Source organism: Calonectris borealis, chromosome 3, assembly GCF_964195595.1.
Source record: "Calonectris borealis chromosome 3, bCalBor7.hap1.2, whole genome shotgun sequence".
Classification (NCBI taxonomy): Eukaryota; Metazoa; Chordata; class Aves; order Procellariiformes; family Procellariidae; genus Calonectris; species Calonectris borealis.
Window position 1 is genome coordinate 88845654 of NC_134314.1, and position 62548 is coordinate 88908201.

The 62548-nt window shown below is 40.4% G+C and overlaps 3 protein-coding genes across 5 annotated transcripts; all 3 read left to right on the plus strand.

Annotated features, from left to right (window-relative positions):
- The first annotated feature begins 8192 nt into the window (after window positions 1-8192).
- Window positions 8193-33503, plus strand: CATSPERE (catsper channel auxiliary subunit epsilon). Its single transcript, XM_075147917.1, has 8 exons — window positions 8193-8198; window positions 8469-8554; window positions 10643-10708; window positions 14044-14536; window positions 14925-15146; window positions 28004-28129; window positions 31712-31872; window positions 33377-33503. The coding sequence occupies exons 1-8, from the start codon at window positions 8193-8195 to the stop codon at window positions 33501-33503; spliced, it is 1287 nt and encodes a 428-aa protein (XP_075004018.1).
- LOC142080704 (cation channel sperm-associated auxiliary subunit epsilon-like) lies at window positions 17288-34285 on the plus strand. 2 transcript variants are annotated; one of them, XM_075146570.1, is made up of 6 exons: window positions 17288-17961; window positions 25899-25951; window positions 27457-27490; window positions 27581-28661; window positions 31016-31072; window positions 33377-34285. In XM_075146570.1, the coding sequence occupies exons 1-4, from the start codon at window positions 17632-17634 to the stop codon at window positions 27662-27664; spliced, it is 501 nt and encodes a 166-aa protein (XP_075002671.1). In that variant the 5' UTR covers window positions 17288-17631; the 3' UTR covers window positions 27665-28661; window positions 31016-31072; window positions 33377-34285. The 2 variants fall into 2 exon arrangements, with proteins under 2 accessions (XP_075002671.1, XP_075002672.1); XM_075146571.1 differs by lacking the exons at window positions 31016-31072; window positions 33377-34285 and adding an exon at window positions 26736-26789 and having other exon boundaries at window positions 27581-27620.
- Window positions 34286-37242: 2957 nt separating this feature from the next.
- On the plus strand, window positions 37243-51938 carry DESI2 (desumoylating isopeptidase 2). 2 transcript variants are annotated; one of them, XR_012673090.1, is made up of 6 exons: window positions 37243-37577; window positions 44659-44731; window positions 46541-46634; window positions 47339-47480; window positions 49376-50778; window positions 51691-51938. XR_012673090.1 is itself a non-coding variant. In XM_075146572.1 (5 exons), exons 1-5 carry the CDS (start codon window positions 37539-37541, stop codon window positions 49607-49609), a joined length of 582 nt encoding a protein of 193 aa, XP_075002673.1. In that variant the 5' UTR covers window positions 37243-37538; the 3' UTR covers window positions 49610-51938. The 2 variants fall into 2 exon arrangements, 1 of the variants encoding a protein (XP_075002673.1); XM_075146572.1 differs by having other exon boundaries at window positions 49376-51938.
- Window positions 51939-62548: the final 10610 nt, after the last annotated feature.

The following is a 62548-nucleotide window of genomic DNA, read 5'->3' on the forward strand; positions in this document are numbered from 1 at the left end:
AGGGCTACCCCACCGCCTCTCCTTCCTCGCCTGTCCCTTCTGAAGAGCAATGTTACAGTACTGGTTTTTCCCTCTAACATGTATGTATATTAACTTTTTTTGCTATTTGAGCAAGCTGAATCTGCTCCGTGAGAGGTCAGGTGGGCATTTAGAGGTGGCACAAAGTGCGCAGAGTTTATGTTCAAGGAATGAAGGAATGTGACTGCCTTTTCTGGCATTAGCAAGCTGGTATATGGGATTAACTTTGTAAAACTGAACCCATGGTAGAAGTGTACACTGATAAAGTCTAGGTTGTATTGTCTTCTGAATTGTTCAGTGTTATTGACTGGATATGAGGAACTGAGGCAGGTACATTTATCACAGTTTTCACTCTAGTTTGGATACATTCAGGCTTTTCATATGACTGCATTTCCTGCCTCCCAATAAATTGCAAGAGACTCAGACAGGAATTTTTAATAGATAAATACTGAACAGAAGCAGTGTGATCTGCATTTCATTCAGATGTGTTGAAGAGATACGTGGAGTTGTTACATCTGTATGTTTTCTGTTGAAGTATCCCACATATTCTGATTATGTGTTTTAAAAAAAATAGACACACAAAGTAGTTTAGAGGAGAATTTAGGTAAGAACTTCAGTAGTTCAGAAAATCAAGGGTGAGCATGAATGAAGGGAAAATGCTGTAACAAGCAAAAAGGCCAACTGGGCTATTAACTAATGCTCAGCATGGCTGATGGGTCATAGAGTGCTATTTCTTTCTCCTTATTAATACTTCTTAATTGTGTTGAAGGACTCCTGAGTGATGTTAATACTTTTCTGATACTGTTTTTCCTACTGTAAGCAATTTCTGAGTTTCAGGAAAAGTATAGATTGAAGAAATAGCCCATGGCAATGAAAATGTCAGGGCATATGGTCCATGATACGAGTTTTCTGTTAAAATTGGTTCTGCCTGTGACGGTGATGTAATACTCAGATATTTTACACTGAGGTTTTATCTACACTAGAACAGTGGATGCAGAAAAGCAGTCTGTGGGCCATGGTTAGCTAATCTGCAGGTGTCCTACAGAACTGTGTTAAACAATAAAATGTTGAAAATTGTCACATAAATATCAGTAAAATATTGAATAAAAGGTAAGTTAATTTTACTTTCTGATTATTTACAGCATCTTTAGAGCATTTTCCTGTTTTAATTTAATGTTAAGATGTACAGTGGCTCACAAAAAATACTGGGTGTTGGTAGTGCCATAGTCAGAAAAAGTCTAAGAATCACTATGCCAGGCATGATTGGCATCTGTAGCACTTCAAGCTCTCCAGAATGCTGTCAGCTTAGCTTAGGAGGAAGAGAAATCATTATACAGTTAGGACATACATAATTTTATTTGAACAGTGTGCTAATGTAATTGATCCCTGCTTGTTGCTTGTTGTTATTGTTTTAAAATTAGTTTTTCCAGGTAAAATTTCCCTCAATTATTTTTGTTACATTCATTAATCTTTTCATCATTATAAAAATGAGATTAAGAACATTATAATGTAATATTTGTATATTTTGTCACAGTTGATACATTTGCACAAACCAGCAAGTGTTTTCAACTCTTTGGTTAGATATATCTAGAATATGAAGGAACTTCATTTATTGAGTGTGAATTTCCTGATGTATGTACTGCAGAAGACAAAAGGTAAGAACTTAAAAAATCATAAACATCACCACCATAGCAAGATGTTGAATTCAGTGGGAGAATACTTAAGATAATATGTGACACTTTTGAAATTTAACTGGCAGTTTACAGAAGTGCGTTTTTTTACATCCAACTGTAAATAAGGCAGCAGCTGACAAGACTAGAGATATACAGGAAAATAAAATATTGTCTTTGAAAATTTGTAAAGCTAAATCCTTTGCTTGGATATAAGATTTGTAAGTTATGATTTGCAAAGACAACTATTTTATATAATAATACTAAAAAAAAAAAGAGTAACAAAATTTTAAGTGAGTTCTTCAGATCTGCATATTCCGTTCTTCTCTAAAAGAACAGCAAACAAATTGCCATCTTTACAGAGCAGAAATGAAATGGAGTTTTCTGTATGTATTATACTGTAATTTAAATATTTACCTACAATATGTTAAATATGAAAATGGACATATATGATACAAGTTAGCTTTTATTACAGTGTTCCCTCCAGAATTTCATTGCTTCTTGTGATTTGAGCAGCAGCTTACCCTCAAAGGCAAGTATAAATAAGTTCCCTGTTCCGGAGTGTTACAACATGCTATCTGATGTTTTGGCACAAGATAGGATGAGATTAAACTGGTGAATGGGGTGAAGTGTGACCTTAAAGGCAGGCGACCAGATTGTGCAGGCCTCTAGAATGACCCATACTGCATTCTTGGAGAGCTCAGGGGCTGGGAAATGTGCCCTGCCAGTTCTCTGTCATTAAGGGTCTTGTTTATTTAGCTGTTGAGAGACAGTCATCTTGTAGTTCCCCGAAGTGTCACTGATACTGTACAGTAGCTAGGCTGTCTCACATACATGTAGGAAAAACTTGAGCCAAAAGCTTAATGAATATTTTACATGCTTTTAGGCTCAACTTTATCTCACATTCTTCTTTCTTTTATAACCATTCAGTCTTAGAGATGTAGATTGTCACTGGAGTGCTGAACTGCTAGATTGTATTCTCTGTTTAATAGAAATGTGGGGGTTTTCTCTTGCATTATGAAGACGACTTATGAAATCCTAAATTTTCAAGATATAATCTAAATAGATTCTCAGATGCACATATCTCATGTTAACTAGTGTTAAACATTTGTGCTATGTGTGGTGTTTATTTTTTAAATAAAAAAAAAACAAAAAACCCACTGAACTGTCCGTTTGCTGGGACTTACAGAGTAAAACCAAAAGTAAAGACTGAGTAAGCTGTGAAAATAAATTGTGAGAAAATTAATTGTGATGGTCTGATCATTGTGTACTCGGTGATGGTTTGGATGCAGGTGTCTCTCATAGCATCCATAGTCTGTCGTGAAATGGAGCTCCAGAATTGAATATGCTATTTACAAAATAACCCACCTTTATTTCTAAAGGTTGTGAAGGAAAACTTCCAAGTAAGAACAGAGTTTAACTAGCGTAGAGACGGTTCGTTTGCTTGTAAGATGAATCACTGAATTCTGAGATTTCTGACAGCCTCTTTTGTTTTATTGAAATATTAAATATTTTACACTTACCCCTTTAACATCCAGTTACTCTGCTTGCTTTGCAGACCTATCTGCATCCCCTATCTTCTCTGGGCACAAAGGCAGATGCTTATCATATATAGCTGCAAAACCCCTCACCTTTCTCATAGTAGTTTTTGTAATGACCATTGAGTGTTTTTATACCAAATTCTGTAGTATGATTAAAGTATGGGACAATGTTAACAGATTTTAATCTTACATTAAGTGAGAGATAAGCAACCGTTGTGCAGACATTATTCATTTTCTTATTAAGTTAATCAGAACTCTTGATTCTTAAATGGGTTTGTAATAATAGTGGTTCTTGCCTGTTACACTGGAACAGCACAGATTATGTGGGTATTGTAACAGATTTCCACCGTGTTTACCACAAAAACCTTGGGATTTGACTAATTAGGATTTTTTCAGTATTTTGTAAAGAATGTAAGTGGTGTTTTGGGATCTGAATTGTAGTTGGGTTTGGACCTGAAGAAGCTCATGCTGAATCCTTATTGTGATCACTGACCAGAAGGAACGATAATATCTTTTAAAGGGATTAAGGAAGTTTGCAATATCATGTTGAATCCCAGTTCATTATATAAGACTGTTATAAAGAAGTGAATAGTATTGGGTCTATGTCCCTATTTATAGCTCCATTTAAGGTGGCACAGAATGCAGTGCATTCTATTCAGAAAGGACCTATTTTACAGACATTTAAAAAAAAAAAAAACACATTTCATCTAAGAAACCGCTCTTAATTTCATATTTTCTCTTACCAGATGGGATTGCTGCAATTTATTTCATTAACATCAAAACTAATTGTTGCCTGTTTGTTCATGTTCTCTGTCTCCTTCTCCTGTGACCCTTTCCCAGTGCAAAACCTTAGTTCTCTCCCATTTATGTTTCACCTCACCTTTTCTATCTAAATAGTCCTAAATCCTATTCATGTGTTCAAGCTCTCTTGTAGCCTTTAATATTTCCTACCAGTATCTGTTGAGCCATTCCAGAATAGCTTTAGCTGTTCGAGTTTTCAACTACTGGTTGAACAAGAGGTAGCAAGTGCTGTGGTAAGTCCTAATCTACATATGTGATTATTGACCAAGGCTTTAGGACCTTGAGTTTCCAAGCATGCTTGTGTGTTCATAAATAGCCTCACTGAATTCAATTGGACTATTCATAAGTCAAAGCTTTTTCTGTAAGTAATAAAGCATTATATAGATGTATATATTGAGTCAAGGAAGACATAAACCAATAGCACTAGGAAGACAGTATATCAAAGCAAAACATGTTTCTGTCTTCTAGACATCTGAGAATAAAGAGCGGTATTTGCCTGCTTCTGATAATTCTAATTGTTTCATGTGGTATGTGATGACAGCTTCACAAACAGACAGGTAGGGTTTTTTCCTATGTAAATGTTTTATGAAATAAATAACAGTAACGTTTTTTTAACAGGGATAATAATGACCTGTTAGAATAAATGAAAAACCTGACAGCTTGAAATTTATGAATTTTGGATAATGTTGGGTATTTTGTGGCTATATACGTATGGGTCAGATTGAGAACTCTCTTGTCTCTGTATTGAATTAAAATCCATAGAAGGTGAAAAGAGCTTTTGTACTTAGTACAGGTCTAAAAATGAAGGATATTGACGTGGATTCAGATTAGCACTGAACAAAAACACAGCCAGCCATTGCCCAAGGTAAATCAGTGTTTCAAGACAGAATTGCAGAAGGCAACTCATGAGCAATAGATTACAAGGAAAAGGGTGTTTTATTCCTCTAAAGAGACAGACTTGGGAGGACATATGTCTAACAGGTCTAAAGATTATTGAAGAACCTCCTATCTAGTGTAGAAAGCAGGGGGATTTTGATTGCAGAGGCCAGAAAGAAGTACATGTTTCTTTAAAGGAGTCAATTGTAGAAATAAAAATATTTTGGATGCTACTGCAGAATTCCAAAGAATGCTCAAAAGAAGGGAGGAGAATGAGGCAGAGACTTTATTCTTTTGTCTATGTATGTATATTTATCCTGCTCATTAAAGTAATGATTTTTAAACCTTAGAACATAAGCATGTCTCCCTGCACACTCTAACGTCTCTGAAGAAGGCTATGTCAGAGTGAAGTTGCAGCTAAAATGCATGTGCTCAAACAAATAGGAATTAAAAATAATTGAAGAGAAGGTGCCACTTGTGTGGAGGGAGAGTGCATGCTCTTGAAGTGTGCTAGACAGATCAAGAAAAAAATGAATAGTGAAGCATAAGAGCACGTATTTTAACACAGTAAGACCAGATAGGAACCCTGGTGGTTATCAGTCTAGGAAGCCCTACTGGAGTTATGATTGCCTTATACTCGGTAGCACTAGAAAAAAAGAGAGAAAAAGTCTGATGGTCGTGACACTACTGAAAAAGTTTTGTAGATTTCCTGAATAAAACCAGTAGTTTTTAGGTAAAAACAGTAACTTGTATTCTGCTCCTATTATGCATGGAGTTTGCCAGTATTTGGCTTGCTTTACTTAGGAGGAAAACATCTATAATGCTAGTCAGGAATATTTTTAGTGACAAACTCTTGCTTATGAAATATGTATACGAAGTCCTGTTTCTCTAAACATAGTAGAAATGAATAGCAGTAGCTTTCTTTTTCACAGTTTTTTAACCCCTCTGGTAACTCTTGTTATGCAAATAACAATGGAAAGCATCATGTGCTTGCCCTCAAAGCCATGTAACTGTTTTATCTGTTTATTTGTATAGTAGGCTAGTAAGCCCCTTACTCGGATTTTTTTTCGGTCAACCCCAGGGTAAACTTTCTTGCATGTTTTCTGTTTTGATTAGTGTAATGTTGCCTGAGAATGTCTTCCTACATTTCCCAGCTATTACTGCAGAAAGGAGCACTTAATTGCTTTTTTTGTTTTGTTTTGCTGGAAGGAATGCACTGAATTCAGTTACCAAACTTAAACAAAACGTGATTGACAAGAAGCCAAAGACAGCCTTAATAGCAGCAATCTCTATGATCCTAGAATGACCACAGGTCAGACTTTTTTTCTTCTGCTTCAGTCACACTAGTTAGAATTACTTGTGGTTTTGCCTGAAAACTGCAAATTTAGTTTTGTAGTCTTATGGATTTTTTTCAGCAAATTTGAAGATAATCAGTAGATTTTTAACATTTTACTTGAGTGGTGATTAAAACATGTTAAAACATGCTTCCGTATTATAAACTCTCATCCTTGTCTACAGCTTCTTTCTTCTGTTTAAACTGATGGATGAATTCTTGACCTCTTTTGAAGGCAGTGGATGTTTTAGCATTGACTTCATCACAATTAACATTTATCCAGGATGTTTAATGGGGTTTGATTTTGTGCAATCCTCATTTTATTGTATTTCTTGACATCCAAGATACAGCAGTTTCCCTGCCTTTCCCTCAACCTTGGACCTTACCCATTCCAGCTGCAGCAAGAGTGCAGAAGACTTGGAGGCCCTAATTCTAACACAAGCAGCACTTCGCTCCCTGTCATGTCACTACAGAGAGGGACATGTCTCCCTTATTGGAGAGGGGAGTCTTCTCCTCAGACAGGGCATAACGCAGGGTCTCCATTGTCCACTCTGATACAGCAGGTATACTTGCAAACTGATGGTTTTAACCTGATAACTTTAAATAAGGTAAACTTTTCAGAAGAGGTGCTTTATTTAAATAGTACATATTTTTGGTAAGAAAGAAGCTACGTTATAAAAAAGCCTATAAAAGATGCTTAGAGTATGTTTTTAAATGAGAAACATCAGCAAATAGGGATCTTTCTTTACATATTAAAATATTTATACAGTGGAACGACCAAAACCAGTATGTTAAAAACATTATTTTAGACACTGTATACACATGTCATACAAGCAGTTGGATTTAAATAATGTGAAATCGTTTTATTCAATAGCAAGCTTTTTAATGATAATTTAAAGTAATATGTAATTTATTGTTTTTGTAGAACAGATCCACTCTCCATAAGTGAAAGCCAGGTAAATTTAAGTTTGAATGTGTTCTTTGGCCTTATATCTTAATCTATCTGTTCTCCAATTTTTTTTCTCATTTTTATGGAATACAATTTTGACACAAATTCAGGCTGATTAATGGCAGATTTTGGCAGACCAGCCTGTTATTCATTTCTTTGAATTTGTGTACGTGTTTGAGATTTTTAAAATGTGTCTGGCATACAATGAATCTGATTAAACATTCCATGGGTACAGTAAGCTAGTATCATCTTGTTTGTAAAACTCCTTATTTCATAACATCTGCCAAATTTAATATAAAGAGATGATAACATAAATTATTTCCTACCTCACCCCCTCTTTGACTGTGAGAGAGATTGTGATCATGTGGGGAAATATGAAAACTTTAAATAATAGAAGAAGTGTCCTTGCTAACAAACTGAATTCATAAGTAGTTTGCAATCTGCTAAAAATGACTGAACTTCACAGCTGTGGAAGCAAGCTTATATTCTCCCTGTGCAAGTTCTTGTACTCAGCCACCTCTGAGCAAGCAGCTGTGTGATTACTCAGCTTGCCCTATTCTAAGGACGGATTGCAAGACTTGGCATTTTGATTTGAGTAGATGAATAGGAAACTGCAGGATGCGAACTGTAGGATGTAAAGTTCCAGCATGTCAGCTGTTTTATGATAACTGCCTCTGTGCACATCCTTACACTGCTATACTTTGTGGTAAAGTTGGTGAGTCTGCCTCACTGAGTGATTATTCCCCTTGCATGTACCATGAGATGGAAATACCAGGTATTTGCCTTCTTCCTGACTGAAAGAGCAGAATGTCAGCCATGTGCCAGTCATGGAAGCATACATGATGCACATTTAAATAAGAGCTTTGTAACATTTCCTTGGCAAGAAGCAAGTTCTGTTTTAACAGTGAGTAACCCCTCTTCCTTTGCTGCAGCAGAACAGGTTGTATACAGCTGCATAGCCCACAAGAATGGAGAGAGACTGAGGAAAGGCTTCTGAGGGAAGTATGACGGCAGCAGAGGACAAAAAATTCTTCTGCATAAATTCTTACTCTTTCCCCCTTTATTTCTGAGAAAAGGAGGTGCTACTTCCCTCAGTTGTTGTTGCCTGTTCACATCAAAAAGAAACAAAGAGTACAAGACTAGCTTGCAGCATACACATTACGTAAGTTAATATTATTACATTGTCTTACGTGTTGTCACAAGAAGAAATGCTATTGCATTGATAAAATATTAGTGTTTGTTAAAAAACTATCAACCTGTGTCTCTTTTTTACTTGTTAGAAGTTAATTTTGTGGGTATATGATCCTGAAAGTGCAGATGCTTCTGAACTGAACCACACTGCAATTATTCCATCACAAGCACGTTGAAATGATGCCACTTAAGAAAACGGCCAAAATGCATGTCTTATGAAAATTTACCAGTTGAAAGTGGAAATGTCTTATTGAAATATACTGCCTGCATACATCTTTACTTATTTCCTTTTACTGTGTTAGGAAAAATAAATTTGCAAGATTTTCTCTCCTGTTAATACTGCAGCAGTAATACAGGTATAATGAGTGAGGTGAAACCTATTGTCTGTTTCATAGAGATAGAATAATTAGCAAGTTTTAGTGATTCAGTCAAATTTTAGTCTTTGTGAAGACTGTATTCAGAAATTGTCACTGGCAGTAACATGTGACCATTAAACAGAAGCCTCTTTTCAGATTTCCTCATGCACCTGCCTAGCAAACTGTTGGAGAAAAGTTTAAGCAAAAGCATTGTGGAAGTCATGATATGTGATAAACAGGGATGTCAATTTACTGGTTTAATTTAGATCTAAAATGTGACAACCTGTTGTACAAGCTGAACAGAGATTCATTCAAGAGATTATCCCACATGGATTAGTTGTAGAGATTAATATGTACAATAAATTTTGTTAGGAGTGGGTTTCTGATCTAAACGAATGGCAGAAAGTAATGAGTCATTGGTATAGTACCTGACATGAGGTATGCATGCATGGCACCACAATTTATTTTAGGTTTTTTTATTATTAAGTTGCCATCATTGTATCTTTAAAATTTTTAACATTTATTGAATAATTGACATTACTATCTTCAAGATTAAAATGAAACAGAAGAAAAAGGTAACAATATTAATGGCATTGTGAAGGCATTTTTGTCATTAGATAACTAGATGTTAGGAAAGTAGTTTTATTTTCTGTCTGATCCTATAGAAAGAATGCAGAGAAAACTGAACTTGGCTTTGAGTGTTGTGTATTCTGAAATGAATAGTTTGAGTAAACATGATTTTAATGGTATGTCATTGTTTGAAAATGTATTTTATAACATCAAAGCTTATTCCATCTTCATGATTTCCAAAGAGAAATGTTGTCATAAACAGCCTTATACTAGTTGGACAAAAATATAATTAATAATAACCTTTATTTTACTTAAACCGAGTTCTCAGATACTCGGAAGGCTGTTTCGGAATTTGGGACAGGAACCTTTTGTTCACACCTATTTGAAAAAAGAAAAGTACTATTCTCAGGAGCATCCAAAATTAGGGTATGGTATTTTATTTATATTTTTAAAATGGAATGCTATTTAAAATTGTTACACTTGTGACTCTACAAACAGCTGTTGATGAGTAGAGCCATGATGAGAGCTGTTGATGAGAGGCCCATATCTGGGCCTCTTTTTTCCACTTTGAGATAAATTTGTACTTCAGTAATAATTTTGCCATTTTTCCTTTTCTTTGAAGACAGCTTGTCATCTACTAGGCAGGTTTCGCTGCCCTTTGTTTCATTCACCCTAGTACTTAAACTTATGTAGGCCTTTCAGTCCTAAAAAACTCACTGCATGTAATTGTTCTCCTTCGTGTGTATAGAAGCTCATGGAGTAGAAAGCAAGACTAGACTCAAAAACCACTTAACATTTTTACTGTAATGAATGGTCTTTGAGTCTTAATTGTCAAGTTGTAGGTATCAGCTTGAAGTTAAACGTATCCCCCCTTTCAGGCGTGCCATTCCTGGAAGTTCAGAAGGTGTGTGAGGTATTATACCAAACACCTCATCCTCATTTAGAAAAAAATCTTGGACAGATACTCATCTTCACCCTTCTCTGGACTTCTAAGTGGGGGTTGCACATTTTTATTTTATGTGTTGATATTTCAGGCACAATTTCAAAAAAGAAGTAAGGTAGCTCAGGCAGAGTATCATTCAGGTTCAGTTAAACTGCTTCCAATGTCTCTGCTAGCTTGTTTAGGATAAAGTTCAGGTACTTGTGCAAAGTACCATATCTTAGACATTTTCTTTCACCTGTTGCTGAAGAATTCAGCATTTTCTGTGAATCAACAGTTAGCTATACCCTTGATGAGCAGTAGTAGGGCAATGGCCGTAGTAATATGGTTCTAAACACATGTGATAAAGCAAGACCCAAAGTATTAATCCTTCTTTTAATGCGTGCTTATATTACAGTCATGCTTTGACTGGGAGTTTGCATGTTCTGGATAGGAAACAGAATAGCAAGGAAGTGGTTGGAAGGTGAGGGAAAAGCGAAAGGGATCTGGAACCTCCTCGTACTACAGCATCTACCATCAGGTGACGTTCATAGGAGTTTTTTTCTTAGGAACATCGTATAGGATTCCAAAGGATGAGTGAGTTTCTTTCTTTTCACAAGCAACTATTGTCAATTTTCTTAGAAATAAGTAAAGGGATTGTGGTAAGATTTTGGTGAGTCTGGACAGTCGCAAAAAGGTAATTCATGAATCCAGAGAAACCTGACATTTGAAGAGCTTCCTGAGGCAGTGCCATCCCCTTCAATTCCTATTTTTTCTGTGCTGGAGCCCCTGATGAAACTCTTCTGCACTGTTATTTCTAGTATTTTGGACCAATAAATATTAGAACTAATACAAGGACTCTCATACTGTCAGTTGCTCTACTTTTATCGCTGCTTACTGCATTTGAGAGCAATTACTTCTCTTCCTTTCCAAGAGTATGTAGTATTCACTATATTTTGCGGTGTGCTGTGAAAACACGACAGGTCAGCGGTGACAAAAATTCACAGTTTTCATTTGATTGTGAGTTCATGAGAAAACAGAACAAACCAGTAAATAATAGTGATGTGAACATAATAGGAGGTATGTGTAGCAAAGGTATTTGTCACAAGTTTTGTGATCTATAAAATTTTATCCTATGTAGGCCTTCAGTGAAGCTAATCCAAATATATCGGAGCTAAATTTTGTCACGGGGTAGTGAGAATGATTCTGGATTTACATTTTACAAAGGGTTCTCAACTGCAGACATTTCCTGCAGCATATTTGCCATCTGACCCTCACCCATTTTACACACTCTCTTAATGCCAATTATAAGAAGTTCACTACTATTTTGTGACCTTACCTTCTTTTTTAAAGAGTTTACTCTCAGCATGTAATTAATGCTATGTATTATACTCCAAGAAACGAGTATGACTTTTAATGGGGTGGGTAGTACTGTTTAGGTAGGCTTGGTTTGCTCTCCCTCTGTCGTTATCTGTTGTACCTTTCTATTTTATCACTAGATGGCAACATAGCAACACTCCATATCAAAAGTTGCTATAACCAGAGATGGGCTTTTTCTATCGTGTTTTTCACAGCAGAGCTTAAATAATTCACCCCACCCCCCGAAATGGGAACATATGCGTTCTGGCAATTTCAGTAAATTGTTTCTTAATGGTGTGAGTTCTGGTATTACTTTTTTCTATCTTATTAACTGCTGCTTTTTTAGACAACTGAAGTGCAGAATAATCAAGTAAGAGAAGATAAAACTGCTTTATAAATTAACAGTCTTTTTTCTTCCAAGTAAGAAAGAGAGTCTATTGATCCATCTGAATCATCTCACACATGCTTGGTTATTTTGTGGAAACACCTTTTATTGAAGCCAGTGGCACTTGTGTTCACATCTTCAAGAACAGAATTTGCATCATTTTTGCCTTTCCAAATATTTAATTTACTGAGATAAGCCTGGAAGTTAATACGTCTGTTGATAGAAAAACACTGAAGTAAGTTTGGGGTGAAACAACTTGTATCCAATAATCATATGCAAGAGTCTCCTTAGTATCCCTCTTGAGAGCACTGAGCCTACAGACAAATTCAAATTCTAGTGAGACTGGACAGGATGATTATCACTAGACAAGGTATGAAAACTGAAATTTCAAACTCAGTTTTTCGGGAGACATATTTTCCAGTGAAATGGGAGAAAAGGAAACAAGACCAATCTTAACTGAGCTACCAGCTTCTTTTGCTTTTGGAACCTTGGACAGACTCACAGTTTTGCTCAGTATTTGGTAAACAGCCAGTGAGAGGCTCTTAGGCTTCTTAAATCTCCTCTGAAACTCAGCAGCAGCTTCTCGGGAAACTCAAAACGGTTTGTAAGAATAGGAGTAGGTTCTGTTCTGTATCACGTTTTCTCCAGAAGCCAAAACTAGAAAGCTTATACTTCTCCCAGGTCTGCTTTATGCTGAGCTGAATTTTTTGATTTTTAAGTTTCTGTCAGCCCTGCTGTATCCTGATGTAGTGAAACAACTGTTTGGGCCTTGATATTTGAACAAGTCAACTTCAGAGATGCTGGCCTTTTGCACCCTGTCAGATCCTTTATTATCCTATGTATTTAATGAATGAGTTATATTGTATTGCACCAACTGAAGTTAGGGAAGTAATATTGGAAAGCTGTGCAGCTACTATTAATTGAAAAGTAACAAAAGTAATTTCTCTGTCTTGATTAACTTGCATTATCCACGCTCTCGGTTTCCTGGGAATGTTCATCAAGAAAACCTCTTTAAGTTTCAAACTTACTCCAGACTTGATTGGAGCTACTAGAGCTGTGTTCATATCAATGTATATCCTAATAAAGTGACAGTATGCTATGTACCTATAACTGGGAGGACCACACAGATTGTTGATTTTTGTAAGTAACCCATCAATGAATGAATTCATGGAATTAATTAATAATTCTATGAATACACCAAGCATGGGCAAGTGAAGCATGTAAGCATAAGGATATAGAATTACATAATATGATTTGTTATTTTTTATCTGATTCTCTAAGTTAGTTGCTTACCAAGCATACTAACATTTTCTGCTTTCAGTGCTTAGAATATGTGCATTAGGGATGCATGTGTAACCGTCAATGTGATGCATACATACACACACACTGAGCGTGTAGAAACTAAGAATTTTTCTTCCCAAAGACTTAGAAATCCTCAATATTCATGAGTATTTCTGTTGTCAGGTTTGCTAGTCTGCATGATTTATGATAAGGCTATTCCTACACATAGGTTATCTCTGTTAAGCCCCATTTTCTCTTATTGCTTATCAACACAACTCTTGCTGAATTATCAGTGGCCCTGATCATCATCTGCAACAGGGTTTGGTATTAGTTCATGTTAATCTGTCTTCCTCTACACATTCCAAGTAGCTCAAAGGAGGCTGTAGGAAATGTGGGGAGAAGGTGTCCTCAGTAATAGTTAAAGCTGTATTATTCCATGGAGTTATAATGTTACAACCATTCATTTTTAACTCCAGATACTCTCTTCTCAGTCAGATCTTTCAGTCATGTACAGTTTCCAGACAGGACTGAGATAAGAATATGCCTGGTTTTGTATGTTTAGAAGTTGAAGTCCAACTGCAGGCAAATTTTGACCTTTTTCTCCCTGATTTCATTTCATCACCTATCTTCTGGAATTAAAACAGAATTTGGAAATAATTTTGTACCACTGTAGGTGCAGCTCTTCTAAGATTGTGACATTAATCATGTAGCTGAATTTCTTTCAGTGAGTTCAACTGACTGAAGTTTTCATCTTTCAAGTTTCTCTGTTTATCTGTTGTTTCTTCCATTTCCAGATTATGGACTGTCGATGTACCTGCAATATCTGATGACATCATAGCAAAAATACATGGAAAGCCAACAGTATGTCAGGAATGCTTTGCTCTAGATACTCCTTTTATAATTCCAAGGCCCAAACAATCATTTCCTAGCAAGGAAAATTACATCTCACTCCGTTCCCCCCAAAATAGTGACCTCTCCGTTAAATGGTTTGCATGTTTTCCAACAATAGCAGTTTTATTAACAAATTTTGGAACTCCCTATGCAAATGGTGGATTCAGAACTTACATAGAAATAAAAGTTCTCTCAGGTGCTTTGACCCAAGGCCTAAATAACAATGTAACCAATGTGGCTCTAACAGATAATGGAATCATATTTTTAATAAATGGTACTTCTTATAAATGGGAAGGTAATAATTTTTTTAAACTTGGAGCAGAACACAAGCTTCCTAAAAGTGAAATAACTGGAATATATTCAAGATATTGGTGTTCGTCTGTCTATCCAGTGCAGGTAAGTTATCTGTAGTTCTCATTTGACATTTAAGATATGGATGGTCTTCATTAAATATCTGGATGAATCTATTTTAGATCTGCTTTTCATTGATGTAATGCTGGGTTTGGAATTAGAAATGACCAGACAGCAACAAGTTTATTTAAAGAACATTTTGAAATAAGGTCTGCACACTGTCTGTGGCTCTCACTGCATGAGCTCATGCAGCCGTATGAAATCATTTTTAGGATCACAGTTTAAATTTGTAAATTAATCTCAGTGAAGCTCTCCTAATTACATTAGCTGAAAATGTATCCCAAAACATCTTGATTTCTTATGCACATCCTTGATATAAACTTCAAGAGAAGTTACTATTTACCTAATTGCTGTGTCATTTTTTTTTAAAGAGAGTAGAAAACAATTAAGTACTTCGGCTACATGGACACCTACTGAGGTTTATCTTGGATATAATGAAACATTTAATAAAATAGGAAACAGTCAGCATGGTTTTATCAAGAAAAAATCATGCTTGACCAACCTGATCATTTTCAGTGAGAAGATGACTGACCTGGTGGACAAGAGCGTAACGGTAGATGTCATTTACCGTGACCTTAGCAATGCATTTGATATACAATGAATGACTGGAGCGCAAGGCAAGTGGAAAACTGGCTGAACCCAGAGGGTCAACAGTTCAAAGTCTAACTGGCAGAGGTGGGCTGATATGTTTAGCATCTTCATCAGTGGGATGAAATGCACTCTCAGCAAATTTATGAATTGATACAAAATTGGGGGGCAGCAGCTGATAACTGGAGAAGTGGAGATACCTCCTCATGACTTTGAAACGAGTCAGTCTATTTTCACCATCCCTTTCAGATTATACTGGTTTAAGAGAGCCACAGCTAGTTTTCAGAAAGGAATAGACCATAACATGAAAAACAGTACCCAATATAGGACCTGTAAAATGCATCTACATCTGTGCTAGAAACACAGTCAACAAAAATAAAATACACCATTAGCGGATTTGAGAAGTAGTGTTTGAGCCATGTGGTTAGGGACAAGAAGATAAAAGGTAAATGAGGCTGTATTCAACCATGAATCAAAATAATAGTAATGGATTGTCACTATTATTTTCTGCAACATTTTCTGTTTTGCTTGCTCAGTCATTGGCTTCACCAGAACTGTCTCTTCAAGAAAAGATGATCTGATAGATCAACAGAGTTTTGGAGTATTCAAGGAAAGACATAGCAAACATCTGATTCTCATGCAGAATGAAACTGTTGCCTCCAGAGTAAATATTGGAGCAGTATTGTCTCAGGAAGTTGACTGACAGAAGTGCAGTCTTCAATACTTGAGGTGGAGAAGGCTTGTTCAACTTCACTGCTCTGATGTTCATTCAAAGTTGGGTTAAGAGCTTCCCTCTGTCAGAACAGCCTGTTCTCCAGTAGAAGTTACAATTGCTGCTTATGACTTTGGTAAACTGGACATTTGAGCTTATGGTGATTTCATTTGCTCATTCAGCTCTGTATAAAGGTGGTTACCTCAATCAGGGTAAAAAAATTTAAAAAAAAAGATCAAGGCACTAATGGTTGGTCTTCTTCCATGTGGAATGGTCTGGAACTCATTCAAAATTTCAGTCATATCTAAATTTCATTAGCGTTAGGAAATTAATTAATCTGTGCTCTTTCTAAACTCCCTGTAGTTTCAGGGTTGGGTTGGACAGCAGACAGATCTTAACCCGAACGGGACCAAATTATTTAGACAAACTCCTCTTTCATTCTTTCTGTATCCAGAGGAATGAAAAGCACAGAAAACTCCTTTCAAAGACGGTTCAGCTGAATAGCCCCTCTACAGAATTAAGTGGAAGTGCTTTCAGAGATTAAGGTATACTAATCAGAAATAAAAAAAATCAGACATCCACAAGCAGCCACCTGGAGTTCCACCTATAATGCCATTGTAAAAGCATCTATGAATGATAGTGTTTCTTAGAGCAATCTTTTTCTTAACATATGCTAACTCCATATTAGCTCTGGATGTGAAGGAGATGCTTCTTGTTATTACCATTAGTAGGATTTTTTATGTATACTGACAAAGAAAAATTAAAGGGTTACTTACCATTAATCAAAGTTCTTGAGATGTGTATGCCATATGCCTACTCATCTTCTATCTGTGGAAGAGGTCCTCATAGAGCTGCTTAGATCTAGAATTATGGAGTTGAGGGGTCTACAGAATGCATGTATGTCCCTATGTGCAAAAAGATGAAGCACGAGCATGCTTCATGAATACTGCTCAAACCATATGGCTTCAAGTATTAACAGCACATGCATCCATAGTGGCAGTGTGCCTATGAGGATTATATCTTCAAAAACTCTAGCTAGCGCTGAGTAACTTCCTATTTTCTCAGAAACAGCCCCGTATCTGAAATTTATATAATTACCACCAGACATTTCATTATTACAGAAAACCTTGTGCAGTATGGTTAGTATTTTAAAGTAGTTGATCATTTGGTGAACTAGTTTGTTCAGTCATGGTTTTATTAAAGACACTGGTATCCCCCTTCCTCCTATGATATCATACATAGTAACACTGCTAGTCAGTACACGATTGAAATTTATACCGTCATTAAAAACAAATAAAGGAGTTTCCCTTCCTTCTTCAAAATGTGCTCCTTATATCTATACAAAGAACCATCTTCTATCTCCATGACATCCAGATTCTTAAGCAAAAGAATTCCAGTTGACAAAGGAAATGATCCTGCAAGATCCTGTGGTTTTTTTCTTTTTTAAGCGGGAGTGAGATTGAGAGGGCAAAAGATATGTCTGTCAGCCACCAGGCATAGCTTGTCAAAAGATTTCTCTTTAACTTGGGGATGTATATGAATGAAGTACATGTAGATATCATATGAGAAAGATAACAACTATAAGAAAAATTAACTTGAAATAAATACAGCCATAGTCTTTTGTAAATTCAAATTATGCAAATGTGTATTCTTTCTGTTTTTCTTCTTACAGACTACTTTGGGAATATATTGATAACAATGAAATAACATCTTACTTGCTGCAAGAACTGGCTTGAAAGAATTAGTAAAGCTTCCTGTGTGGATAAGTGGAAAGAAAAACATGGTCCTTTATTTGAATCCATCTGCTAATGTATACATGTTATTAATTGATGGTTCTAGAATATACTGCCAGACCTGTCCTTTGGAAATTGAAATATTTAGCTCTACATTTAGCTCTGAAGATTCTTGCTTAGTTGTAGCTTTTCAGCACAGCATGGATTTGAATGTCTACTATCTGGACATGGGAGATGAAATGACACTTTTGTCTCTGGTAGCTTTTGAGGAGAACGTGGCTGTCAGTACATCTCTGGAAGTCTACAGGCCACACCTACTACAACTAGAAAAAAGCAGCAGTTATGAAGTTGCTCATGGAATCTGTGTTAAAAATGAGGTAAGTTTTTTTTAAAGTTTCTTTCAAATATAAGTTTCTTCCTACTGTATTTTGCTATACATTTTCATTTTTTGCTGTATTTGGGTAATATTTGGGATAGTCCTTATGTATATGTAGGAGTGGAGAAAGGCTTCTTTCCACATGCATTCACTGCTATTGAGACTTCACAGCGTAGTATATGCTCACATAGGTCCATGCAGATTAATTTTCTACTAATATAGCTATTATTTAAGTGTATTTCCTGGATTTTAAATTCAATAAGAGAAACCATTACTTAAAACTATAAATTAAAATAGCATATTAACTAAGTTTCATCATACCAGGTCAGCACTGTAAATTTGTAAATTAACTCCACAATTCTGCAATATTAAGAAGGCGGATTTCTTAATCATAGAATCATAGAATAGTTTGGATTGGAAGGGACCTTTAAAGGTCATCTAGTCCAACCCCCCTGCCATGGGCAGGAACATCTAATAAACATGAACAATTAGTTACATAAGCTGGAAATCATCTGCCCTGATTTAGGCATATGAAACATGTTTAAATATCTTTTGTTTGTCAGCATTTCATCTTGTTTATCTGCCCCTTTCCATTCTGCTGCTGCTATGTTTCACGGGTGTCAACATTTGGATGTCTAATGATCCATGCATATCAAAAGTGTGTCTCCTGTGGTTGAACAACCTGCTAATTTAGGTGTCTATACCATATTCATAGCATGTTGTCAAGCAACAGCTATTTCTGAAAAGTTTAAGTCCTGTCACTCTCTACAAGTTCCCCCTTTCCTAGATATCTCAGAAACAAGGCTCCATTATCAAGCCCATAAATGAGGCCCAACCCCTGGTATAAAACACAGACCTAAGCATGATTGTTTCGGCAAGGCTTAGGACAAGCCCTGGACTAAAGAGTTAGGAAATACCAAAAGTAAATGGTGTAGAGGAAAAGGATTTGATGAGAGATCAGCTGTTGTTGCTTGCTGTTCATATGACACACGCCTCATCCTCCTTCTAGATGCAGTGTGGTGGTTCTCACTGATGAGATGGAGTGGGTAGAATGTTTCCAGCTCTATCACAATGCAGCCTTCCTTGAGACAGATTCATTTCCAGTCACGTCACAGACATCACTGTTTTCCTCTAATGTATGTGAGAATGCCTGGTCATGGAGTGCAGAGTTTGTTCTTACTGTGTGTGGGTGTCCTGGTTTCGGCTGGGATAGGGTTAAATTTCTTCCTAGTGCTGTGTTTTGGATTTAGTATGAGGAGAATGTTGATAACACACTGATGTTTTCAGTTGTTGCTAAGTGCCCTCCTAGTCCAAGGACAGCTCCCGTGCCTACTGACTGAGCTAGGTACACAAGATGGGAGGGAACATAATCAGGACAGCCAGCCCAGCTGGCCAATGGGATATTCCATACCATGTGACGTCATGCTCAATATATGAACGGTAGGCATGATCCAGGAAGTACCGATTGCTACTTGGTTATCGGTCAGCGCGGGTGGTGAGCAATTGCATTGTGCATCACTCATTTTGTATATTCTATCATTATTTATTATTTTCCCTTTTCTGTTCTATTAAACTGTCTTTATCTCAACCCGTGAGTTTTTCTCACTCTTACCCTTCCGATTCTCTCCCTGTCCCACCGGGGGGAGTGAGTGAGCGGCTGCGTGGTATTTGGCTGCCTGCCAGATTAAACCACAACAGTGGGAATGTTGTTGAAGGGAAATTCTTGTGGTGGTCTTAGATGCTATTTCCTTCCCTGTGTTGTGCCTATGAAGAAGAGAGAGTTGAGGATTTAGGTAGCTATATAATTCTGCTGTCCAATGACCTTGGCTCCTTGCTTTTCCTTTTCTTTCCTTCATCTTCCTCCCTTTCCAGCTCCCACCCTCTCTAAGGGAATTCTAATCCTCCTCTCTGTGCTTCTTCCCTACTAGAGGCTGAGAATGGGGAACGGACCACGGTGACTGAGTGCTGGAATATTTGAAGTAGTGACTGATTAGAAAAAAGGGCTTTCTTTTTTCTTCTGGAGCTGACTGTGGAATGGGATTGGCATTCTGGTAGAGGTGACCAGGTAGCTACCATGCATATGATCATGTCCCCTTAAAGACAGAAAATTGTTTCACTACAGCAGTAGAAGCTATTCATTTCTCTTCTGTGACACGGGGATCTTCAAAGGAAAGCAGAATGTGTGATTCCAAAAAGAAATTACACCGAATCACTGAGGGTATCTGTGTGAAGCAAGGAAAAGACAGGAGATAGAAATAAGGATGCTGAATTGTGCAGTCCTTGCAAGCACATTGCAAGCATGACAGTGCTTTTATTTTCAGATGTTTCGGGAGGGAGCTGCGTTGCTTAGGATAAGAATAGACCTCTCGGGTGCCTTTTCCAATACTGAGAGGTTCAAAGAGCACAGGCTTAGTCTTCTGTGCTAGGGCATTTGTCTCAACTAAATGAAGGCTCCTGGTTTACAGGATATATCGACCTATAGTTTAGATATCTAATTTAGGGTAGATGAATCCCAGATAAAGTGTTTGAGCAACCTAGAACCACATGAGTAGAAAAAAGATTCAGCCTCTCACTTAACATAGCACTGTGGAGGACCCATACAAAGTAAGTTCCAGAAGTAGTACTGGACATTTTTTCAGATCCTCCAGATATCATGAAGTTATCCTTTATCTCATTAGAAGCCATCATTGTGGTTTAAATATTTTTATTAATTGTTGTTAATTTTTATTCTCTTTTAGACATTTACATTTTACCATCAAACTGACTATACTTTAGAATCCAATTATACAAAGGCATTGTGAGTATCAGAAAATTTACAGAGTAGATGTTAAGTTGATAATGTAGTTTTGATAAGTAGGAATTAAAAGTTTCTTCAGTACTACATTAACTGCCCTGACAATTATTTACATAAATTAAATAATACAGTTAATATTGCTAATGGGAAAATACTGCTTGTTGCTGTAATACTTCAAGAAGGGCCATATGCAGCCCATGAGTCACATTAGGGAAAGCAAATAAGATATTTATAAAATATAAAATAGATAATCCTGTTACAAGGGGTTTATAAGGGTCCTATTGACAGAAAAAACATGTGCATTTTACATAGTACATAGATTTATTCCAAAGTTTCTTTTCAATCTTTATGTTCCAGCTGACAGGCTTTTCAGCATTTATATATTCCTGGGTGAAGATACAGCTGTTGAACAAACCTACATCCCCAGGTTGTATTCACTGATGAGGATCTGGGGTTGGAGATCAATTCTAACTCTCTTATCCTCAGTTTTGTTTGAGATTTGCATACAGGTTTATTGAAATCATCTCTCCATCTCTAAAAGTGTTATTGATACTCAGGTTACTCAGGAGACAGTTCTGACCTTCTTCCATACTATTAACCAGCTTTTTTCAGAAATGCAAATGTCCCTTTGACGATCAAGATGCTGTTTTGTGAGTGAGTTAATAACAAATCGATAGCCTACTGCAGGCTAAAAAATGTCTTTTCTCAGTTGGTAAGCCTTTTTGCAAATATCATAAAGCCTTTCCAGACTCTAAACTTTACATTCCACATATAAACTAAGAGCTATTCTTCCTAGAAAGATATACAAGAGATTACTGAGTGTGGCACATGATTGAGCCACCTCATTCTTTGAAGGAGATGACTTCAGCTACTGTTAAAATAAGCACCTCAACATGTAGCCTTAGTACAGTGCTCTGGCAAAGGAGCAAATGGGATTTTTGTATGTATAAGAAAGAGAATATGAATAAGAACTAATAAGATCAATTTGCTTTGGTGCATAGTGTTGATAAAGCTGAGACTAATATGTTTGTGTCCAGTTCTAATATCCCTGGTTCAAAAGGAATGTAAAAATACTAAGAAGGCTTTAGGATCACAAAAATTATCTGGTAAATAAAGGAAAAGTTTTACAATGTGACACCTACAAAATCAATTTGTTTCATGTTTGATAAAAGAAAGTGGCTATTGCCCTCAAAATTTTTGTAATGCTTGCAACTCTGCACAAGAAAATAAACATAATTTAATGTCAGGCTTAATTGTTCCATCAGGTATGCTGTAGGAATTAGAAAGGTATGGTTTTCCCAGTACACAATGGCCAAATTATCCTCTGTGAGGTGAAGGTGTGTTTGTTTTCACTCTCCTTTGAAGCATCAGAATTTGAGCACAGATGAATATGATATCAGATAGACTAAACCACTGCACTGATGTAGCTGGGAGAGTGTTATTCCACAGATGCATGGGTTGTTGGACCTCGTTCTTACGTGTAAAATTAATTACAATTCCCTGTTATTTCAGAGGCTTCAAACCTTCATATGTCACAAAGTAATCACCTAAGAACTGAAATGCTTTAGTTAACTAAATTTACTGTGCTTTATTTAGAAGAATCCAGATGTAATTAAAATGTCCTGAGATACTCAGAAAGCAAGAGTAGATGCCTAATAGTCCTAACTACTGTGATTTGTATGCTTTAAAACAGCTTTCCTTTATTTGTTCCCATAATTACACTCATTATGTTTTTAGAAGTTATTTTGCCAGTCTCATGTGTTCCCTTAAACTGGTCTGACAATTGGTAATGAGCTCAGACTCTGTATTGTGTTTTGTTTTGAATAGCTCTTTTTGCTTTCCATCCAAGACAAGATTTTTACATTTTCAGTTAGGTGAAGTATCCACCCAAAGATTTTGGCAAGTGATCCATGAAAAAGGCTAAATACCCCAAATGGTCATTCTTCTTTGACTTCATCTTTGAATCAGCAGTACTGCAACCCACTTTATAATCACTGGCATTGGAGGTCTTTCCTCCAATTCATTCCTTTTTTTTCATCCAAATACTTATTCATTTACCAGGAATCATCAGACATTGGTAATGCCTCCTTCATTTTGTTAAGGAAGCCCACCATTGCTTTAGGATACCAGATGATTTTAAAACCTTCTTCAACAATTAGCACAGACTTTATACTTTGGTGAGCTGTCCTGTAGTCTTCTGGATTCTTCTACCAACTATCACCCATGAGGATCTCACTGCCAATGAATGAAACAATCTTAAATCTATCAGTAAATCTATCATTGGCAGGGCCCTACATCTTGCACCCCCATCTCCAAAGATACCAAGTTTTGGCAGAGAATACCATACTTCTCTTTAGCTACCATATCTTTAGATATGGTAATCACCTATGCCATTGATAGTAACAGTGATGTATAAAAAAGCAAACACATATTTTCAGTTTGCTCTGTGCACTTGGGAAGAAGGACTGTAAGGGACTGCATGCCCAGAATTAGCACACGTATTCCTCTGCCGCCTTCTAACTCAGATTAGCAAATTTATCAAGCCTACTTTATGAGCAGAAATTACTTGTGGTTTCTGAGATAATTCTGCTTGTGTTTTGCTCAAGCACCCCCATGCAGTCAAATCTGGTTGTTTTCAGGCAGGTAACGTCCCTAGTCACTTTTGTGATGTGAATCTCCATCTTTGAGCCCTTCATTTAAGCATGTTTGATTATTTCAGACTTCCTCCTCTCTGCTCCCTCCCCTCAGCATGCTGTTCAGTTTCTCTTTTCAAATCAGCTCATACCTGTAATGGTGGCAGGATCCTCAAAATGTCTGTGTGGGTATGCCATTCCACCCTTTTTTTCCTCCCTCCAAATCAGTCAAAATGGATTGCTTCTTGGCAAGTTACAGAATTCACGCAGCTGATTTAGCCCAGGATTCAAGGACAAAGGTCTTCACGTTAATATACTGAAATATAGAGCCATAAAGACCCTGTGCGCATCTGATGATATCCTCACTATGCTCTGCATCAAAGGACAAAGTAGCCTGATTATTCTTTTGTCAGAAACGGTTGATCTTTAAAAGTTTTGAATCAAGCTTCCAATTCAACTCCAATATTCTTCTTCAAGGAGTGCTAAAAATGCTAGTGAATAAACCTTGCCATTTCAGAATCTCAGATCACAGATGGGAAATACAATCAGCTGTCTTCAGTACTGTTTGCAAGGACCAATGATTTTCTGAAATTGATTTCTTTATGGAAAACTACAATAGGAGCAACCAGCTAAGTATTCTGTTTTAGGGCTTCCTGAGTTAACAGTCTCTGACTGATAGATTTCAGCTTCAGTGCTACAGTAGGTTGTCTTATGCCTTTCACCTTACCTCAACACAAGCCAGAGTTCTGCAAAAAGTGAATTCAGATAGGATGTCTAATTCTGCTTATTTCCATCTTCCTAATTCCAGATTCTACTGCACCTGTTAATGGGTTCAATAATAAGCCCAAATCTCCCACAATAGTGATCAACCTCCCACCCAAACTTGACTTTTCTGCATTTCACAATGTGGTTTGTCTGCAAACTATCTGTTCACATTTTCTAAGCTTCTTAGATAGTCTTCACTATCTCGCTTCAATTGGACTTGTGTTTATCTAGAAAGATCCATTTCACAGCAATCATTAATCCATCCTCCCAAAGCAAAATTTATTCTAGCATTCCAAGAGAACTAGTCCTGAAACTAACATTGAAAAATGTAGTCTGTCCTTGGATAGCTGCTGTATTATTACAAAAGTAACCAGGAGATGTAATAAAGTCAAACTTGTTTCTCTGGAATCAATAAGCATTTAAAAATCACTGACTGCCAGGACTGACTCTCATAGTCCCTCAAACATCCACCTGTAATACCACAATGATACCTGTATTAGTACAGTGGCAGTAAAATGGGACACTGACATTGTAGGTGATGTGATAATAAAATAAAAAGTAATAATAATGGGTGCCTCTAGCCTCCAAATGAAATGACGTTGATATTGCTGCATTTCATTTCTTTGGTGTTACTGATTTATTTAAAAATAAATTCTAACACAAATTCTTGTTTTGGGCAGGGGATTCTTTTACAGATAATTAACCAGCGGTGTTATGTCAGTTGAACTGCAGCCTAGCATCTTTGAAAATGCATGTAAATTACAGCATCAAGTAGGCACTGTAGCTTGATAAGGTAATTTGAAAAAAAAATACAGTAACAATGCTTCTCAGATTCTTATGAGCAAATCCTGCCCCACTGCCTGGAGGATTTCACTCCAAATCGTATCTTTCCAGTTAACTAACATTATGTAAAATAATATAAACACTGTCTACGTAGAAATGCAGAAGAGAGGAAGTTCACAGTACAGTATTGATGAAAAAGTGTCCAAGATGAGTAAGATATGAAACGGTCTGTGGACGAGAAGGGAGCCATAGTAGTGAACCATCATGCAGAACTGGTGCAATAGCCATTATTCCCATTAGTAGTGACCAGACTCCTCAAAGTGGATGGATGAGGTTCATTTCTGGAAGGTTTCCTGGTGTTGTGGTTTAACCCCAGACGGCAACTAAGCCCCACACAGCCATTCACTCACTCCCCCCCGGTGGGATGGAAGAAAGAATCGGAAGAGTAAGTGAGAAAACTCGTGGGTTGAGATAAAGACAGTTTAATAAGTAAAGCAAAAGCCGCGCACGCAAGCAAAGCAAAACAAGGAATTCATTCACTACTTCCCATCGGCAGGCAGGTGTTCAGCCATCTCCAGGAAAGCAGGGCTCCATCACGCGTAATGGTTACTTGGGAAGACAAACGCCATCACTCTGAGCGTCCCCCCTTCCTTCTTCTTCCCCCAGCCTTATATGCTGAGCATGACATCATATGGTATGGAATACCCCGTTGGCCAGTTGGGCTAGCTGTCCAGGCTATGCCCTCTCCCAGCTTCTTGTGCACCTGGCAGAGCATGGGAAGCTGAAAAGTCCTTGACTAGTGTAAAACACTACTTGGCAACAACTAAAACATCAGTGTGTTATCAACATTATTCTCATACTAAATCCAAAACATAGCACTATACCAACTACTAGGAAGAAAATTAACTCTATCCCAGCTGAAACCAGGACACCTGGGTAAACTAAAGTTTGTATTTTTTTCAGGTATCTTACTTTTATGTTGGCTGCCCTCCAGGAAGGCATATTGTTGTTGAGAGGTAAGTTTTAATAATTTATTTACTTCTGGGTAACTAGTTGAAATAAATGCTTATATAGTGGTATTTTTAGCCTCATAAATATATCACTTATTAGATTTATAAAATGTTTCTTTTGCTGCATAAATGCATAAAAATAGTTGAAATGTTTATCTTTTAGAATTTTGTACAAATTTACAGATTTTTCCTTCTGAGGGAAAAAACTAGCTTTTTTTTTTTTAAATAAAATATCCAACTTTCCATAATATTATCAATTCTCATTATCATTCCTGGGAAAGCCAGTATAATGTAGCTATCCTTTATCCTGTCTTGGGGCAGTGGGATGGAGAAGATGATCTTCTGTGTTTTGTTCAGCCTTATTTTCCTGTAACTCTCTGAACTGTGTACATCCATGATTGGAAGTACAGTATTATTAACTCAAACTTCATTCTCATACTGAGATTTCTGACATAATCAAAGAGTTCAGGAAAATAAAAGCATAACCAATGGATCTCTTTTACCTTTAGCATTAATTTTAAACTAGCCTAAAATTCATCTCCAAAGCCAGCTTTTTCATATTTTCTTTACAAATTAATATCCTTAGAAAATTCAGTAACATCCTGAAATTATTGGGAAAGGGTTTTTTGTGAACAGAGTTCAGAATACCAAAAAAAAAGATGAAAAATTGTTGTACAAATAATGATAATTCTTAAAGCGTAGAATAATGAAAAATCATTTACATGTTTGTGCACTGCTGAAGTATTAAATGAAGCTAATTTATACAGATTATTTTTTCCTTGTCTTTTAGACCTGTAGAAGTACTCTGTGAAAAACATAATTTCACTACCTAAAAAATACCTGGGTAAGACACTATATTAACAGCCCAAAGAAGACTAGGCATTTTGGACATACTGTCATATGAAACTGAAGTGCTGAATTTGAATATATATCACTTAATATAAAATGAGGCTGTTCTGATATTAATGTTCCTACCATCTTTTTCTTTTGTTACAGTACAGTACTTTGGAACTTAAAGTGAACTAGTATTCTAAGTATTCTCTACCAGAATAGCCTGATTGAATCAATACAGAAAACTATTGAAATATTTTTTTCTTTTCTCAGATTACTCTCTGAAATATCTGCAAAAGCATTATCTGTACCTGATCCCAACAGATTAATGGGCATTTGCTGTAGTTCAGTTTCACCCATTGTGCTGTTAAACAAAGTGTGAGGAAACTGGGGACTGTAATTTTTCTGTTATCTAAATTTTTAGTTACTAGTTCTGGGTAATGCTGATAGCAATAGTTGGCTACAAATCTTTAGAAACCAGTGTCGTTTTTAAGTTGATTTTTAATAACATAAGGAAGTTTAAACTGTATAGTAGAAAGACAGCCTTGCTGCTTATGTTTTTAAGTCAACGAGAAGAGTGGCAGGTTGAAATCTTTCTGTCTAAACAATTGACACTATTTATATCAAGATAAATAAAAATAAGAGGTTTAATGATTGTTCATTTCATTTCATTTCATTAGGAAATTTCTGCGGAACCCAACAGATGAGGACCAGGTAAAAGGTACAGGTTTCATTCTAGTTGGGCTGCATATGAAAGAGAAACAGAGTGCAACATTCAATATCTGAATAAAACTTCTTTTTTAGATAGCCTATTATGATTGGGATAAATATGGTTGCCTAATGGAACTTCATTATGAAAAGTATTTCCAACCTGTTATTTCCTTGTAAGTAAACTGCCAGTAAGTTGTGAGGCACGAGGAAGACTTCTACCAAGGTCGTGTAGGGATGTGAAGCTGCAGAAAGCATCCAAGTCCAATGGCAAGAGTAATGTTATCAAATTTTTGTTTCCTTTTCGCACACAGTACAGGATGCTTTGGTTTCAGTGGGTATTGCTGCACCACGAGTGCTGTAATTGCAAGACGCCTTAAAACGCCTTAGAGTAAAACGTCTTGTCAGCATGCTGCCTACCTGTCTTACCCTCCACAGCGGCAGCAGCTCTACATGCTCACTGATCCATGCACAGTTCTGAATACAAAGGCTGTTTGTGTGCTTGTGTTGTTTTATTGAAATGTCACATTCCACAGGTTTTACAGATATGATGGCGATTCATATGTTAGAAATGTTGAAGCAAATTTTATATTATGGGAGATGAAAGGCAGAACTTACTATGGGTACACTTCATTCATGAAAGAAGTAAGCCATCTACTGAGAATGTAATTTAAATGTTTTATGGATAATGGTCTACATGCAAAGTACGACTGTTCTTACACATGCTGAGACCTCTTTAGTCTGAATGGATGTATATAGCTGCATAACGTTTTAACATTTCATATACTGGACTTAACATCATAGACTATGCATGTGGGAGGTATCGAAACAATACAGTAAAGAGAAGAAAAATATCCCCAATAGAATAGAGTTTGGGAAATTAAATCACTTTGAAATTTCAGACTGCCTTCTCTCCAAAGAGAAAAAAAATGATACGCACTAATCCACATGGTCATCAAAACTAATTCTGCCCGATCTTTTTATAATTAAAATTAGTACATTGCTTCCTTTTTCAGTAGGATGACAAAGGATATTTAAGCCAACTCCTCATCTACATACAGTGTTACAGGAACTTTACCTCCTCTGACAGCTCTATTTATGAAAGAACTCTGACACTCTTCTATGTATACATATACAGCTCATTTCCAACCCTGACAAACACAATTATCTCTTAAAGGTACGTAAATCAAATATACTGAAGCATGATGCCACCTTTTTACGTACCATACTTTCAAATGATACACATTTAAAATTCACATTTGTAATCTGTTGTTTTTTTTTTTTTTAATTTGTATTTTTAACAGGCAGGTTGTCTGTACAAAGCACAGTTTTGGCCCATGATGCTTAAACAAAGTAAAAACTCTACGTTGGATAAAATATGGGGACCATAGGTATGAAAATGTATGTTTAGAAATAGCTGGTGATAGTGTGAATAAAATCTATTGTTATCTTACTTCATATCCTTGCGTTACTGATATCCTTGGAGGGGGGCATGGTGAAACATTGACAGGGTGGAATAAAGCTCATATGACAATACTGCATTGGTCTAATCACAAAATGATCTAAAAGGATAATTTTGTGCTGAAAATACATTATCAGCATTGTTAGTTATATTGCAATAAATTCAGCAATTCATAGAATCACTATTCATAAGATCATATTCTCCGTTATGAGCTCTCCTCCAAGCAGCAATTCATACAATCATACAATCATAGAATCATTAAGGTTGGAAAAGACCTCTAAAATAATCAAGTCCAACCGTCAACCCAACACCACCATGCCCACTACACCATGTCCCTAAGTGTCACATCTACACGTCTTTTAAATACTTTCAGGGTCGGTGACTCAACCACTTCCCTGGGCAGCCTGTTCCAATGCTTGACCACTCTTTCAGAAAAGAAATTTTTCCTAATGTCCAGTCTAAACCTCCCTTGGCGCAACTTGAGGCCATTTCCTCTCGTCCTATCGCTAGTTACTTGGGAGAAGAGACCAACACCCACCTCGCTACAACCTCCTTTCAGGTAGTTGTAGAGTGCAATGAGGTCTCCCCTCAGCCTCCTCTTCTCCAGGCTAAACATCCCCAGTTCCCTCAGCCGCTCCTCGTAAAGCTTGTGCTCCAGGCCCTTCACCAGCTTCGTTGCCCTCCTCTGGACACGCTCCAGCACCTCCATGTCCTTCTTGTGGTGAGGGGCCCAGAACTGAACACAGGATTCGAGGTGCGGCCTCACCAGTGCCGAGTACAGGGGCACGATCACCTCCCTGCTCCTGCTGGCCACACTATTTCTGATACAGGCCAGGATGCCGTTGGCCTTCTTGGCCACCTGAGCACACTGCCGGCTCATGTTCAGCCGGCTGTCAACCAGCACCCCCAGGTCCTTTTCCTCTGGGCAGCTTTCCAGCCACTCTTCCCCAAGCCTGTAGCGTTGCCTGGGGTTGTTGTGGCCAAAGTGCAGGACCCGGCACTTGGCCTTGTTGAACCTCATACAGTTGGCCTCAGCCCATCGATCCAGCCTGTCCAGGTCCCTCTGCAGAGCCTTCCTACCCTCCAGCAGATCAACACTCCTGCCCAGCTTGGTGTCATCTGCAAACTTACTGAGGGAGCACTCGATCCCCTCATCCAGATCATTGATAAAGATATTGAACAGGACCGGCCCCAGTACTGAGCCCTGGGGAACACCGCTCGTGACCGGCCGCCAACTGGATTTAACTCCGTTCACCACAACTCTTTGGGCCCGGCCGTCCAGCCAGTTTTTTACCCCGTTTTTACACCTGTCTGAGCTGTGAGCCGCCAGCTTCTCAAGGAGAATGCTGTGGGAGACAGTGTCAAAGGTTCTATATTCTTTACTATCTATTCAAATTGAAGAGTTCAGGTCTCTCTGTTAGCTCTGCTAAAGCTCTGATAGCTCTGACAGTTCATTTCATGCCATTTTTTAACCTTGAACAATTAGGTTAAAGATTATTCTATGTGAAGATTAATCTGCTTTTCCCACCTTCTTGATGGTAGACATTTGAAGAAGCAAAGTAGACTCAACTCTTCTGCCAGCAAACTGTTCTCTTAATGGAACCTTAACTAAATTTCTGCATCTTTTAGTAAGAAAATCCTCTGAGTATGGGACTACAAACCTCTTCTAAACCTGTCCACTAAGATAACCTCTTCAATCACCATTACCTTGGCCCATTAGTGTAGGTGAGAGTCAGTTCCCCATGGCTGACCTTTTTTATAGTTTTCTGTGAAGATAACGTGACTTTTAGAACACATATAAAACTTTTACCCAAGACTTTTTTTACTTTTATTTAGCCAAGGAAATGCTTGCATGCATCTTTTTTTCCTAAAATTCATTCTTCTGCAGAAGCAACCTTTCGCATCTTATATGTTAGTGTACCTTCTCTATCTATATCAACAGGATGATTTTCAGACTAATGGAGCTTACATACACATACCAATGATACGAATGTAGACATGTACATATAGACAATACCTCCTGAGAAATGCACAGGAAGTAACCTCTTTTTTTTTTGCTGTTTGATCAGATTCCCATTGGAAGCCATGCCAGGAATCCACAAGTTTCAACAAGAGGTTGAAAGAATGTAAGGAGAATGTATGAACCATGACATCTGGGGGTTTTACCTTCAAGCAGCCAAGCTGGATGGGAAAAAACAGAATATATTCTGTAATATCCACAGAACTAATGCTTTGTCCTGTCCAGGACTTTCTTGTCCAGGATTTTAGCCATAATTATGAAGCATCTTCATGCCCCTTTCAGATTGAGGAAAATATTTTCTGAAGATTTTTAGAAATAAATTCTGAGTCATCTTCCAAGTTCTCTGTCTATTTTCTATTCTGTCTCTTCTGTCTAGTAGTATGATATCTGTATAATAGAGACTGAGTATGATAAACTGAATACAGACTGACTTACAGCTATAAGATCAGAAAGTTCTCTAAGATGATGTCTTTAGGAGAAATATAGTTACTGTAGGGACTGATATATGTGTTTGGTAAATTATTGGCAGTTTCTTAATAGCTCTGTCAAGGGACTGAATTATATAATTTATGTTCATATGGACATTTAGTTTATGCTCAGTTGAACATTTACGTAGCAGAATCTATTAACAATTTTCAGCCACTACTTGCACATAAAAAACCCACCACACCGAATCTGTGTTTGTGTTTAATTGCTTTTCCAAGCTAGTTCAAAAATAAGTAACTCTTTTATTGTTTCTGTTCAGAATTACAGATCTTGTTTTGTGTTTCATCAGAACAGTACAAATGAAGGACTGCATGAGCAGTATCAGATTTTAAACAGCACTTTGAACAATTACATTGTTTGGGCTACTAGTCATAGTGCCATTTATGTGTTCAGAGGGAGAACATTAGATCGAAACTACAGGTTATTGTCTTTTTTTTAATGTTATAAAATGTAATGATGTGGGGTGAAAATGGATGAAATGCCTACTAGTGATATTTTTAAAATATTTTTGCTCAGGATTTCGTTTGGCTTTGGGCGCTACCAATATTTTCACTTCTGCCTAGCTCTAACTTACTTAGAAATGAGGGTGTCATTTCTCAGAATCCTTGACTTTTCCATTTTTCAGACTAATCCACAGCATATATACTGAGTACGTAATCTGAAAACAATGAGGCATTTACAAAAAAAGAACCATACTATTTGTAAATAAACATAGGTTATCTGAGAATCTTTGAAAATATCCTATCATGTTTTACAAGAACTTAACGAGAATATTGCTTCTGTTCAAGAATATTTGTCTTCCCTTTAGTTCAAATTAAGAATTTCATATTTCAACTTTTTTATCCACTCCAATTTTTTTAAAATAAATTGATCTGTATAATATTCAGTGTACTACCCCACATCCCATATATTTTGGGAACATAGATAAATTCCAATAAGAAGTCAATAAAATAAATCTAAATATTATTGTTATTTAATATATTAAATTGTTCTTATAGTCTTATTCTATTATTTAATATTTGTGTGAAACAAACTTGATATTACAAAAACATAAAGACAAGATACTGTGTTCTTGTTCTGTGCAGAAGATTCACAAATAAAGGCAGAAGAATTTATCCACACATTTTTAATGATGCAGTTTCTCCGGAATCTCTATTTGAAAGCAAACAGGAAGTTTGCCAGCCTCTCAACCTCGCTTGCTGTAATGCAAGTGTTCTTATGAGATCCACAAAGCTAGACACATCTAAGCAACTGCTTAGACTTATTTCTAGCTGCTAATATTAGTCTCGCAGAAATCATGTTTCCACAGCCTCCTGGTAAAAAAAGACAGGATTTGTGTGGATTGGAATAAAAAAAATTTTAACATTATCCCATTAGCACTTCTCCAACGTTTCTCCCAGAAACTTCAGCGAATTGCTTTAGCCAGGCTTACAACGTACTTGACTAGGTGAAAAGTGTTCAGAGATACTCCTCAGACCCCAGCCTGCAGGCCTCAGCCTGGGAAACCAGTGGATACTACCTGCTTCTCATTCCAACTTGTGTGGTATTTTATTTTCTGTGTTCTGTACAAAAGATACCTGGAGTTGGAAAGCTTTTTAAACCAAATGAACTTCTAAGGACCCCAGTACAGTCACCTCTTATTAGGGAAAGGCTTTACTCTTGTTCCCTAATCAAAGGAATTGCAATTGACTGAAAAAGTCAATTGCCATTGACTGAAAAAGCAAATAATTTAGGTATTCCTTTTGGATTCTGAATCATTATGACCATACAGATTAAAAGAAATCCCTAGTAATTAATCAAATAAATATTGTCATGAGTTACTGTACCAAGTGAATGTACTGCTAGTATGAAATCCGAGATTGACTAATTAAGGCAGGAATCTAAAAAGTAATTGTATTTTAATCATATTTCATTTGCATTTCAGGTCAGATACGCCTAGAATTACGCTCTATTCAGTCATCATGCTCTTCATCTTTTTGGTCATCCTCATCATCAGCTACAAATACACTACTACTAACATACAAACATTACTCAGCTTTCCAGAGAACTAGACCAAGACTTAAAGACCAGTATCTTACTATCTGTCATACTAACGACAACGCATAAAACAAATTGTCAAAATATGGTGTCATTTTAGACAGCTGAAATACTGTTTATTAATGTTTTTATAAGCCCTTTTTGTATCTCTATAATATCATTTAATGTATTTAGTTTTAAATATAAAGGACATGCTATTGAATACAACTTTAACCGATTTGTGAGTATAGGTTAGTGGTGGCTAGTAGCTTTTAACAGACACCTTTCAAGCCGAACTAAGTTAAGCTGCAGTTGTGAACCTCATGCTTGGGTTAGCCTCACCTTCTTACGGCTTTTGCTGACTTACTGAAGCTATTAGCATACCTTTTCAGTGTGAAATCTGATAGAAAAATGCATGCAAAATTTCCACTCTGCCCAAGGGGCTGCAGCCGATTCAGTTCCCGTAATGAGCAGCACAGTCCATAGAGCGAATATTATATGTTCCTGAAGACATTTTTTTGATACTATATGTTTTACTTCTTGTCTAACAAATGTTAATTCTATCTTTAAAGTACATACTTGGATTATATATCCTGTCAAGCTTATTCTCTCCTTCAATATATAAATGTAAGGCTTACAATACTTGTTATAAAAGGTGTTTTATTTGAATCTATTTTTTCATTCCAGCTGAAGACATTTTTGCACTTCTAGCCAGAATTTTCTTATTGGCAAGTTAAGATACTTTGTAAAGCTTATGCTGTTAATGGCAAGTTGTTTGTCCTAAAGTAAGTTTAATAAAGCTCCATAGGTAAATAAATGGTCGAACTTCTCATGATCACTTCATTTGATACTCACAAGTTTATGAAAATTTTCATAAAGATTATAAAAGCTGTAGAAATCTGGCACAAAGAATACATGAGCATTTTTAATCATTTGTTACTGATTCATTTTGCATGATTCATATCCCATCTATTTCAGTACAGTTTGTACCAAGACAGAAATGAGAAAAAATCAGAAATCAACTTTGAAATTTCACCTCCAGTGAAAACAGTCTGTTCCTACTGAACACTAAGTCGGTCTTCCGTTAAGAGGGGATGGTCTCATGGGCTGAAGCATAGGTGAAAGCCCTCCAGTTCCTTCTGGAGCATTTGCACATCTGTGTTCCACCTCAGCTGCGTGTATGCCAAATGCATGAGAGACAGAGGAGGTGCGTAGCAACATCTGTGCGGGGTGCCGTGCATCTCTCTCTCTGTGAATCTAAGGTGCCTTAGTCTTCTCTCAGTTCTCTTTTATGGCTGAGTATTCGTGCTCCTCTAATCTTGACTATTTCTACACCTTTGAAAACTAAACAGACAATGGCATTTTCCATAAAGACAAGAAACCAGACTGCTCTTTAAGCGTATTTCTCCCATAGAAGGATAGGAAAATGTCATGGCATAAAGATTGGTAGACAATGATTTTGGTTTGTGTTCTTCTCTGAGGAGATTTTCTGTGTTCCTATTAAGGGCTCAAGCAGCTTGGCTTTCTGTTTTACACCGCAGAAATCTCTAGGTTCACACATTATACTTCTTTTCTGGTAACAGGGCCCACTACTGATCTGCCCCTTTACCAAACTGATCTTAGTGAATATTTTGGAGTATCCCCATACCATACTTTCTCGCTCTCCAAACTACTCAGATAAACGCAAACTGCTGTAAAACATACCATATAAGGCGTAACTTTCTGCAGGATTCACGCATGCTTAACACTGCTTCTGACACCTAGCTAATCACAGTCATTTTGCTCAAAAGAAGGATTTTCCTGTGTTTTGCAGATAACTGCGTGAAAAGATAAATTGCATCACTGAGGAAGTCAGAGCGGTAGTGTTGTGTTACTACTCTATGTAGTAAGTCTAATATTTAAATGCCAAAATTCAATTTTTAAGTCAAATAAATGACACTTTGGGGCTTTACTCTTCAGCTTTATTCATGTAATATGGATTTTCTCTCTCTCTCCTGTCATTACAGGCTACAAGTTACATTTTCCTCTCCTTTTTCTTGAGAGTGCATCTTGTAGACAGGCAACAAACAGGAAAGAATGAAGACTAAGTGATTCACTAGAAGTCATTCCAGCACTCTTGTATTTCTCTCTTCCAGTTAATGTATACTGTTAGTTGGAAATGGAGTCCCTGCCTTTTCAGATAAGGTTTTTGACCCCCGCAGTTTTTAAGATACAATCATATTCTCCTCAGTATTTCCTGATATAAAAGCAACTTTTTCCCACTAAACTTTTTGGTTTAGTACCTACCAACTTGTTTCCTAGCTGCCAGCCAAAGGAGCAGATGAAGAACATGACCCAAAGGACTTACGGACATCCTCCCCACAGGTTTACTGTTTACTGGCAAAGTAAGGCATTAGTGCCAACAGTCCTCATGTGGCTAAGATGAACCACAGGTTCACACAACAGTAGCCAAACCTCTGGTAAGTTTTTGCAACACCATCAGTTTCCTCTAACCAAAGATCACGCCCCAAAGTAGGAAATAAACGGATGCTTTTTTAACTGCCTGCATCAGCTGTGCTGTAGTAGTGGAGGGATGGAGCTGTTCCACACGCGTAACGCAGCCCAGGGTGCAGAGCTCAGCAGCCAAGAAGAGTTTTAGCTGAGAAAGAGGGGCTAAACATCTAACATCTACACATCTGCTGCCAGAAATGACAGTGGAGCCAGAACACCCCTGGGGTGGTACATCCTCCTTCCTGCAGCACCTTCATCTCAAGGGCACATCCACAGCCGGTTGTGAACCGCCCCTTTTTTGAAATGCTATAAAGGCGCAGTAGTTGTCTTTATAAAATTGAATCTGCTGGAAGAAAGCATCGTTTCTCCTGTTGACGCTTTTACCAATTGGAATTTTGTTTTGCTATTGCTTGACAAGGTTATATATAAGATCACCTAACCACCAGTTGCAGCCTTAGAAGCGGCCACACACTCAGGGGTGCCACACATGGGTTATCTGCAGGTACACAAGGCTCAAACGCTACTTCTGCAAAGCTAGCCCGAACTCCCATTCCTCACTGAACAGGGACATAAAATGGCGGTGCTGGGCCATGCTCCCCACACGGCCCGCACACACACCTTCCTGCCACTGGAAACTGCGAGCCTTAACGTACGTGTGTGTTACGTTCCACATAAAACAGGGCAGTCTGCCGCAGCCCAGCACGTGTGAAAGCGCGGCGGTGCTTGCTCCGGTGCGGGTGCGGCTCTGCCCGGCCTGGGCCTGGGCCTGGGCCTGGGCCTGGTGCCCGCGAGGCGCGCGCAGCGCAGCGCCCGCCCGACGGGCCTCAGCCGGCGACCGGGCAGCCCGCACCGGGGCTCGGGCCAGCTCCCCCACCCCAGACACCTCCCCAGCACCGAGGTGGGATAAGGCACGGCGAGGCGCCCAGCGCGCGGGGGCCCTGCCCGCTCCCGCGCAGCGGCTGCCTGTGCCCCTGCGGCCTGGGCCGGGGGCGGGGGAAGCCACCCCCGCCGCGGAGCAGCGCTTGGCAGGCCGGGAGCCGTAGTCCTCCCCGCCGCGCTGCGCGCCGGGAGCTGTAGTCTCCGCCGGCCCGCTCCTCGCGGGGGTGGGGGCGGGCTCGAGCGGCTCCATTTTGCGCCCATCGGAGGGGCTGCCAGGCCGTCCCGCGGCCCCGGCGGCGGCGCCAGCGCCAGGCAGGGCGCGAGCTGCTGCCTGCGCCTCTGCCCCCTCCGCGCCCTGACCGCCGCGCCCGCTCCCTCCCTTTCCTCCTCTCCTCTCCTCTCCCTTCCCGCCGCCACCGGCACCGCCATCGCCACCGGGGTGGGGCCCGCACCCGCTCCCCCCCGCGCCGCCCGGCCCCCGCCGCCGGCCGCGGGCTGAGCGCGTCTCCTGGGGGCGAGGCCCCGTCCCTCCGCGGCGGCGGCTCCATGGTGCCCGCCGCCCCCCCCCGCCCCGCAGCAACAGGCAGGACGAGGAGGAAGCGGCCCCCGGGGGTGCCCACCGCCCCGCCGCCGGCCTGAGCAGCGCCGCCGCCGCAGCGGGAGCGACCGAGCGGACGGGGGGCGCCCGCGGGCCGCCGGCGATGGCGAACCAGCTGGTGATCCTCAACGTCTACGACATGGTGAGCGCCCGGCCCGGCGCCAGCGGCCCGGCGCCAGCGGCCCGCCGCGGCCGGGCCCGGCCCGGCGCCGTTGGAGGCAGCGCGGCTCCGCACCTGTGGCGGCGGGCGCGGGCGGGGGTCCCGGACCCCCTCCCGGGAGAGCCGCGGGGGCCTGCGGCGTGGAGCGTCCTGCGGAGGGGGGGGCGAGGGCAGCGGGGAAACTTTTCCTGCCCTTCCCCCGCCTGTCCCCGCGTGAGTTGGCTCCGTGGGCTCCCGCCCGTGGGGGCGGTGGAGCAGGAGAAATAACGAACCCGGGGCGGGGGGCGATAATCTGGGAGGTCTGTCGATTTCTACAGGTCTTTTGTGACCTGCCACAAAAGTTTGCTGTGCTGCCGGGCCGGGTCGTTCAGTGACAGGTGGATCCGCTCCCTGCCCCCGCTGTGAATGACGAGCGAAGCGTGGACGTCCCCGAGCTCTTCTTCCTCTGTGACTGCCCCCAGGGCTCAGCGGGGGGAGGCCCTGCCGTTCCTGCTCCTGAAAACCATAACAGTGGCTGATTTTCCAGCAGGATAGCAGTTGGGGATAACCGGCGTCTCTGTAGGGATAAGAGGTTTTTAGTGCTGTGTCAGTAATGGTTTTCTTTCCAGACCGGTATTTTTGAACAGTTTTGGTATGGCTGCAACTTGCTAGAAATAAGAGAATTGCTCCAGCTTGATTTGCAGTCCTATGAGCTCACCTTCCCTCCCTTCTGGGTAATCTTTCTACACCTACAGCAACTGTTGTGTTGTCTTATGTTCAGCTGGAAGCTGCTCAAATGCCATGGTAACAAATGAGGTGTAAGTACCTGCACAGAACAGGAGGTGCGGATAAGTAATATTAAGAAAATATTATCCGTTAATGCGTTTCAATCACTGGAAATTAGAACAAGTAGCACTAGTTCTCTGACCACGTTTTGAGTCTACTGATAGAGGGACAGTAAGAGTGACAACTAGCTTCAGGTAACTGTGTTTGCATTGCTTAGCTTATTTGTGGGAGCACAGGCTTTCCTCCCACACCGCCACCATTTTAAATTGAACTTCTGGTGTTTCAAAAGGGTGAAGGTGTATAGTGTAGCGTCAGTGACTGCTGGCAGAGAGAAAATGCACCTTGTTTGCTTGGGAATACTCAGGCTCAAATGCTAGAATATTTAATAGCAATCAATAGGGAGCTATCTGGCTTGAAATTAAAATTATATATGAGATTATATGAACTAGCCTGATTCTTGTCGTTATTTTCTTTCACTCTAATACTTACGATAGAAATCAATGTCCCTGTCAAAGGATTTATTTTTTTTTGCCCCCTCCTGTGTCCGAGTTCTGTCTCCAGCGACTATAACCTGTTATTTCTACTTTGTTTTTCCTTCCTTGTAGAGAATGAGGGGAGACTGGAGACAGGAGCAGTCTATTCACTGTCATTTTTCTGAGAGAGGGGAAAAAAATGGGGTCTTTGCTCACCTGGTTGAGCTCATACGTGATGCTGATATGACAAAAAGTCAGTGTGCCTTATTTATATTAGACTTAAGGAGGGAAGGATGCTCTGTCGCATGCATATGTATGACTTCTCTGGACTACAGTTAAAAATATACATTGGAGAAGCTCTTTTAGCATGAAAAGAGATGGTTTTACGTATATTAACTATAAATATTGATACAGAGAAAGAAGTAGGACTTCAGTTTCAGGACTCTTACATAAGATAGTATCTTTGAAGTCAAGGCTTGATGCACTTCTGATTCTCTAAGATGGAAGACCCAGTGTTCTCTGGAAGACTTGCTTAGCTGTGCAAAGTGTCACCTGGGCCCAGTTCACAGGCAGGCTGTGAAAACTTAACAGAATGGATTGTCTCCTGTGCAAGTGCCTGCCTGGAAAGTAATGCCGTGGCGTCCGTGAGAAACTCCAGTCTTGCTATGATGGTAGCATTGGTGGAGTGTGACTTCAGCACGCCTTTTCTTTTTCTCTTGTGTTAGTCTACTCTTTTGTTCACATGGTTCTCCTTCATCTCTTACTCCTTAGATTTCTTTGCTGCAACCCATATCCTCCTTTCTTTTTCCTCCATAGTTGAATTGCTGTGATCAGTTTTACTTCAGCCATCCTAGGAAGGCTGAGAGTTAACAGGAGGGAAGGGGGGAAAAAAAAGGAACAGGAAGGTTGTGCTCATAAAAACTAGTGTCATACTTTTCCTTAGGACATGTTGGGGACTGATGGTTGCCCTGTTGTGATTAATGGGGCTCTGCCTACATCAAGAAGTAGCGTAGTTTCTAAAGGCGCCATCTGTGGAAGGAACTTACTCTCCAAAAGAAGCAATCAAGCCCATTTATTTGCAGATATTTGATCACGTGTAGGGGTGGCTTTTTGTGCATTGGTCTGCAGTTGTGGTATTTGTTGAAGCTGTACATCACCACAAATTATACATAATGTAAGCTGAGACCACTAAGCAGAATATTTCTATATCCTGCTTCAGCTGTGTTTGTTGTTTTATAACGATGTCTACATTATTTGACCATTAGAGAAACACGTTTCCTTTAAACTGGAAAGAAAAACTGGGGTTCCCACGGTGTCTGAAAAACACTGTCAGTGTACATCCTGCCTCGAACTCTGTCACTAAACGATGTCTCAGTCCATTTTAAACTTGTTTGAAGCAGGAGCTTAAACTAAAGCCTCACTTTCATGTTGCATAGCAGTTAACATTACTGCATGTAGACAGCTCGCTGAAATCAATGATACTGCATTGTTTGGGGGCACTTATAGTGGGGGGGAGAAGGGAAGAGTCTTTCCTAATGCCTATTTTGAAGTTCTGTTTATTCATCAAATCCTGCCAACTGTGTGTTGAAGCACTAGCAGGTGCACTGTTTGCTTCTGACATTTCGTGTCACTTGGAGGTAGGTTTGCGGATTTTTGTGGTTTAGGTTTGGGATTGGGGTTTTTGTTTCTCTTTTGGAACGAGACCACCGTTAGTCACCTGGTTGACAGAATCAACACTACTATAATTGCAACAGTCATATAAACAGCTTTATTTTAACCTGAGTGCTAAGTGTAGCTTCATTTCCCAGACAGCTGCTTAGGTGTGCAGGGGAATACTAGGTGACCTTGCTACTGTTGAAACTCCTTACAGGATTGCGTCGGTTGGTTTTGGAGCATGTACCCTTCCATTCTGCTTAGCGCTTGAAAAAGCGAAAATCTTTGATAAAACCGAAGGGTGAGGAGAGGTGCATGTATTGTACAAGAAAGTGGACTTTCAAGTATTGGTAACTTTCTGGAGGGAGAGAAGCTTAAGGGCATGTTTATGTGCTGCAGTTCATGCCTTTAAAAATCTTTTATGATCATTAAAAGGGTAGGGTGAGGACTTTGATATATTGTGTTTTGAGAACTGGAGTACTTTATAGTTTCATTTTAACCAGCTACTATTTTTAGGAGTCTAGCTTTCTTATGCCCAAAGTAGCATTCTATTTTTTAACCTTGTCAAATAAGGCTATAACAATCTAAAGTATTAACATAAATGAAAGCTCTGAAGAAAGTAATGAAGATATTTTTTAAGCACTGGGATTAGTGTTTTTCTTTCGTTTCAGTGACATGACTTCATTGTGCACATAGAAAAATGCTTCTCTAATTTCGTTCTGATAGTTGCATTAAACATCAATCCCTGTTTTACAAGACTGACTTACTGCAAAATATTGAGGATATGGGATTGTGCTTTTTCTGTACATTCTATTATGGCAAGGTTCATATCAGACTAAATGAAGGGAATCCAGTTTGTGTAATGGAAGCAAGGATGTTGCTTTTTTGGATCAGTGTGGGATTCCAGAATTTACGGCATGTTACTGAACCAGCGAGCTATATACATATATATGTCATTTAATTTACAATCTTTATTTTGTAAGTTGTACCTAATCATTTCAGCTGTAGCCAAATTCAGTGTACATTAAGTTGCATTTGTCCTGCATTTTTTTCTTCAGTGAGATAAGGCATTTTGTTCAATGAGAAAATGTGACTGACCTTCCAATAGCTGATCCAGATTAAGTAATAATTAGATATAATTACTGTTCCTAGGGGGAAAGTAATTCTGCCTTATTGAAATTCTTTTATCTTCAATTAACCTACTCTGTTCTTACTGGAAATATTAAGTGAAGTGCCAGCTTGCTTTAGGCACTTCTTCCAATGCTGCTAACATTTGTTTAATTTGCCAGCACTGCTCAGTTTTTGTAGTCTAGCGAGCCCCGTGTATTTAGGTGGCACCAGTAAGAAGAGGCGCATGCTTGAATAGCACTGGACTTGCTGAAGGCCTTGTTAGAGCAGCTTTCCATCCCATTCTGCTTCTGTACGGATCGATGAGGAGGGTTGGTGACCTGCTTTTCTGTCTTCTTCCTATACCTTGCATTAGGTTTCACAGGGTTGTGGGAGGGGAGGAGCATGAGTAATTTTTTTTCTGCCTAGTGACAAACTAGGCTTTATTACTTCCACTGCTTATAGGATATCTCGTATACCTTTTGTTCCATTTTCAGAAAGCAGTGATAACCTTGCTTGGCATTAACAGATCTGATGTGTATGTGATGTGTAGGTTATTTGAAATTCAGAGGCCGGACCCAGAGTTTTCTGGCAGAATGGGTGTCCAGGAGAGGAAAGGCTAGAGCACCAGGGACCCTGTGTAACTCAGTTCTAGATTAGGTTCATTTGGATACACCTTCTCATTAGGCAAACGTACTCTCTTCCTGCACTGACAAACCATATGTTGAATGTGCCTACGATTTTTACTATAAATATAAACCTAAAACTATTTTGAAATGGTCAGCTGGTAAAGTGTGGGATAGGACTAGCTTCAGAACTAAAACACGTTTATGTTTAAGTAGCTCTTCCATTTTCCTGGGGCTTTGATTTCACTTTAACAAACAGAATCCATTTTTTTATGCTCACAAACCCATTAAGTTAGTTGGGTAGTCTTAACATCGTTTTCCTTCCTTCCCCTCTTGTTTTCTCCCTGTTCTATGTCTTTCTATACAGACTAAATCCAGTGTATTTCTGGATGTAGCTTGATCTGAAAAGTCTGGTTAGATACATATGGACTAGCTCTGCTCTTTTCTGGGAGAAGGAAGGAAAGAACTTTAAATAGACCTTTAAATGGACTAAGGTGATGATTTAGTATAATCATCCATACCCCACTAGCTAACATCGCAATGCATTAACAAAGCCAGAAACTAAATCAAAGTGTAAAGTTTAGTCAAAAGTTTAAGCAAAATTTATCCACAGATCTCAATGATCCTTAGGTTTACATAAATATAAGGAGCAAAATCTGTCTTCTGTTAATTCATGTTGACAAAATTTCCCACAACTGGCTTGTCTAAAGAAGAGAACATCAAATCCTCAGCATCTTGTTATCCAGATAGCAGACGCCCAACACGAATGGCTAGCACAATTGTGAATTTTTGGCTGGAAAAGTGACGTGTTGATGTTTGGCAACTGCTAGTAACTAAATTTGAGGGACCGTTTGTTTTAGGTTTGATGATACTTAGACTAAGGATGACCGTAAAAGCCAAATACATACATATTTAGTGTCTGAAAATTTGTAACTTTTGGCCCAACTTGCTCTTTCTGCCATTTAACTTGTTTTGATTTTCATAAATAGCTTCTCAGCCCAAGGTTTAGTATATCATTTTTATTGGGAGAAAATGGCTTTCAGAAATGCACGTTATATGCCATAATGTTTGTAATGGCTCTGTAAATTATGTACTAACTCCAGCTAGCACATCTTACAAAGTGTGACACCTGTAACCTTTTACATTTTTATCATCAGTTGTGCTGTTTTAATAGTGACTTCACATCAGAAAGCACTTATTATGTCAAGAGGTTGTGTAAAGAAGATAGTTTCTTTTTCTTCCTGTTTGCTAAGCAAATATTAATTTGCTGGGGGTACTGCCTCAGTCTGTATCCTGCCTGCCAGCTGACTTTTTGAAGTCTGCTTTGTAGAAGCTTGCAGGGTGCCCTTTGGGACCAGATGACCTGGGAGGAAAAATCCCAGGTTTACTGGGATCCCCAATTACTAGAGTAATTGACAAAATAACGTTTTCCTTGTATTTTTGAAAAGTTTTTCTTGCTAGCCAATTTCAGTTTTAAGGACACAGCTGAGGATTTTTTTTTTTGTCCTTTTGGTTTTTTAGCCTTTGTTTGAGGTGCCTTTTTAAATTATGTGTCACTTGAAAATTTTGTACTGCTTGGAAACTGATGTTTTGAGGGTGGTGATGTAGCCAAGGAAAGACAGTAATTTTGAGACTTTCCCCTTCCAGAACCTTGTGTATCCGTAAGCTCTTGAGGGTAATAGTTAGCTCCTGATAGGCACTCGCTGCTGCTGCTGCTTTTTCAAAAGGAAAGAGAACACTAAGGGAAGGTTTTTTCCCTTTCGTTCTGTTTTTTTTCTTTTCTTTTTTTTTTTTTTTTTTAAATTATCACTTCCTGGTTTCCTTTTGAAATGCAGCTATTATCTGTCGGCTAAAATTAAAGTGATGTGTTGGAAACAGGCAAAAGACGTACACCTGATGTATGGAGACGCATACATCAGGAGTCTGGAGAGAGCTTAGTTTCTTGTACGGTGACCACCAATTGAGTATTCAAAGACAACATATACTCAGTCCATCTCGCATATCTCTGAGTGCGTCTCATGCTCATCTGGTCATAAGCAAAAGTGCGGTCATTGCTATAAATGACAGTTGGTGTGTGTATATTACAGTCCTACATTCTGATGTTATTTAAAAAAAAAAAAAGTGCTCCTGCAAAATTACTGCAGTTGATTCTAGAATGTATTCCGCCTAATGGAAAACTTTACAACCTGGATTTCTCCCAGTTTGACAGACATTGACAGCACTAAAATACTGGAGTAGAACCTAATGGAATTAATTCACTGTGTACAGTTGGGGAATTTTACCGGCATGTTCTGTTCCCATAAAATGGGTTGTGCAGTTTCACTTTGTAGTAGGGTTTTATGCTTTTGATGTGGGGGACAAATACACGTCAGTCTGCTATCAGAAAACAAATCTGTATTGGAAACTAACTAGAGTCTTTTTTGTTTTCTTTCCTTTTAGTATTGGATGAATGAATATACTTCTTCCCTTGGAATTGGAGTGTTCCATTCGGGTATAGAGGTGTATGGCCGAGGTATGTACAAGAAAAACATAACTTACTCTTTCTTTCGGTAATGCTGTTTTTAAAAAACATTTTTCAGATAGTGAGGGAAGTCTGGCTCCTGAAACCTGTTCATCAGTTTTCTCAAAGTTCTCATCTCTTCTGCCTCTGGAAAAAACCTTGGATACAAATAATCCAGTAGTCATCTTGCATTCTTGTATAAAGCTATGCAACTATGAAAAAGTGTGCAATTTATTCAGCTAGGCACAGAAATCTTTGTTGTAGGTTTTGAAATACCTATTGTTAAAACAAATGTATGCTTCATGTAAGCGTGGTTGAATCATGTTTCCTCAGTATTCTGCCAGCACTTAGTGCAAGGAGTTAATTTTTAACTATGGAAACAGTAGTCTGTTGCAGATAGGCATCAAAAAGTGCATGATGCTCGGGAAAGAGACAACTTTAAAAGGCATCTCATGCATACTGTTTACAAAAGATACCCCTGTGATAAATACAGCAATACATTCGGATTTTGATAAATAGGTTGGGGATCCAGCTTCCTGATCTGTTCAGGCCACTTTGAATCCCCATTGCTGCCAGAAGGCATTTCTGAGCATGCTGTAGCACAGGCTCAGGTCTGAGGTGTACAGTGTAATGACGCTCTGAGGTGATGGTCTTGCTAAAGGTCGTCCATTTTTAAGAAGAAAAATCTACTTCAGTTCTTTTTTGTAATGTGTTTGTAGGTAAGGGGAAGCAGCAAAAGGTGTGGCATGCGATCCAAAGACCACATTGCGCAAAGTTATCTTAAACTATAGATGTTTCAGCTACTATAATGGTCATATTGTAACGGGGTTTGCAACTGTTGTCAAAGCAATGAATTGACAAAATGCAATGCTTATTGTTAAAACTTTTCTGGATTTCTTTTAATCCAAACCAGAAAGACCTGACTCCTAATAGTGCTGTGCCTGAAACCCAGTTCTTGAGCTGTGCCAAACACATGCACCTCCCTTCCTGTTCACATTATAACAGCTTTCTCATATAGCAGGTCATACGCCTGCTGGAACAATGACTTGCATTTTTCAAAGTACATCGAACTTTATTTATTAACTTGTTGTAAAAAAAATTATCAACAAAACTGAATGCTAGACTTGGATGATGTGTTACGAGTTTTGAGGAAAGGAAGCGTGAAGTCATGCTTAAAGCTTTTTATTGCACTCTGGGTGTGGCACGTTGTGTTATCTTACAAACACAGAAGGAAGCTAAAGCACGCCATGGTGTTTTCATGTACTGTAAGTGCTTATGCCAGCAGATGCTACGTGCAGGCTTCAGATGCATGCACTGGTTTACTTTCTTGCTATAGTAAAGAACTCGGGACAGTTGAACTCTTGCAAATCAAGAAATTAAAAAAACTATTAGGCCACTACTCACTGCCACTCTTACAGCTGAAGCGGCATCAGACCTTTGAGGATGCAGTACTTTGAATCACTAAATCTATGAATATGTAAGTGGACTTTTGAAGACAAGCATGTATAAAGAACATTGGTAGGATTTACAATTTAACTTGTAAATCCCCACTTATTCAATGAAAACAATATATACTTACTGTAAAGTTATTCAAGTTAAACCTGTACACTGATGTAGGAAATTTCCTGTCAGTTTTTACTTAGGTTGACTAGCAACTAACAAAACTATTCATTTCCAGCTCCTTGCATTTGTTACCCATGTAAATAAGATACCTGGTTTCTAGCTTTAGATCCTTGTGAAGTGATCTTCCAGTCAGTGAGGTCTGCTGTTCTTTACTGTTGTTGTATACTGTTTTTGTTAAATGTGAGCTTTCTCTTTCAGAATTTGCCTATGGTGGTCATCCATACCCTTTTTCTGGAATATTTGAAATTTCACCAGGAAATGCTTCTGAGCTAGGAGAAACATTTAAATTTAAGTAAGATACCTATTTTCTTGCTTTTGAGAAGGCATATTAAAAAGACAACTTGTTGCATTTATTTTTGAGGATAGACGTGTTGAATGATACTACAGGATTTCTGACTTTACTTAGATATGGAAGATGGTCAGAGGTGATGAGACAGTGAAGGGTCTACAGCAAAGAACATTATTTTTAGCATGCCATTACTTTCCTTAAATGCGTACAAATTATGTGGACTCATGTCTAGCTTTTGTTATTCATACAGTATATACAAAGGGGTAACTTTTTCAAGGTAGTGAAATTTTTATTCAAAGAAAAAGCTGAAAAATGTTGCTCTTCAAGGTTTCCCCATGTCTCTTTTCCACTTTCTCAGTGTGATTGTCTTGACCCCCTTCCCTACATTGCAAGTTCTTATCTGTTCTCAGCTGTCTTCTAGAAACAGTATCCTTTGGAGATGAGGGGAAAAATGCGTCCAGTGTTTGTCAGAGTTAAGTTGCAAAGAACTTAAGTGAGCTACAGGTGGACAAGTGGCAGGGAAATAATCTCTCATGATAAAGATGAAAGTGGTGCTGTAAAATGGAATAGAAAGAATCTATGTTATTCTAGGAGAGCAGAACGATCTCACCTCCCACAGTGGGGTGATTTTTGAGCAATGTATGAACAGTAATCCACCTATATCATGGAAGCCTGATCACCTTCTACTCTCTCTGTTTCTCTTCTAGAGAGGCTGTGGTTCTAGGCAGTACTGACTTTATGGAAGACGACATAGAAAAAATAGTAGAAGAGCTTGGAAAAGAATTCAAAGGAAATGCTTATCACCTAATGCACAAAAACTGCAATCACTTTTCTTCAGCTTTATCTGAGGTAAACAAACACGAAGGTCTATAGAAAGCTGCTTCCCAGGTGGCTACAGAGCATCATCTCCTTCCTGTCCTTTGGAATGTTTGGCCTAATTTCCAGCTTCCTATCTCTGTTACCTTAGGCGAATGTCACCGTTTTTCAGGTTTTATTTGTGCTTATGTCCAAAGCACAAGATTTTGCTGCCAAAAATGCTAAATATTGTTGTCGTACACAGTTTATGTTTGAGCGGGGGTGCATTCCTGATAGAGAGACCTAGTAAATAAAGTATTAACAGGATTTCAAAATAATTTCAGATGCTTCAGAAATCACTACTGAAGATAGAACCACGTGTTATTTTTATCAGTGTTTCCCCACAGAGCCATCACACTGAAAATAATTGTTAAAGTTATGACCTACTGTTAAAGAATAACAAAGGCATTGAAGTTTCACAGACGATGTTAATCATCTGCTTGAGAGGCTTTTGTCAAGTTACTGCTCTGCCAGCACCTGCGTCCTGGTCATGTAGATACCTGAGTGGTTGTGCAAAGTATCTGACTGTGGAGTTGAATGGGCTTTGCTTTTTCCCCTCAGCTTTGTTTTAATGTGATCAGTTTGTGAATATGATTTAATGCCTGATCGCTCACATGTGTATCAACACAAGGGAAAGGGTTAGGAACAAGTAACCCAGGACAAAGAGGGGAATGGCAGTTGTGATTTTTGTCGGTAGTTAGCAATCTGTGCTTGTCAGAATTTATTCTAATGTTTCATTGAAGCGCTCCAAAAAAAGGGATGGCTATTTTTTCCATGGTGAACCTCCATAAAATTTAATTGTTCTTTTTTTCAAAATAGTTATTGGCACACTTATTGTATAGCCTGTGTTTTGTGTAGACTGTTTGATCTTCAGGTGGTACTGGAAAATTTTATTGAGATGATGATTCATGTGCAACGCTGATACAAGTAAATAGGGTGAGACACTGACAAAGCTGCAGTTGGCATGAAATCTGGCCTATATGGCCAGGCTTTTGCCATACTCTTCAACTGCATGGTCATGTTGTTTCTATTTTATGTCTTGTCCTATTTAGTGTTCAAATTGACTGTAAAAATAGGGATATAATTACAAGTTAAATGCTGCTCAATTACAGCAGAGTAATGCTCCCATTAGCTATGATTTTCTCCAGATTTGCACTGGAGTAAGTAATACCAGAAGTGAACATGGAGGTAGTTAAGTAAAATAGCTCACTCCTTGCATGGTGACAACGAAATCATTTAATGACTGGTGTACAGTAAAAACAAGTATTTAATGCAGCTTTATATATTTTTGAGGAGCTGAAACCAGCTTTGCACTCTATAGCTTCTCTTGTTCCAGTGAACCTAAGTGTGTGTGCTTGGCCTGTGTGCTGTAAGATAGTGACGTCTTGCGCAAAGTCATCAGAGGCTGTCACAGTAAATAGCCTCAGCTGTATCTCTAACTCCATGTAGCTGTAGTATTGACACTGTCTTTTTGACTGCTTGATTTCAGGGGTTTTGTAATAGTGAGATTTCTCCTGCAATTTCTGTTTCTGAGGAATTAGTGGTGAATAGAAAGCATACCTTAACTCGCTTCTGTGCCTTTTATAGAAGTTATTCAAAAAGAGTGAGGTGGTTAGGCTTTTCAGGACTTGTAAAAAAAAAAAAAAAGTGTAGAACCATGTGTCAAACTCTCACAGTGGAAAACAAGTCTCCTTGTGTGACTTGGGATGTTGCTTTTACTGATGGAGAAAGTTGTCGTAGTGCAGCTAACTTGAGTGCTTCTTGACTGGTGTTTGTGATACATAAATCATTAAGCTGCTCCAGCCTTTGCTTTTTATTTACAGTACTGTAGTTTTGTTACTGCTGAATCCAGAAGACAAATTAATCCTTTCTTTTCCCTTCCCCCCTAGATTCTGTGTGGAAAAGAGATTCCACGGTGGGTGAATCGCCTTGCCTACTTCAGCTCTTGTATACCGTTTCTCCAGAGCTGTCTGCCGAAGGAGTGGCTGACTCCTGCAGCCCTCCAGTCTAGTGTTAGCCAGGAGCTACACGAGGAGCTGGAGGAAGCTGAGGATGCAGCAGCGTCAGCTTCCTTGGCAAGCTCAGCATCTGGGTCTAGAACTGGACGCCACACCAAATTATAAGTCCTCCTCCAAAGTAACAAATCGTTTGAAATACTTCAGTTTAATCTCTCCAGCAATTGACTTCCTGACAGAACATGAGAGCTGACTCTAGAACATTGTTTTTATATGCAAAAAAGGCTCTCATCGACCCCTGTTTCAGCTCAGGATTATTTATGTAGTGAAAAGAATTGCTGGGAGAAAAGGGAAGGATTTTGTGTGAAGCCACCCTTTTCATTTTCACCCGTTTGGTAGACCTGGGTTAAATTAACATCTTGTATAAAGCAGAACTTAAATTATTTGTTTACAGTATTGTGTACTGCTGTTTACAAGTCCTGTAAGGACGCCTGCCACCATGGAAGAAGAGAGAATTTGAGTTTGATTTAACTGTTGGTATAACTCAAAAGCAGTGGTATGATGCCCTGGATGAACTCTCCCCTTTGTTTTCAAGATTTAAGGCAGGTGAACATTCAATTTCTGAGAAATGCCAGAAACTGCTGAATACTATATATGTGAACAGGGTACTGTGCACTTAAAGTGGCTGATGTAAACAGGTAGATTCCAGGATGTAGGGAGACTGGTTTTGTCTAAGATCTATTACTAGAAGTATGACCTCTACATTAATGAAACTGTGGATTTTTGCACATATGAAGGGAAATTTCTATCTCATTACAATGCACATTGATCCCTTTTGGTTGGTTTTTTCTTTTTTTAAACTGCACCATGTAGTTTGCATCCTATCTTCTGTCTGTATTTACAGTCTACTTCAACCAGGATTTAGACATGTGAATATCATCTGTTAGAAGCATCAACGAATTTTTCACTGTTTGCTTTACTTGATTTCAAAATTGTATATAAAAGTTAGTTACTTGTATTCTTTTTTTGTTTCATATAATTCGGAATGGTGTAATACAAGCCATTTATGGTTGGGGAATGGCCTTGCTTTCTGCTGCTGATTTTGCTTTGTTTGAGTTTGTAAACATTCGTGTCCTTTTTTTTTGAGCTATAAATTACTGCCCAGTTGTGCATATCCGCACAAATTATAGAGAAATCCTAATTTATTTTCCCACAGTCTCTGTCTGTGGCATTAACTTTCTTGTCAGATGTAATGAAGAAAAACCTGAAAATTGCTTATGCACCTGCGTGTTTACACAGCAGAACCCACTAATCTGCACACATAATTATATCTGAAGGTAAGAGATACTATTTTCTAAAACACAGAATTATGTTTGCTGGTAGATTATAATTAGAGCTAAATTATAATTAGTGATCAGAATATATAATGGAATGCCTTATTCTTGTTCACTTACCAAGAGAATTAATGGTTCTTCCAGTCATTAGTGTAAATTAGTGAGGTTCTCTTGTGCACATAAGGATACAGTAGCACAAACATGAGGGAGGTGAGCTTGTGTATTTTGAAAGACTTGCTGCCTTAAACTAACAAAAACCATACTGTCCGTATACTGATCAGCTCACGGAGAAGTGTGAGTTACTAGAAGTGTAAGTGATTCTTACAAGCTTTATTTTCAGTCTGTTGCTGGGTTTAGTTTTTCCATTAAGTGAAATACTGGCTCTACAGTTTCTGCTGTTTAAAAGGAAAAAAAATCCTCTTAGGAGGCAAGAATGCTTCATGTCATGAATGCTCCTAGCCATGGGTACTTGGCGCCATTGAGCCCTACAGGAAGGTGCAGGAGGCTGTATCGTAGTAAGAATTCTTATGATTGCCAACTCTGACTCCTGTGAGAAAAGAGCGGAAGTTTTTTCTGCCAGCAGTTGGGTTGAATCCTTTGTCAGACAGTCTTTAAGTTTTCACTCGTCTTCTGTGATGCAGTGCAGGTACAGAGAGAGACATGCTCAGTTCTGGGGGAAAAAATCAAGCGAGACTCTTTCCGGAAAGAGTGGGATAATAGTAGAAGTCTCTTTAACTGTAGTTTGGTACATGTTTTAATAATCTTTTCTACCAAGTGGGAAACGCTTAAGACTGACAAGTCTACCACTAACTACGTTCTCTGGTCTCCAGAAGCTGGACATACTGACTGTCCCTGTTGAGTGCTTTTTCACTTGAATCTCTGAATTTGAGTTCTCCTTTCTTTTTTTTCCTGTAGTGAAAATGAATATGGTGGTCTCCAGTCAACTCTCAAGCATTACAGAACCGAATCTCGCACTACTTACAGCTGAGACAACAGGCCACAGACAGGTTATTTTGTCTCTGCTGTGCAGCTGTGGTAGTAATGTGACTAAGTCTCTTGGCCAAGGCAGGTCCTTTATTTCAGCTCAGGGTTGAGGCCACTGATCTAGCAATGTACTGTAGCTTTTCCTAGGTTTTAGGAAAAATAAATAGAATGAATTTTCATTGCTACCTAACTTTTATGTACCAAAATCAGCTTTTTAGGCTTCTGATATATCCAGAGCGCTAGGTCACAAATCTCTACACCTTCATTAACACACACAACTACAGCATGTACAATGCAAGAACGTGACAGATCACAGCACAGTTTTTATTTAGTAGTAAAACTAAGACTATTTTTTATAAAGCAGACTGGAAAGTTTGTAACAAAAACATTCATTTTATCGGTAGCTGTACAGGTGAAAATACTGTCTTATGCTCCTTTTTTTATTTTTTTTTTATTTTTTTCCTCGTTTCGAAACCATCCATTTGTAAATCCTGTGAGGAAACTGACGCCTGAACCCTGAAGGCTGTTGGGTATTGTATCAAAGCAAGCAGTACTGTAACGGCAATCGCGTGCTGTCAACTCAGCCTCCACTGGATGCCTCCAAGAATTCACCCTGCCAGTGGTTACTCCGATTTGTTAGCAATAGAGCAAGTTACCTTTCACCAGCATTACTGCCAAGCAGGGATTACTTTAGTCTACTAACGACCACACTGTGCTAGGACTAGAACACTCCAAAATGCTGTGAGAAAGCTGGACACCTGTGGAGTCTTTTCCATCAAAACGGGTAGAAAAATATCACTACTTCAGGGTTCTGCTCTGTTTACTTTCTCATTCTCCTTTAATTTTCTGTAAGATAGTACTTTTGATACATATTATATTCTTTAACTCAAAGTCATTTTATTTAAATGCCATTTTCTGTTCAGCAAGCCAAAAAAATCCAATGTACTGTCAGTGTGCACCAGTAACTTCAGAGTCGCTTGGTAAAAACATAGTTGCATTACTTCTAAAATTTGCAATGCAATTCTGATCACTATTGATACATGATAATTTTCACCGTTGGAAGTTGGTTACAAGCTGAATATTCACTGATGCATTTTTTGTAAACTTGTATTCAAGTTTACTGTACTACATAGTATTTGTATAAAATTCAAAGAATTTTGACTTTTGTTACCTGTACATGGCAACAAGTTGTCTAGCATCTTAAACTTAAATCCATCAGTTTATTAAAAATACTTTTATAAAAAAAGACAGTTGGCTGTGTGTGTTATTCCCCCGCTACCTCCAGCTTGTTTTGTCAGTGCCACCCAAGCTGATCTTCGGTTGTGAAACACGCTTTCAAAGGATAGTAAAACTATCCAAGGCTTTCCTATAGTTAAGCTATAGGCTATGTTCTGACATGGGCATCAGGAGCTGCAGTTTGGTGTGTCTGAGGCATTATTAAGAGCCACTAGTTTTTAACAGACTAAATTAAAAATGTTTTCAGATTTGGTGTGCTAACTGCAGCTATTGGGGTATAAACCACTTGGGATATGCTTGGTATACGTTGCAGATACTGCGTGCCACATTCTACAAATTTGCTGGGAAGCCCAGATCTGTAGCCTGGACTTGCACCAGGCTAAGCAGCCACGAGGCGCCTGGGGCCCGCAACGTCTGCGCCTCGCGAGTTCCTCTGAGCAGAGCAGAAGGACCCAGGCTGTGGTCAAGTACCAGCAGCAACACCAGCCTAAGCCACTGCCACCTGGGCCGTGCCCGCTCCTGCAGCGGCAGCGCTGACCCAGCCTGGAGAAACTCCCCTGCTGTTCAATTAAGAAGTTGCCAAGCTATTTCCTGGTCAGGGCGGGTCAGCAGTTGGGTTGCAGCCTGACCGCCTGTGCGGCTCTGTGGGGTGGTGGCACCTCTGCTGGAAGCTGTGGTTGCTCTGGTCAGCAGAGCTGGCGGCTCCTCGCGGCGGCACGGCTGTGGGGTGCCGAGGGGCAGCTGCACGGTGAGCCAGCCGGCAAAGCGAGTTCCTCGGACATCCCAGGCACAGAACTGGCAGCACCCCGTGGTGCTGGCTCTGGACTTCACAAAACGCAGATGGGTGCACGTGTTTTAACAGGATAGATGATACTTCCCTGCACATCCAGGGCACTGATAAATTGGAGCACTGTCCTGTGGCTGTCAAAGCTGGTGCTGCCCTGCCCCTCCCGCCTCACAGCTGGGAAGGGGATGGGGTTTGCCATGCTTTGCGTGCTGAGCCTGGCATCTCCCTGTGCACTGCTCATGAAGATTGGCTGGGACACGACCTGCTGGAGAAGCTGCCAAGGTACAGGTGTGTTCTCTTTTCTGAGTGCTGCTGGACCCTAATCACTAGCAAAGCTGCAAGAGACTTTGAGGAACTCGTAACCTATTGAAAGGAAATTTGGTGACTTTGACAGAATTCCTCAGTCTAAAACTGAATTCCAGATAAATTCACTTGTGGCATATGATGGCCAAAAGTGCCTATCCACTTCTGGGAAGGAAAATATATATTGCATTGTGTGTTAATGGGTGAGTAGCTGAGTTTAACTGAACTGTTCTTAAAGAAAATAGAAATGTTTCAAATGAAATTTCATTTTCTAAAACAGTTTCTTCAGGCGTGCACGGTTTATGTGCAGTGACTACATTTATTATGCAGTGATGACATCAGTGGACATGGGAAGGGCTACAGATGTCGTCTATCTGGACCCCTGTAAGGCCTTCGACACGCTCCCCCACAACATCCTTCTCTCTAAACTGGAGAGGTATGGATTTGATGGGTGGACTGTCCGGTGGGTGAGGAATTGGTTGGATGGTCGCATCCAGAGGGTAGTGGTCAATAGCTCAATGTCCAGATGGACGTTGGTGACAAGTGGTGTCCCTCAGGGGTCTGTATTGGGACCGGTACTGTTTAATATCTTCATCAATGACAGACAGTGGGATCAAGTGCACCCTCAGCAAGTTTGCAGATGACACCAAGCTGAGTGGTGTGGTCAACATGCCTGAGGGAAGGGATGCCATCCAGAGGGACCTGGACAAGCTTGAGAAGTGGGCCCATGTGAACCTCATGAGGTTCAACAAGGCCAAGTGCAGGGTCCTGCACCTGGGTTGGGGCAAACCCCAGTATCAATACAGGCTGGGGGATGAAGGGACTGACAGCAGCCCTGCTGAGAAGGACTTGGGGGTACTGGTGGATAAAAAGCTAGACATGAGCTGGCAATGTGCGCTTGCAGCCCAGAAGGCCAACCACAACATGAGCTGCATCAAAAGAAGCGTGGCCAGCAGGTCGAGGGAGGTGATTCTGCCCCTCTGCTCTGCTCTGGTGAGACCCCACCCGGAGTACTGCATCCAGCTCTGGAGCCCTCAGCACAGGAAAGACATGGACCTGTTGGAGCAGGTCCAGAGGAGGGCCACAAAAATGATCAGGGGGTGGAACACCTCTCCTATGAAGAAAGGCTGAGAGAGTTGGGGTTGTTCAGCCTGGAGAAGCAAAGGCTTCGGGGAGACCTTATTGCGGCCTTTCAGTACCTGAAGGGGGCTTATAAGAAAGATGGGGACAGACTTTTTAGCAGGGCCTGTTGTGACAGGACAAGGGGAAATGGTTTTAAACTAAAAGAGAGTAGATTTAGATAAATATAAGGAAGAAATTTTTTACAATGAGGGTGGTGAAACCCTGGAACAGGTTGCCCAGGGAGGTGGTAGATGCCCCATCCCTGGAAACATTCAAGGCCAGGTTGGACGGGGCTCTGAGCAACCTGATCTGGTTGAAGATGTCCCTGCCCATGGCAGGGGGGTTGGACTAGATGACCTTTAAAGGTCCCTTCCAACCCAAACTATTCTATGATTCTATAATTCTATGTTGCAAATTTGTCATCAGAACAGCTTCTCAATAGCTGAAGCTTTTTTACAGCTAAAGGCACCTTAGTTGTATCACTCCCCCAAAAATAAATGTTTTCTTTCACAGTGCTTCATATAATGCAATGAAAACGGCTATTGGGCAGTTCCTGACTTTCTCTGATACCCTTTGGTTTGATCTAAATCAGATCATAAAAAAACTTCAACAAACTTTTCAATGTAACAACTTGTCAGGGAAGCCCATGGCATTGCTTTGAGAAAGCAGCTGTACTCCACCAGTAACTCTGATTCCTACTGGGCTAGAGTAGGAATCCTGTACTCCTCACGTGATCTGGTCCACTGAAATCAGCATATCGCAAACTAAACCAGGATCTAGCCATAAAGAAATGCAAGATTCCTGCACTGGTGCAGTTTTAGCTTGCTTTGGATGGTAGAGGGCTACACGTATCTCCGGATCTCCTTAGAGAGGGACGTTATTCACGCCAGACCAGCTCTCCATCCCCGTCCACCTCTGAGCAGCAGCCCAGGACAAGCAGAGCTAAGGTAGGGCCATTCCTTCTGCAGGTGGAAGATGGGTGGCCAGCAGTTCTCGTATTCTTTTCAAAGCGGTGTGTCAATCCTGTAATCCTCAAAGCAGAAAGCCTGCTGCACTTGCCGATTGCCTGCTGTGCTGCTGCCAGCCCGTGCGGTTCTGTACAGGACAGAAATCACTGTTAGTGTCTTCTGAATGAAGCCAACGAAGGTGAGAGAGGGGCTCCACCGGTGCCCCATGGGGGCTGTTCAAACTAAGCTCATGGGTTTCAGCTCTTAAGATTTCCTTTAAAGGAGCCTTTTTTTTTACTTCCTTATCCCCTTTTTACCTTTACACAGCCTGAAACAAGGCACCCAAATACTGGACCTCAAGAAGCCACGACTGTGTTGCTGAACTGTTCCTGCGAGGGCTCACCATAGCTTGGGAAGAGGGTTAGAAGGGGTACAAGCCATCTCGGATGAGAACATCCTTGCTCGCAGCCGTGACGCCAGCCTCGTCTCCTGCCCCAGGGACTGCGGGGCAGCAGCAGGGGGTTCCAACGCGCCTTTTGTGGGGTTTGGGTCTGGTCTCAGCGTGGCTGCTAGCACGGTCCATATGGGTCTTCCTTTACAGTCAGATAAATGACATGAATTGGACAACCCCCCCCAAACAGGGCACAGGCAAGTTTTTATTGGGCTCTAGCGAAACGTGGCCAACCTCCACGGCCAGCAAGGGTCGGGGGGAGGAGGAGACCCTCCGTTCCCAGCGTGCGCCTGAGTGACACGGCGAACGCGGTTTCGGCTGGCTCCCTCACGTTTCCCAGGTCTGAACGGTCATTACTGTTAGCTCAAGCAAAGCCAGGGCTTTCCTCCCAGAATAAGAATAAAGCCCCATTAAACCCACCTAATGACAACACAAATCATGTCGAACAGAAAATGTCTTGTGTTCCCTACTCGGGCTTCTGAGGCTTGCGGGTTTTGTTCTGGTTTTCCCATTCCTAATTTGCCTGTGGGAAACGCTGCCTCCCCCCAGCCCTCCCAGCGCAAGCACACAATAGCTGCTTGTTTTTTGCCTGGAAGGACTTGCTGAGCCTTTAAATAGCTGGAATTGAGTTTATTTTTCTTCTGTACTTCAGCTCATTCATTACCCCAGTCATAGCATCCCAAAAGTGAGGATTTCCAAGAGCACTGGAATTTCCCTCCTTTTTTTTTTCCCCAAAAACGCTCCGCATCTTAAATTTCGTGCACCAGCCCTGTGTTAGAGTCACTAACTAATCCTGCGGTGAAGCGTCAGCTTCCAACAAACGAATTCACATGCCATTAAGCAAATACGAGCTGAGCAGTGAGGACTAGCAAGAGCTGATGGCCATGTAGCCGGCTCAAAAGCAACTGTAAAGGTCAATTATTTTTTATGTCAGAGAATTATTTTTTATGTCAGAGAGACTTGGAAAGTTTAGTAAAAGCACTGAACGAGAACGGATGATAGTCGGGGTGACCGGCTGAGCAGAGGCTGCTCGGGCTGGCTCTTATCTCCAGCACTCTGGAGTCGAGGGCAGAGAAACACCTCAGGGTGTTCCCCAGCTTCTGAGGATGCCCTCACCTCTGCAATTGCTCTCTTTAAGCTGCTTTGCCCTTCCAGGAGCCTTATGGCTTCTGTGCGCATTAAGAGGTTTAAAGGAAGGACAGTCTCCATGGCCCAGATCGCCGCCTCTGCCCCGCGGCTCCTCCGGTGAAACGGCCACGCCGCAGCACACACGCAGGGATGCCACGCTCGCCCCGTGCTTTCGGAGAGCACGGATGAGCGTGGTGTGGGAACCTGCAAAGCATCCTTCAGAGAGACAGGCAGCTTCTAGCACCTTTCCAGGTTGCACTGAGCTTCAAAGGTCTAAAGGTTGGTGCTAATATTGCTGAGATTTCTTCAAATGAGAAAAAAAAGGCTTTTATACTAAATATACTGACATGTAATTATTTGTTGATAATATACTAATACTGCAGAATTAAACCAAGCACAAACAGGAATCTGTTCAGAGCTAGACTACGCACCTTCCCGGCCCTAGCCTGCGGCATAACCCACACGTAGCACATCCAGAGCCATCAGCTCCTCAGAGGCATCTTTTTCTCTGTGCATGGCCGTGCCATGCCACTCAGAGGAGCACGACGGACTCTCGGAGAGCCAGCAAGAGATTTCAAGGGCTCCATCTCGGTTCCCGCCTCCCCAGCATCACCTGGGGGTGATCATCACCTTACTCCTTCAGAGGAAGTCCCCGACGCAATGGTTCTAGTGTTAAGTGACCTTCCAGCGTGAGGGGGGCTGCCACTCAGACCCAAGGGCTAAAGCTGCTTTTAAATTTAAAACTGTGTTTCTAAATAACACACTTCTAAGTAACTGCTCCCTTTTCTTGCCGATCCCTTCGAGGTCTGTGGCTGGAAAAGAGCACTTTCCAGGCAGGACGATTCCGTGAGGACACACGTGCTAACGCTGCTCGTGCAGCTTCGCCCGTCAAAGCTGGCCTCAAAAGGCACGACGGTGTGTTTGCACCTAGTGCCCTTTAGCCATTTAAAGAGAAGTAGGTAACATAGCCTTAACCACAAATCCTCCCATCTCTGCTGGGGCCTGGGACTGCCACAGCGGTGCGAGGGGGGGTGAAGACATCTGGAGACCCTTCCTCCCCCTGCCCTCCTCCCCGGCTGCGGGACAAGCTGCCCGGAGAGGCGGGATGAGGCGGGACGAGGAGGACAGGAGGCAGCCGGGAGAGGCACTGCACTCAGGCTGCTGCCGGTGGAACAAGCCAAAGCCTTTGGGCCTGGGCTTGCCCTCCTCACGGCAATGAGCAACGCGTGTGCATGTGCAAATGGAGGGAGGCCCAGCGGCACCGGCCGGGGAAGGACAAGCAGGTCATTGGTCTTCTTTCCTGTACGCGCAGCGAGTTGTTTCTTGGTTTCCATGGCAACCGGCTGCTGCAGAATGATGCTATGAAAAGACTTCCAAGATTAAAGCTAACAGGTTTGCTTTGCTCTAATGAGAGTAGAGGGACTCATCGCTGTATTGCCCTGCATGTGGCGTAAAAATGGTTTCGGAGAAGTTGCAGGTACCCCCGAGACAACCTGCCGGCAGCGAGCACCGCATCACCTGCCCCGCGTCGCTGAGAGCCGGCGCAGCCACAAACCCCAGGCAGGGGAGAGGGGGAGGAGGAAGAGGAAGGAGCAGGGACTTCCAGGTCCCGTTAGCAGCAGGTGGGTACAGCTCACACCCGTACAAGAGGCAGCACGATTGCCATCTCTGAGGGCTGAAATCTATCGTTTGCCTTGCAAGAGCCAAGCCAGCAGAAGCAGCAGCAATGTATGATCGCGTGGCGAGACCTCCGAGAGGCTGCAAGGAGATTGCGCTGCAGCATCTTGAGTGGAAAGGGTAAAGGCAGCAATGGCAGGTTAGAGAGTGCAGTTACTGCGAGGCTGCCTGTCCCTCTTACCTAAACACTGAAGTGTCTGCTTTCATATTTGACATGGCCACGAGTGGTCAAAAATCGGTCTGGTATAAAGACAAAGTTTGGATAGGCCAACTCTTATGTAAGTTGCTCTCAGAAATACATGTATTATTGAATAAACCAAAGACATGTATTATTGAATAAACGCAGAGAAGCTCCGTAGCAACAAAGCGAGCCAGTCCTTGATGGAATAATTGGCATAAAAACATGCAAAACTTAAAAAAGCTTAACTCTCCCTTACTTATTATTAATTACTCGATCAAGTTTCATTTGGAAAGAGTCCATGAAAATATAAAGAGGCATTTCGCCTAACAAGAGAAATGCCACAGCCCAGGTTAGGTAGCACGGCGCAGGCCTGTGGTTAACGCTCAGAACCGGTGGTGTGAAGACAAGCTGTGCCCACCACCGCAGCAGCGACTCGCATCTCCTGTGACAGGCAGCAGAACAGATGCGTGGACTGTGCCCTGTGCCTGTTCAACTTAACGCAGTGCTAGCACCTGCAGGTAATCACTTCAGTGGAAGAGCAGCCTTCCCAATGGATAATAATCAGGCAAATCAGAAAAAACATCTGGAAACAGATGCTAGCAGGGTGGAATTCATTTTTAGCATGAATTTTGATGTTTCTAGAAGTTGCTCCAACATTTTACCAAAATGTAGTCAAGAACATAGAAATGCTGAAGGCAGCCAAATCAGACATCAAATATTTTTGTTCAAGTCCTGCAAATGACAGCTGATCATAGCACTAACAAACAGGTGTTCAATATTGAAAAGTCCCCCTGTTCCTCGGTGCAGGGAAAGCTACATGATCTTGGAAGCTTCCCATTAATATTTTTCTGCATCTCTGCTCAAATCCACTCAAAATGACTATACCGGATTACCCATGACCCCATTTCTGGAGAGACTCCCACAGCAAGGCTCTACAAAACTTGAGGATGTAAAATTAGAAATCCTGGGAGCAATTCATACAGAGCACTCCACTCTGTTGTGGAGTGTTTCATCTCCTTACGCAGCGTTAAAGCGCTGCTACGCAGGCCTCAGGAACATAAACACTAATTACTGTAGCCATGTAACTGAAGTCATAAAGAACTTTACAGTACGACTAATAAGCAATTAGATGCTAAATTAAGAAGCAGAATGTGATGGTCTTTAGTCCATCAAAGGAGGAACAAAGCCCCTCAGAAGACAGATACGGTATTTTATGGAAGAAACGTGTAGCTCTGAAGTCCAACTGTGGCATTTGAAGATACACAGCATGAACAGACACATGGTATTGCCAATGACTTGATTTTAGATGTATGCTTAGCCTATCAATAAAGTGATTAATTAGCTGAAAAGAACATGGTGGTCACTCATAGATGAGGACCTCAAAAGAAGAATGCATTGTACAACGTATAAGGCAGTGATTAAACGTACAGAGAGGGGAGCTGCGGCTTGGGTTCTTCAGACTCAAGCTGCCAGACAGTCAGGGCATGATGCAGTTGCCTACAGACTGGCATTGGGTCCCTCCTGGTTTAGCCAGTCAAACATAAGGTACTTTTCCAGCTGATTTATTACTGTCATGGGAGTAACCAAACTCACACATACTTGAGAGGAACTTGTTTGGCACAGACAGGATTTGCGGGATTGAGTAAGCTCTCCACCATGTAGCCTTTCACAGATTTCCTTCTGAACCTCCCTCCCAGCTCACGTCAGAAGAGGCTCAGATGCTCCTTGGAGCCTTGCCAGGGAAGGTAGAGGCTGATGTGAGGGAATCAGCTTTCCAGCCTACTACCTTTCTTCCTGGATGAACAATTTGTCTCAAAGTACTCCACCTTCTCTGAAACCCTCTCATCCACATGGGTGGCGTTCCCTGAGAGAAGAGCTCAGTGACTCTCCTGATGAGCTTGCACGGTGCACGGCTTCATGCTCCAGCTGGTCCAGCCATGGCTTAGCACTTAGGGGCTGCTAGGAAAAACATAGCACCAGGGTGTTGTCTAAATGGTTAGGGCCAGAGCAGAGTCAGAAGATGGGTCCCATAGTAAATAAAAGTCTTGGACAGCAATCAGAAAAGCCAGGTTTTGTATCAAAACAAGGATTTAGGGAGGAAGCTTGGTCAGAAGTTAAGCTGATGTTGAGAAGACAAGGCAGGAGCCTGGACAGAAGACAAGAGGGACTCAGGGAAACCCTAGCAGAACTGCCTTGTAAGGACCCACTGAGTAGAGGATAGATTTGTTTTCAAAATCTTCTTTGTTCTATCTTAGAAGGTAGTTGAGAGAGTTGTGTTGTCAGACTTCATTGCTTTTCTGTTCTAATAAAACAGCCTCGGACAGCCGTGTGAGGAAAAGCGGAGAACAGCAGGGTAAGGTCAGCTCAGCGCGCTGCTGACTCATCCCAGCGCAGGCAGCAACCCCGGCTGCTCAGGGACGCGGGTCCCTACATGCTTCCTTGCTGTCAAAGCCTCTAGTTGCCCCTGAGACAGTCAAACCCTCAGATCAGGATATGAATGCTCATGTCCAACTCTCAGATTGTTCGGCTAGTCTTTCTTAACTCTATTCAGCCAAACACATCGACTTTCAAACCAATTTCCAGTCTAGAATTTGCTTGACCCACAGTCTCTATGGGAGTGGAGACAATGAGTTTCAAAATTGGTTCCCAGTGTTCCTTTTCAATAGCAGCACACAAAGCAGGGGAAAATCACCCATTAGCCTTGTAAAGAGCATCTGTGCAATTTGTTAATTGAAAATTGTCTGAGAGATTGACAAATCCAATTTGATCACACAGTGATAACTGAATGCCAAGCTGTATCACAATAGCACGGACTTTTGATGGTGGCACTGAACATTTTCTTTGTAGCTTTCTCTTGCAACACCAAGGTGGTCTTTCAGCTCACTAGTGCTGCCGTGCAGCTGCTGTCCTATGGCAGTAAGACTTGAGGATACTCATCCTCAGCAATGTGAGAAGAA

Coding starts and splice junctions, on each gene's coding strand:
- LOC142080704 (XM_075146570.1), top strand. CDS start 17,632: ATGGTCCTTTATTTGAATCCATCTGCTAATGTATACATGTTATTAATT. Junction 17,962..25,898: donor GAATCTGTGTTAAAAATGAG/GTAAGTTTTTTT, acceptor TATTTTTTTCAG/GTATCTTACTTTTATGTTGG. Junction 25,952..27,456: donor AGGCATATTGTTGTTGAGAG/GTAAGTTTTAAT, acceptor TCATTTCATTAG/GAAATTTCTGCGGAACCCAA.
- CATSPERE (XM_075147917.1), top strand. Junction 8,555..10,642: donor ATTCCATCACAAGCACGTTG/AAATGATGCCAC, acceptor CTTATATTACAG/TCATGCTTTGACTGGGAGTT. Junction 31,873..33,376: donor ACATTAGATCGAAACTACAG/GTTATTGTCTTT, acceptor TTTGCATTTCAG/GTCAGATACGCCTAGAATTA.
- DESI2 (XM_075146572.1), top strand. CDS start 37,539: ATGGCGAACCAGCTGGTGATCCTCAACGTCTACGACATG. Junction 46,635..47,338: donor GGAGAAACATTTAAATTTAA/GTAAGATACCTA, acceptor TTTCTCTTCTAG/AGAGGCTGTGGTTCTAGGCA. Junction 47,481..49,375: donor TTTCTTCAGCTTTATCTGAG/GTAAACAAACAC, acceptor CTTCCCCCCTAG/ATTCTGTGTGGAAAAGAGAT.